The sequence below is a fragment of the Trachypithecus francoisi genome, unplaced genomic scaffold, assembly GCF_009764315.1.
Source record: "Trachypithecus francoisi isolate TF-2019V2 unplaced genomic scaffold, Tfra_2.0 Lachesis_group20, whole genome shotgun sequence".
Classification (NCBI taxonomy): domain Eukaryota; kingdom Metazoa; phylum Chordata; class Mammalia; order Primates; family Cercopithecidae; genus Trachypithecus; species Trachypithecus francoisi.
The window spans coordinates 58,432,473-58,504,561 of record NW_022681466.1 but is presented as its reverse complement, the minus strand read 5'-3'; positions in this window follow the sequence as shown (position 1 = coordinate 58,504,561).

The following is a 72,089-nucleotide window of genomic DNA, read 5'->3' as shown; positions in this document are numbered from 1 at the left end:
ATGCCATGCTATTATTCACTCATTTAACTGCTATGATTTTTAATTTTTCTGCCTTCCTAATAGCTCCATGATGAAAAAGCCCAAGATTTAGACTTTCTCTTCAATGACATCTGAGGAGCCTTCATTATATGTTCATTAGTTGTTCCATTTTTTCCCTCTCTGTCCAGGTACAACAGATGCAACAGGAAGAGAGAACAGACAATTCTCAGATACTCTTTTAGATCAGATAAAGCTTCAATGCAGTAGACCACAGTAGAAAACTGTAGATGAGGTGATAGTAAATTCATTCAAGTCAACTCTCCTGACTTCCCTTTCGTAATATAAACACATAATTTCCCTTCTATCCTTACAAAAGAGAGACTTCAACATTCATAAACATCTATTTCTATTTTGAGATTACAGACATAAAATTTAAAGATTCAACAGTTCTCAACCATTTCCTTTAGCAATGGCCCATATATAGACTATGATGGAAATTAACTAGTGATGCATGAAATTTCTAAAGGAGCTCCTTATGATATCTCTCTAAAAAATTTTAAACAAGAACTATAAAGTTGTTAACAGATTTATGGTAGTTTTAATGTATCTACTAAAATGTTGAATTCATGTCAGCTTTTGTATTAAGGAAAAATGATTTCCTAATGACCCCTTATAAAAGTAATTGCTGATTCTAAAGCCGTTATCTTTAAAAATGCTAATATAGTTTTCTTAGTAAAGCTTCTAACCAATACTCAGTAAGCCTTTCTCATTTTACATATATTCCTGACACTGACAAATATCAACGTATTTTATTTTCTTTTTGTGATTTCTCTTTATAAAGACAATTTTTAACGAGCAGTTTCAGGTTCACAGCAACACTGAGTGGAATGTATGGAGATATCCTATATGCTTGCTTCCCCAACACATACACAGCTCCCCCAGTATCGACATCCCCCATCAGAGTGGTACCTTCATTACAATTGATGGACTTAACGTTGATACATCATTGCCACCCAGAATCCATAATTTACATTAGGGTTGCCTCTTGGTATTGTATATTCTATGGGTTTGGACAAATAGATTAATGGCATCAATCAGTCATTGTACGAAGTAGTTTCTTTTTCTTTAACATACTTTGTAATATTTATTAATAAGTAAGAAGTAATATATAATCAATTCACTAATGGCACTTTTATCACAGACTACATTCTTATTAAGTTGTTCTGCCTCGGGCCTTTCTCTTTTGTTGCATTAATGGGTCTAATAATCCATAAAACAGTACCACACTTTGAATTCTTAAAATTTGAAATATATCTTTAAATCTGCACAAGAAAAATGCTTCTTCCTTTCTGTGTCCCACATCTGTTCTGCTGGTGGAGTCACTGCCACCACCGTTACCTGATTCTCCTCTCTTTGAGAAAGAAGTAAGATTCACAACCAAATCCCATTGGTTGCAGAGGGCCATATGACTTGTTCTGACCATGCCTCATGAACTCAGTGACATGCTATTTCCAGACCATAGTACTTAATCATCAATTTGAGACCCTCTAACGATCTCTTTTATCCACTACAGTACCTGCCAACATCTGAGCTGGAGGCTGCTACTTCAGTTTGAATTCATAGTGAGGAAACAATAAGAAATCAACTTGTAATGAACACAGCATCAGAAATAAAGTTTTGTTATTTTAAGCCATTGAGATGGGCAGAGGAGGAGAGGGTTGTTACTGCATCCTAACTGAGTTGATTCTGACTAATACACAGCAAAATAATTGATGTTTTCAAAAACTACCCCAAATTTCATTAGGATTTTGGTTAGAATTGTATTAATCCTGTATTAATTAATGAATCCTGAAGATTCATTTTGGAAGAGCTAGCATTTTCACAACATTGAATCTTTCCATCCAAGAATGTGATATGACTCCTCAGTCATGTCTCTTATTCTGAATAAGGTTGTATATATTTTATAAAGTTTAAACTAAGAGCTAGGCATGTATTGCCATTTCTTATTTATGTTTGTTCCCATACTATAAGGATTTTTAATTAGTCTGCAACTGGATGTCCTGGTGAATTTTCTTAGTAGTTCTAATAGCTTTTGAATTGAGCCTGTTGTTTCCTAAGTCAAAAGTAAATGGTGCTGAATAATGGTAATTGTATGTATTTCTTTGTTAATGAATGCCTCATTTCTATTTCATATCTTACTATTTTAGATGGAAATTCCAGAATAAGGTTGATAATATCTTTGAATGAGGATATTTTTCTCTTCTTTATCAGAGGTCAAAAAGCTTTTTCTGTAAAAAGTCAGATTGTAAATATTTTTAGCTTTGAGAACCAGACCATCTGTCACAACTACTCAACACTGCCATTTTAGCATAAAAGCATCCACAACCAACAAATTAAAAAATGAATGTAGCTGGATTTGACTCATAGACCATGGTTTACTGAACGTTGTTCTACTTTAACGGCAAGGCTTTTAATGTTTTGCCATTACTATGATTTTAGTTCTAATTTATTATTTTAAGAAATTATTCCTCCAATTGTACATTGCAAAATTTCTCTTTCTTTGATAATTCATTTTTGACGTCTATCAAGATCATTGTTTTAAAAATCTGTTACATAGTAATTAAATTAATAGATGTTCAATTTCTCTAGAATGTTCTATAAATTTTCTAGTATTAAACCACTCTTACATCCCTATATGAGTTTTACTTAATTTTGTTTTCGTTTTTGTTTTGTTTTGCTTTGTGTATTGTTTTGTTCTGTTTTGTTTTGTTTGAGATAGAGTCTCACTCTGTAGCCCAGGCTGGAGTGCAGTGGCACAATCTTGGCTCACTGAAACCTCCGCTTCCCGGGTTCAAGCGACTCTCCTGCCTCAGCCTCCCAAGTAGCTGAGATTGCAGATGCCCGCCACCACGCTCAGCTAATTTTTTTGTATTTTTAGTAGGGACAGGGTTTCACCACGTTGGCCAGGCTGGTCACGAACTCCTGACCTCAGGTGATCCACCTGCCTCTGCCTCCCAGAGTGCTGGGATTATAGGCATGAACCACTGTGCCCAGCCAACCATGTTTATTTATTCCTGGATTTTATTAAACAAACGTTAATTGGATGCTAATGATATATGAGGCACACTTGTAGAAGTAATGGATGCAGCAGTCAACAAAATAGAAAAAATTTCCTGCTCTCATGAAGCTGATATTCTAGTGGGAGGACAAAAGATAATAATAAAGTCACTTAAATATGTCAGGTGAAGGATAAGAAAGCAAAGAGAAAGAGTGTCAGGGTAGGGTGCTATTTTAGAAATGGCGTTCAAGAAGGCCTCTCTGACTGGGTAATACTTGAGCAGAAACTTGAAGAAAGTGAGGGCACAGTCTAATAAATTAAATAAGCAACTGGAAGTAATGCACAAAAGTGCCAGGATAGAGTATAAGCAGGATGCTAGAGGGACACATGGCAGGATCCCCTAATGTGCTCACAAAAGTGAGGTGAGGAGGGCTTCTGGGAGAAAGCAACGTTTATTCTGAGACCTTGAAGAAAAGTTACATCTGTGTGAAGGTTAATTTTATGTGTCAACTTGACCAGGCCATGGGGTGCCCAGACATTTGGTCAAACATGATTCTGGCTGTATCTGTGAAGGTGTCTCTGGATGAGATGAACATTTGCATCCATAGACTGAGTAAAGCAGGTTGCCCTTTCTCACGTGGATGTGCCTCATCCAATCCATTGACGACCTGAATAGAACAAAAAGACTGAGTAAGAGGGAATTCTTCTTGCCTGGCTGCTTGAACTGGGATATCACTCTTTTCCTGTCTTTGAATTTGAACTGAAACTTTGGTTCTCCTGGTTCTCAGGTCTTCGAACTGGTCCTACAACTACAACATCAGCTTTCCTGGGTCTCTGCCTTGCCAACTACAGATTTTGGGACTTCTCAGCATCTATGATCATATGACCCAATTTCTTATAAATCTGTTTATATGTATACACATGCACACACACACACAGACACACCCCTAGTGGTTCTATTGCTCTAAAGAACCCTGACTAATTCAGTGAGCAGAAGAAAAAATAATATTCTATAATAGCATAATTTATGGTCCCCAAATTAGAGGAAAAGAGCAGTTTCAAACAAATGAAAGTTCAATATACTTCTTTACCACAGCAAGAGAAGAAATGAGGTAAAGAGTGGGGCTGAACAGATGGGAAGAAACTAGGTTGTTCACGATCCTGAAAACCTTCCTGAGTGTGTACTGTGTCCTGTGAGCAGTGGGAAGCCATTGTGTGTGTGTGTGTATGTGTTTCTTTTTTTTTTTTTTTTTTTTTTTTGCGACGGAGTCTCGCTCTGTCGTCCAGGCAAGAGTGCAGTGCCATGATCTTGACTCACTCACTGCAAGCTCCGCCTCCCGGGTTCACGCCATTCTCCTGCCTCAGTCTCCCGAGTAGCTGGGACTACAGGCGCCTGCCACCACGCCCAGCTAATTTTTTGTATTTTTATAGAGACGGAGTTTCACGGTATTAGCCAGGAGGGTCTCGATCTCCTGACCTCGTGATCCGCCTGTCTCGGCCTCCCAAAGTGCTGGGATTACAGGCGTGAGCCATGGCGCCCGGCCGCCATTGTGTGCTTTAAGTAGCGAAGTAAAGTAACCAGTCGGGCCACCAGGTCTCACAGCCCCAGTGGTCACCATCCCATTATATCCACCTGTAGAATACATGGGCTGGTGCCCATGGAGTTCAGCCGTGTAGAGACACTGAACTGTGTTTTATCACATACTGGGACAGAAGGAAAATTTAGATGGACTTTAAAAAGAAGAAATTGTTCACGCTACATTCTCTGGATTAAAGCAAAAAGAAATTATAACATAATAAAAGGGTAGTCAAAATATATATATAAAGCCACTGTAGAGGAGGAAAGATATTGCTCTACCCATCATGATCGAGGGCCCTATAACAAAAGACAGATTAACAGAGAGAAGCATAAAAAAGATATTTAATATAGATTTTACATGACATAGGAGCCTTCACAAGAAAATGAAGATCCAACGAAACAGGTACACTTGAGCAGTTTTATGCTAGTTTTGATGAAGACTTGAGAGCGGAGGGGAAATGTAATAAAGCAGAAAGGGTGTGATCTAATGGTAATAAACTGAGGGAACTTAGCAGGGCCTGTTTGTTCAGATTCTTCTCTGTGACCCTGTGTCCTCCTCAGAGATAAGGTTGCTCATCCATTCAGAGGTATAGGGAGGGCACCGCTCACATGAGGGTTTTGTGACCTGATTCAGGTGAAGGTCAGAAAATCCTTCCCAGGTTGTATGACCTGCTTACAGGGAGAATAATGTGGGAAGGTCAGTGAGACTTTCCTGATTCTGCCATTATTACAAATTCCTTCAGCTTGATATATTCAATAGACCGAAGTGCCCTATTTTGGTTGGGTAATGTGTCCGGAACACATAGAGGAAAATTTGTAAATGCTTCTGTAAAATGAGTCTTGGGCCAATAAGTACATGAAACCTGCAGCTATCAATCATATGGACATTAAAAACAAATTTAAAACTTGTAGAGAAAATTATCACAACAATTCAAAGACCCAAAAACTCATAGGCTTGAGGCTTACATGAGAAAGACTGACAATGAATAAAATATTAGATTTCCAAAATTCAAGAAAAGTCAAGGAGAAAAACGGACCCAAAGGACAAAGGGCCTCTGTGCGTGCTGTGCTCTCCGCCCGGAGCTCACGTCCTCCATCTTTATGCCTGGTGCCCTCACTTTCTTCAGCTCCCTGCCCAAATTCCACCTGATCAGACAGGCTTTCCTTTTAGCACCTTTCTAAGATAGCATCCTTCCCCATCACTCTCCAACTGTGCTTTGTTATCCTTCCCCTGGCACATTCTGTGCATCTTCACTATCCTCACCCTGGAATAAAGCCCGTGAGAGCAGGGACCTCTGTCTATTTTGTCCCCTGCTGCATCCCCTGCTTCTAGAACAGTGCCCGGTACAAGGCTCCATGCGGCAGGTCTGTGACTGGCCTGTTCAAACTTCATCCCCTACCCAGGCCAGGCATTTGGTAGATGCTGAATCAATACGTGTTGAATTAATGGTACAATGCCTTACTGGACATCTTTAAAAAGTAATATTCTTTTGGGGGTATCAAATCTATCTAAAAATATGTAACTACTAATTCAAAAGTAATAATTAACTATTCTATTTCTCTGTATATAGCAGCCTTTTGTAGTCTAATTGACTAAATTCTGAAAGTCACATTTTGTTAAGGTATAATACCAAGATTGTATCAACATCTTCTCATCTTTTAAATAATAAAGTTTTATATCTTTCAATATTGTGTATTTTTGCTACACAAAGTTTTAGGACTCCTGTCCAGACTTAATTTTTCTTGTTTTGAATTTTTCATTAATACCAAATAATCTTTTTTCCCATTTAATTCTTTTAGTCTTAAATTTCATTTTGTGTGATATTCGTATTAAACTCTGGGTTTATTTTTGTTGCATTTTTCTGAGATACCATTTCCCATCTCATTATTTTTAGTTGTTCTGTGCCATTTTGTTTCAGGTGTCTTTCCTGTGAAGAGTACATAGTTGAAATTTGCCTTGTTACCCATTTTGAGAATTCTGTCTTCTAATTAGAGAATACATATAGATTATATGTAATCTCAATGTGACAAGCAGTAAATCTGGGCATATCTTCACCACAGTATTATGTGCTTTCTATTTTGTAAGTGTCTGTCTTAGTCTTCTTAGGCTGATATAACAAAAATATCATAGACTGCGTCCCTTTAACAACATTTATTTATTCTCTGCATTCTGGAGGCTGGAAGTACAGGTGCCAGCTGGTTGGGTTCTTGGGAAGGGCCCTCTTCCTGACTTGCAGACAGCAGCCTTCTTGCTTTCTCTCACATGGCAGAAAGAGGAAGTGCTGCTGTCTCTTCCTCTTCTCATAAGGACACTTGCGAGAAGACTCACCCTCATGGCTTCATGTAAGCCTAATTGTCTCTCAAAGGCCCACCTCCAAATGACGTCACAATGGTGGTTTAGGGCTTCAACATGTGAATTTGAGAGGTTGGGCACAAACATTTAGCCCATAAAAGCATCTTCGTACTTTGGCCATCTTTCTAAATCTAGTTGTTTCTTCTACCTGGTCTTTCCACATTCCACCTACCTGCCTTACAGAGAAAGAGTCTTGCAGCTGATAGTCTGTGTCAGAGAGAAAAATAGGTCCACGCTAGCTGTTTTCTCCTGTTGACTTGTCCCTGCACCTCCCAGCACTGATGCTCCTGGGAGTTATGGATCCCGGCAGTTAAAAGGATCCATGAAGCCAGCATCCAACTCTTCACGGCCTCCAATCCCTGCCACACACCCTCACATCCACATAACCAATTTAGGGGCTTATTCCAAGGCCCCATTTACACTGACTTCCCATAATACTCAACAGTGTGATGAGTCAACTAAGGTAGGCTCTGAAAAGTTGAATCTGTGTGGTCAGTCCTAATTCCGCATTGGAAGTTTGAAATTGGCCAAGGCAGGTGCATTTACAACACATACCAAATGCCCCAAATTCAGGCTTTAGTTTTCCAGAAAGTCAGTTTACCAGCTCACCACTGTCAATACCCGCATTTTCTAATGGAGGAGAGGAGAGAAAGGCGAGCGGAGGAATTTTCTAAATAAGAGAAATTATGACTTTATTTTTGTCACTTCTTCTGTGCTGTCTCAAAACTTCTTCCAACTTTGTAACATGTTGATGAAATCTTTTCCTCATTTTCAGTGCGGATGCTGTGTTTTCCTAATCTTTATGTCCCTTTGGTAATTTAACTTGGTTTCTGAATGCCGGGTGGGGACTTATCTTTGAAATCATGTTATCTTTGAAATCATGTTATCATCTATTTCAGAAGTCCTTGTGACATGTCTTCATTCCATTATCTATGCAAAACATGGGCAGAATTACGCAGATCTCTGTTTGCTGCCTTAATTATCCCTTCTCAGCCAAATAGCACTTGCTCTGCCACTAATGATTCTAATCTGAACTGGGAATTGATGTTGACAAAACACAAGCTGTTTAGTTTTTGCAAAGGCTGATGTAGTTTTCCTACTGAAAACAGAGGTTTTACTAGATATCCAGAAGAGAAGCTCCATTTATTGGAAAATATTTCAGCTGATAAGCAAGAGAGCCAATAAGAAATATCCTTGGGAAGGTAGAAGGGAATTCACGAGATCATGAAAATATAACCACAGTTACATCACTGAGATAAGATCTAATCTAAGTTATAAGGTTGTCCCTTGTGAAAACATGACAAGATAATAATTAAGTGTACATGCCTTGAGAATGTTCTCCATTGTTAAAATAACACCTCTATTTAGGGCAGTTTGTCAAGGGAACTGGGTATGTTTAGAGCTTAGAAAAGAATACAGTTGGAATTTGAAAAGAAAAAAACAGAGATTATGGCAATTTTGTAAATCAATAAGAATTTATAGTGGGCGACAGGGAGCCTTTGGAGGTTTTTAAGCAGGAAAACAACGCAATACAAGATGTAATTAAGGAAGATTAGTCTGGCAGTATTAGGGCAAGATCTACCTTAAGTTCCTTATTAGAAACGAAAATAGAATTAGTAATGAGTTAAACCCCACCACCACCACCAAAAGAGAGAGAGAGAGAGAGAGGAAAAGCATCAAATCTCTTCTACTTTTCACAGGCAGTTAGGGTAACACATAGGCTGGGAAGTACTCAAGGAGTCTTGCAAAGCTTTCTCAGCTCATTAAGTTAAATTACTTCTTTGCTCTCATTCGGTATTCACAAATGCTAAAACAAGTTCTGTAACAGTGCACTCAATGTCTCCAGGCAGTCCGGGAACCTCTTGAAGACTGCTTTTCATTGCCGTTCCATTGTTGCAGCCAATGAGCACTGTCAGGCAACAGCCCACATGCCATCTGATCCTCCCATTGTCCCCTTTTCAGAAACAGTTTACATGTCATCCACTCTTATGAAAATGAAGGAAGAGGGGCTCATGTTTTCTAACTCTCATTCAAGAGTCACTAGACTGCAGTAAAATTTCCAACCAATGATACCACAATGACTCAGGGCTCTTGTAGGCTTAGCACGTGAAGGAAATGGACAGTGCCCATTGTGACAGTGTTCATCCAAGCAATAGATACAATCTAAAAGACAACAGCCAAACTGCTATTTCTCAAAAGGTCAATGTTCCTGCCTGGAGTGCCTGTCCCACTCTGTCTGCAATGTCTGCCTCCTACCCAAGACTCAACGAAAGTTTCCCCTTGTTGGTGAATTCTTCTCAGATTCTCCAGCTCACAGCAATCCTTGACCTTCTGAACTATAATAGATTTTGACTAGACCACAGTATTGCATTGAGCTTATGTACTTCCTAGATGGATATTTCTTTTCATGTGTAAATACTCTCTCCAACTACAATATAGACTCCTTAAAAAGAGAAACAATGTCTTATACGTCGTATGTCATCCACGTTCAGTGGCATAGGAAGAAGATGGAGATATTGAGGCTGAACCCTTTCTCCAAAATCCTGTGTTCCAAATGATGCTCACGATGGTGAAGCTGTTTGCAAGTCTCCCAAACCTCAAACCCTATCATTTATTTTCAGTCTCAACAGACTCCTTGCTTTTTTTTTTTTTCCTAAAAAGATAGAGTTCACACAAATTAAGTTCCCACAATTGCCTTCCACTCCACTTCATGATTTTTATTTTCCTCCCCTGCTTTTTCAGAAGAAGGCTTGTTTCTTATGGGCAAAACTGGTCACTTCGTTTTGGAATTTTATTCAACAGTTACTCTACCTTTTAGCCCAATATCTTCAATACATCCTCCTTCTGCTGTAAACATCACAAGTTTCCCTACTCTTTTCTTTGTTAGCATTTTTACCGTTTTCCTTAGAAAAGCTTTTCCCAAAGCCAACTTCTAAAAATAGTATATACTCACTCACTACTTCCTCTCTTCTATTGTCTATGAACTCCTTGACTTTTCTCAATTTGAGTTTTGATTAAAAAAACTTTGAGAGGGTTCTGATGGAAGAAATCAAGAATGAGAAAAGCCATGGAGTTCACAGATAATTGAATTAACTCCTGATTAATTGAAGCTGTTCCCTTGGAATGTCCAGTTCAAGCTCAGAACTGGAATCCTGTGTTTAACTCCCCCGAACTTGGAAATTAATCACCCATATCTGCCACCAAAGAGGACTTCCTGTGCACACATGGGGCAAGTGGTCAGCCAGCCTCTCCCAGCTGTCAGCTCCTTCAGAACCTGCCGCACCTGGGCCGCCTGTCTAAGATCACACGTTTCTCAGGCAGCCCACATCTAAGGTGGCCAGATGAAGCACAAAACACCCAGTTCAATTTTGCTTCCAGATAAACAATGGATAGTTTAATTTTTTATGATAAGTACACTACAGGCAATATTTGAGACATACTCCTATTTTTAAAATATTCACTGTTTATTTGAAAAATTGAACTGGGCATCCTGTATTTTAATTTGCTAAATCTGGCAACTCTACCCATCCAATGACTCAGTGAGGTAAGAGTGGAAGGGCCAGGACCTTCTGGCCCAAAGACGGTCAGCTGTGTTGGGCAACACTGGCTCCAGAACTCCATGAAGGGTTGGCAAAGCTTTATCCCATTAGCATTGCATTTGCCTTTTTCTTCTCCACAATCCTGCTTCCTTCTCTTCCTTAGCAGAGGGATAAGTCACTAAAGCATTTCTAAATCATACTCTGTCTTAGCATCTTTGCTCAGGGAACCCGTCCTCAGACATCTCTCCATCATAAGTTCCCTTTTAAATGTCCATAGAAAGATAAAATGAGATATACTAAAATTTGAACTCTGGAAATCAGGGAAGGGGAACCAGCAGGAAGCAATAATCAGGCATTCCTCTAATCTATGCATATGAAGAAACAAGCATTCTTTTTTGTTTTTTTTATTATACTTTAAGTTCTAGGGTACATGTGCACAACGTGCAGGTTTGTTACATATGTATACATGTGCTTTGTTGGTGTGCTGCACCCATTAACTCGTCATTTACATTAGGTATATCTCCTAATGCTATCCCTCCCTCCTCCCCCCTCCTCACAATAGGACCTGGTGTGTGATGCTCCCCTTCCTGTGTCCAAGTGATCTCATTGTTCAATTCCCACCTATGAGTGAGAACATGTGGTATTTGGTTTTCTGTTCTTGCCATAGTTTGCTGAGAACGATGGTTTCCAGCTGCATCCATGTCCCTACAAAGGACATGAACTCATCCTTTTTTATGGCTGCATAGTATTCCATGGTGTATATGTGCCACATTTTCTTAATCCAGTCTGTCACTGATGGACATTTGGGTTGATTCCAAGTCTTTGTTATTGTGAATAGTGCCACAATAAACATACGTGTGGATGTGTCTTTATAGCAGCATGCCTTATAATCCTTTGGATATATCCCCAGTAATGGGATGGTTGGGTCAAATGGTATTTCTAGTTCTAGATCCTTGAGGAATCGCCACACTGTTTTCCACAATAGTTGAACTAGTTTACAGTCCCACCAACAGTGTAAAAGTGTTCCTGTTTCTCCACATCCTCTCCAGCACCTGTTGTTTCCTAATTTTTTAATGATTCCCATTCTAACTGGTGTGAGATGGTATCTCATTGTGGTTTTGATTTGCATTTCTCTGATGGCGAGTGATGATGAGCATTTTTTCATGTGTCTGTTGGCTGTATGAATGTCTTCTTTTGAGAAATGTCTGTTCGTATCCTTTGCCCACTTTTTGATGGGGTTGTTTGTTTTTTTCTTGTAAATTTGACTGAGTTCTCTATAGGTTCTGGATATTAGCCCTTTCTCAGATGAGTAGATTGCAAAAATTTTCTCCCATTCTGTAGGTTGCCTGTTCACTCTGATGGTAGTATCTTTTGCTGTGCAGAAGCTCTTTAGTTTAATTAGATCCCATTTGTCAATTTTGGCTTTTGTTGCCGTTGCTTTTGGTGTTTTAGACATGAAGTCTTTGCCCATGCCTATGTCCTGAATGGTATTACCTAGGGTTTCTTCTAGGGTTTTTATGGTTTTAGGTCTAACATTTAAGTCTCTAATCCATCTTGGAAAAAAGCATTCTGCATAGCAAATGAACAGTGTTCCTAGAAAACCAAAATACGCTAAGTAGAAAACACCTGGAATAATTAGTAATCAAAGAAAAGCAAATACGTATCATTGAACAATCATTTTTTACCCAACAAGTTGGTAAAAATAAAGAAAGAATATAAACAGTATTGTCGAGTGTATGATAGAGTAACCAATTGTATGTTTTGCTAGTAAAGTGTGAAGTGGTAGATTTCTAGAAGGCAAAGATTATATCATGTACATATACCTGAATCTAGGGATTTTATGCCTAGATATTTAACCTAAGGAAATAATCAAACATATGTACAACCACATATGAACAAAACTTTAAAATCTCAAAAAATTAAAAACTACCAATAAGGAATTGGTCAAACAAATTATAGCAGTTCTATTACAACCAGAATAACTTGAAGGCATTTTAAATTACCATTTGTGTATATTCATTGACACGGAAAAATATTTATGATATATTTTATATGAAAAACAGATTTCATGTATATATATATGATGTCCCATTTTTATTTACAAAAATACAGATCTATATTTTTGAAAAAATAATTATAAATTTTAAGTGCTTATATTTGAATGATGGTATTATAAGTGATTTTTTTTTGTAATTTGTAATTTTTTCTATGATGAATAATACTATTTGTAAGATTTAGCAAACAATACTTTGCCCTACACGATATGCACCAAAACCTTCAGATTTTTTCGCCTTGACCTCATCTTTTTCTTTTGTTTTTTTACCTTTCTGTAACATTTTATGTATTAAATACTTTACTGTATAGAATCTTTTTCACCATCTTGGCTTTGCATTATTTTGTTCTTTTCCATCTAAAACTCTCTTCCTTACTTCTTTTTCCTTTTCCCTGTATGTTGATATTACCCAATATTGTGTCGTCAGATCTTTTCTCTCCTTTTTCTATCTGTATGACTTACATTATTGTCTATATGCAGATAACTCAAACATCTTAATCTTAGCAACACTGACTTCCCTCAAGTGCATGTGAAACTCTAGTTCCAAATGCCCACTGGACTTCCAGATTCAAACATTTATACTGCACCTGCTATGTTCGGGAAACAGAGCCTAGAGAAGAGGCTGCAATGACAAGGAGAGCCCACAAATCTCCATGAAGAAACATCCAGTCTCCACTTGGATATGCCAATTTCAAAATATTTCGCCATTTCCCAAGTCAGCTCTTATTCCTGATCTTTCTTTTTCTATTACCAGCACAACTATCATTTTAGTTACCCAGCCATGCCTATGGCAGTAATTAATTAATTAGTTCACTTAGTAAGTGAGGGATCTGATAAAATAATGGTACTCAGCCTCAGCTATATATAAGAATCACCCAGGAAGCTTCAAAAAATACTGATGCTTATTTCGCACCCCAAAGATTCTGATTTAACAGGTCTAGTATCCCAACAGGGCGGTAAGAGTTTTATCGCCTCCACAGGTGGTTTATAATTTCAGCAAGAATTGAAAGTCACTGTGCCAGACACAGGAAGAGCAGCATATAATAACTGATTGTGTGATGAGAGGAAAAAGGTCAAAGCTTTTTAAAAAACTGTACTTACTTCCTAGTGATATCATCTGAGTTAAATATATATACGCTGGATGGCAGAAGCTGAATCAGCTTTCCTAGTGCACTTGTCTCTTTATCAACTCAACTCCAGCCTTTATACTATTTCCAGAATGCATGGAGAGAATATAGCCATACTGTCATTTAGGCACTCCCATGCTGTGACCCACAGTCTTTGATGTTATTGTTCCATACATACATCAGTTAAATAGGACTACCCATTGCTCCCCAGACATTGTCTCTGATTTAACTCTGCCTTTGCCCTTACTATTCCTCCCACCTTTACCATCCTTCACTCCCACCTCAATCAATCACAACTCCACCAGTCCATTCGCTCTGGTGAACCAGCCTTGATAGCACGCCCATCTGCATGCCCAGGAGTAATTCCTTACCCTCCTAAACTCCAAAGCACCCCTTATTATACTTAGCAAACTCTGTCTATGGAAACCTTACGAGCACACTCATCATATACTTCCAATCAGATTTTAAGCTACCTTAGGGCCAAAGGTAAGATCCCTTATTTCTACATAGAGGAATGAAGGAGGGAAAGCTGAGGGCTCCAGAGTCATCCTGCCTGAGTTTACACCCAAACTCTGCCAACTACACACAGTGTGTGTGACATTTAGGCAAGCAATTTACCTTCTGAAACTGTTTCCTCCTCCTTTGAATGAAGATAACAATAGGACCACACAAGATTGTTATGAAGGTAACATAAAGAGATATATACAAAGCACTTCGCACAATAATAGCTCCAAATGCATTGATGATGATGGGAATCAGTGTTTGGGGGTCTAAACTATGTCAAGAAGTATTTAGTTATGAAGGTGACAGCATCTCTGTGTAGTAAATAGAAGGCAAATAAAAGCTCTTGGATTTGGAAAATGTTTATTATATTTTCTAACATTACTCCCTAGGACAACTCAAGTTATTATTGCAGTTTCTATTATTTCAGACAGTCCTGCTTCCTGATAGTATGTAAATTTCCCAGCTTGGTGCCATCTCTAAGATTCTAAATTTCATTTTGCACTGACAGATTTTCTAAAAACTCCGCCACTCAGAGACCCCCGTGTCCTAAATGCTGTTTCTTTGTGGAGTACAACGTTTTTAATTGGGTGAAACAGTGATGGAGAGCATGTCAGAGTTCCACGCAGGATACACTCATTTGTGAAACATGCAATCCCGCTGTTAAGACTGCAATGAACCAAGAGAGCAACAAGCTATTTCTACCTAGTGGGCTGATAGCATTACAGCCTCTGGATCTGAAGTGAGATCTATTTTAAATTTAATTCATTTTCTGAGGGATACATAACAAGAGCCTCTTCTGTATGCACCTGAATCAAAAGACCATAAGCCGTACTGACAGTGAGGTAGGGGAAGGTGAGGATTCAGAGGCAGCTTCCTCAGGGATTACCCATCGCCAGGTTGTCATCTCTCCCAGCAAAAGCAGTCTTGCTGTTTTTTATGCCTACTTGAAGTAGACATAACAGAGACATAACAAAGAATGCATCAGTGTGTCAAGGCTGCAAACAAATGGAGCATCTGCTCTTAGAGTGGCTCTGTAAATTCTTTTCTCTCCTTTATCATCCACTTTCCTCTCTGTGGTGGAACCTTCTTATCAGCACTGAAACACGTTCAAGTCCCTCTTATCTTTAAAAGTAAAAATAAAACATAAAAAATCTACCCTTAGTCCCACTCCCTCCTCCAGCGACTGCTCCACTTCCTCATCCCCTTTAAAAGGCTTCAACCTACTCTCTACGTTCACTGTGTGCTTTCCTCATTCCTCATGCATATTTCAACCACCTCGACATAGATGGCTTCCAAATCCTCATCCTCCGACTTCATGAGAACCGTGCTGAGGTCACTAATGACTTCCAGGTAGCTAAATCCATTCCTCAGCTTATGTGGCACAATTAACCAGGAGCTCCTTCTTTCCAGGAGCTCTTGATCACATCCAATGACCAACAACCCCTCACTTGACGTCCTCAGCCCACCCAGACCTCCCCTCTGAGTAGTGCATATCCAAATGCCGACTCCATCTCTTCTACCTGCATTCTCAAAAGCTCTGCAAAACATCTTCCAAACTAGCTGTCACCTCCACTGCTTATGTGATCACACCAGATACCCAAGAGACATCCTTGACTCTTCCCTTGCTGTGGTCCATGCTAACCATTGCAGGGCCGAGAGTAAGCATATGTATGGCGCTCATATGCATACGTGTAGCTTTTATGCTTGCATAAAGAATCAGTATCATCATTCATGTTGGGTCTAAACCAGAGTAGTATGAGTTGTGAAGTATAGGAAAATATTCCTCAGCTGCCACGCAAAATCACTCCAGAGACCACACTAACTTAGGAGTATCCCAGTGCTAAGTAAAACAAACAATGAAGATGGATACTGAACACATTGAGAAATAACACTTCATTTCATTCATGTAATAGACTAGACAAAGTCCATTAACTCATCTTTTCTTTTATGGAGGCATTTGCTCTGCTTAGATCCTTCCTGCACTGAAAAGCAACGTTAGCAACAGCTCAAGCCAAAGTTGCCACAACATTTAGATACTTTCGTATAGAGGAGCCAGGTTGAAGAGAGGGAGAGAAGCATCTCCCTGGGACCCGGGCAGCCTTAGTCTTGAAAGTGGATGTTTAAGGTGATGGGCAAGTGACTTGCCTGGGCTGAGAGAGACCCATTTGTTTATTAATACCTTTATTTTTTGTGAGTGTTTGTGATGTGAGTAGTCTTCTAAAACAGAAATTGGCAAATTTTTTTGTACATATTTTAGGCTTTCCAGGCCAGAAAGGCCACTGTAGCAAAGAAGTAGCCACAGAATGAATGAGTGCAGCTGTGTTTCAATAAAACTTTATTTGAAGAAAAAAATCAGGACAGGGGCCCACTGTGGCCCATGGGCTGGAGTTTGCCAATCCCTGGAATAATGGATAAGGCCCAGAGTCGGGTCTCTGTTGCCCCAAACTAAGAGTAGTATTGCCCTCATTCTCTGCTTCTAATAAATCATCCTGTTCTACTTTACACCTTAAATATGTTTCAAATCCATGCACTTCTGAACATTTCACCATCACCACCTGATCAACACTGCTTTTATTTCCCACGTGGGCTGCATTTTGGAATAACCTCTTTTTTTTTTTTTTTTTTTGAGACAGAGTCTGGCTCTGTCGCCCAGGCTGGAGTACAGTGGCCGGATCTCAGCTCACTGCAAGCTCCGCCTCCCGGGTTCCCGCCATTCTCCTGCCTCAGCCTCCCGAGTAGCTGGGACCACAGGCGCCCGCCACCTCGCCGGCTAGTTTTTTGTATTTTTTAGTAGAGACGGGGTTTCACCGGGTTAGCCAGGATGGTCTCGATCTCCTGACCTCGTGATCCGCCCGTCTCGGCCTCCCAAAGTGCTGGGATTACAGGCTTGAACCACCGCGCCCGGCCTGGAATAACCTCTTAATAGGCTTCTCATTTCATTTCCGTTCACCCACTCTCCTACGTCACTTCTGCAGCTAAGGTGATTTTTCTAAAATGCAAATATGACCACGTTGCTTCTCAACTAAACACTTTTTCGTACCGTCCCTGAAAAATCAAAGCCACAGTTTTCAACATGATCTATCAGCCCTTTGCCAGCCTCAACAAAGGCCTCCCCTCTTCCGGCCCCCTACCCTCAAGCTGCAGCGACTTGGTTCACATCTTCAGGTGCTCAAGTTACCTTCCTTCCCGCGTGCCGCCTCCTCTCCTTGAAAAACCATTGCTCCTCTTTATCCAGGAAATTCTTACCCTTTGCCTGGGGCTCCTCTAAGAAGGGAATTTCCTGCCCTCCCACATCAAGCCTGGCATCATCGTTTTTTTTCTAGCTACTTACCCCAGTTTAAAAAAAAAAAAAAAGAGTTGCTTGAGTCATCAATCGCTGAAAAAAGTACAGGCTCAATGCGGACAGAGCAATGCCTTGTTTAGTCCATTGCCAGGTGCACCCAAATCAAGAACATCTCATTATATGAGGAGTTAAAGGAATTAGAAATGGGAATGTGGGTAGTAGAAGTAGAAGGAGAAAGAGCAGGCACTGAACAGGGAGGAGAGAGGACGGGGCGAGTCATGCCTTCAAATACATCAAAGTGTTCCAGGTAAAAGTGGCCACAGGCATAGTCTACATGGCTTCAGACAGAGATCAGCATAGTACCCACAGCTGGAAGTTAATGTGAAGGTTTAGGCCTGGAACTTTTAAGAAATATCTAGGCCGGGCATGGTGGCTCACACCTGTAATCCCAGCACTTTGGGAGGCCGAGGCGGGAAAATCACGAAGTCAGGAGATCAATACCATCCTGGCTAACACGGTGAAACACCGTCTCTATTAAAAATACAAAATAATTAGCCAGGCGTGGTGGCATGTGTAGTCCCAGCATGTGTAATCCCAGCACGTGTAGCATGTGTAATCCCAGCTACTCGGGAGGCTGACGTAGGAGAATCACTTGAACCCGGAAGGTAGAGGTTGCCGTATGCTGAGATCGCACCACTGCACTCCAGTCTGTGTGACAGGAGTAAGACTCCTTCTCAAAAATAAATAAATAAATATCTAGTGATGAAAGCTGTCCAGCAGTGGAAGAAGCTGGCCTCGTTGTGACAGCCTCCCTGGGACTGTGCTGTGAGAGGAAAATTGTTCCTGCAGGACCAGAAAAAGACTTCTCCCTCCTCTGCCTCTGAAGGCTTTTGCAGAAGCAGGTTAGCAGTTCTGCTCAATCCCGTTGTTTGTTGCTGTAACTGTTATTGTTATGAAATGCTCACCTAGAAACTAAAATAGGACACATACAACTCAAGTCCCTTGCGGTCGATTCTTCACCCCGTAAATTTACATACTTTGCTGTGGGTTAGATTGCGTCTCTCAAAAAAAAGATTATGTTGATGTCCTAATCCCTAGTATCTCAGAATGTCACGTTATAGGGGGAAAGGGCCTTTACAGATGTGATCAAATTAAAATAAGGTAATTGGGCCTGTAATCCCAGCACTTTGGGAGGCCAAGGTGGGCGGATCACCTGAGGTCAGGAGTTCGAGACCAGCCTGGCCAACAAAGTGAAGCCCCGTCTCTACTAAAAATACAACAATTAGCCGGGCATGGTGGTGGGCACCTGTAATCCCAGCTACCCGGGAGGCTGAGGCAAGAGGATCACTTGAACCCAGGAGGCGGAGGTTGCAGTGAGTCGACTCTCCAGCCTGGGCAACAGAGCGAGACTCTGCCAAAAAATAAAAATAACAACAAAAAAAATAAGGTCATTGGGGTGGGGTGAGTCCTAATCCAATATGATTGGTGTTCTTATAAAAAGGGAAAATCTGGACGCAGACGCACAGGGAGACACACACGGAGAGAAGATGAGGGGAAGACGCAGAGAGAACAACGTCTAAAGCCAAGGCACCCCTCAGGCTACTAGAAGCCAGGAGAGAGACCAGGGACAGATTCTTCATCACAGCCCTCCGGAGGCACCGAGTCTGTGTTACAGACCGAACTGTGTGCCCTCAACATTTCCACGTTGAATATGACTGTATTTGTAGATAGAGCCTTAGAAAAAACGTAATTAAGTTAAAGCAAAATCACTATGGTGAGCCAGTCTCACTGGTGTCCTTATCAGAAGAGGAGATTAGGACACCTGAAAGAGACTAGGGATGCCCATACAGAGAGAAGGCCACGTGAGGACACAGTGAGAAGACAACTATCTGCCAGCCACGGAGAGAGACCTCCAGAGAAACCAACCATGCTGACACCTTGATCTTGAACTTTTAGCCTCCAGAACTGTAAGAAAATGCATTTCTGCTGCCTATGCCCCTCAGCCTGTGGTATTTTATTACGGCAGGCCCAGGAAACTCATACATTTTCCCACAACACTACTTTGGTACGTGTTGCTTTAAAATTGCATTAAACATGTATTTTCCCATGAACAATATATAATATTGCTTTGGACATTTCTTGACTCTGTATGGATGGCATTGTATCATGTGCATCCTTCTCAGCTTGCTCTTTTGCTTAACATTATTTTTATGAGATTTGTCCATGTGCATTCATGCTGCTCTCACTGGTGCTTTTTCATTGCTGTATAGTATTCCATTTTACGAGTGTGCTACAGTGTATTTACTCATGCCATGATGATGGGTTTTTAGACTATTTGCAGTTATTCACTATTACAAACAATGCTCCAATAAATATTTTCTCAGTCCCAGTATGTAAGTGTTAAATGGAAGTAAAGGTGAGACTCAGTTCTCCTTTCAGCCTGATCACCATATAAGCTCTTAAAAAAATTCAGCCAATCAAACAACACTGAGAGATAACCCTGTTCCAGGCAGCCACTCACATGAAAATTAATGCAGGACAGAAGATGCAGTTTCTACTAGGGAAAGTAATCTTTATCTACAACAAATATTTACTGAAAGACCATTCTGGGGTAAACGAGGCATTGAGAATACAAAGATGAATAGGACAAAGCAAGCTTTCACGGGTTCACAATCTCATCGGATGGTTCCATAGACAACAAAAATGGTGAACACTAGGGAGCAGCTTACACTAGGAACCAAATGAGTAGTGTGGGGAGCAGTGCTCTGGGAAATTGGGAAAACTCGCTTTGGGCTGAGGACAAGGTCTTCATACTGGACTTGAAGATGACTAGACTCAGAGAAACACAGAGAAAAAAGGAACTACGCCATGTGGGAGTTTCTCTCAGTAGCAGAGATTGGAAATGCATGTGGTCAGCTTAGCAGACAGTAATTGACTAAGGTGTTTGTCGAGGAGAGAGAGTTAGAGGTTGAATAGGGCAAGACATGGATGCCTGGGGAGACTGTGCTTGATCCTCTAAGGAAAAGGGAACTTTGAGGATTACCTATGATATGTTGAATGCCCACTCCTAAGAGTGTATAAAGAGAGGGCAATCACTGTGTTCAGGAGATGATACGGAGCCTATTCATACAACAGGATGAAGTTGAACTACCTCATCTCTAAGACCCTATGCTCTGCATCTAGCTCCCATCTGTAGAACGAATGTATTATGAGGAATGAACAAAAGGCAGCCCAGTAGACGGTGTTTAAATATGAAGGCTCCAGACTTGGGCTCAACCCTCATCTTCACCACGAGTGTCCTTTCTGAGCCTCTGTTCCCGCTTCTGTAAAACAGTGAGGATAAACGTATAGATATCTGGGGCGACACAGGCAGAGTCCCCAGTGCAGTGCTGGCCTGATGAACGCTCAGCAACACGATGGCCCTTGTGAGGTTGAAGCACCACTTTAGTAAGGCAGATCAGATAGGACCTTTGACAATAACACCTACCACAACCCATTTTATGGTGCTTTTATTTCAGAGTGTTCCCATCTCAACCATCTTATTTATTTCAGCACACAATACCATGCATTAGGAATGCCTTGAGAACGTTTAACATCATCAAAAATAGATACATGGTATGAGATAGAATAGAGCATGATCCAAATTCTTCATGAATTTAGGAATCCATTTTGGATTCCCTTGTTTTTGGAGGTTCTTCAGAGCCAGCAAGGCGGCTCATTAGCCAAACAGTCAAGTGCACTTAATTTTTTTTTGTTTTTGAGACAGAGTCTCACTCTGTCACCCAGGCTGGAGTGCCGTGGCACAATCTCGGCTCACTGAAATCTCCACCTCCCGGATTCAAGCGATTCTCCTGCCTCAGTCTCCTGAGTAGCTGAGATTACAGGTGCACACCACCACGCCCAATTAATTTTTGTATTTTTCATAGAGGCGGGGTTTCACCAGGTTGGTTGGGCTGGTCTCAAACTCCTGACCTTGTGATCCACCCACCTCGGCCTCCCAAAGTGCTGGGATTACAGGTGTGAGCTACCGAGCCCAGCCACCCTTAATGTGTCATCCTGAAACAGGAGAAAAATCTCCAGGAGGTCTTACTTCCTAATCCTGGCTCTGCCCATCACTGGGCAAACTGATTTTCCACATCTGGAAGCAAAGGGAGAAAAACCATCCCTCAAAACTCACTAGGATCAGTTCTAAAAAGGAAGACTATCTTACTCATCTTTGTATGTTCACAGGCTAGTTTGGGGCCTAACCAGGCATTCGTCTGGGAGACGGCATGGCCCAGACGCAGGAACGCAGGCCTTGGAATCAGATAGCCTTGAGCTCACACCAGGGAGTAGACCACTGCCAGTGATGAGTCTATGAGCAAATGACCTAACCACTGGGCGCCTCACTCTTCTCATCTGTAAACTGGGCCACCAAATTTGCAAGGCCAGTGAGGACTGGTGCTCAGGGGTGCAACAAACCCAACACAGAGAAGCCACGCTGCTGATTTTCAAGCGTATGACTTAGGGCAGATTTTCCCCAAATAGATTTTTCTGAGCACCACCTCAGATTCGCGTCTGGTGTTTTAAGCTTAACATGCAGATTCAGAGCTCCGTGCAAACCTACTGAATCAAAGTAGAGGTTAGCTTTCCCATTCTGTATTTTTAGCAAGTTTTCCAGGAAATTTGAGTGTGCACTCAAGTTTAAGTGTAAGGCCTGAATTAGGTTCTATTGGATGGATAAACCGCTCCTCCCAGTAAATGATTACACATGGTTTTTACTCTCAGGCATCAGGAAATTGGGGTGAGAAGCTCCTGCTTAGAGATGACAGCAGCCCTGTCAGGGGCTTCAAACACAGTTAACACTGTTAGGAAAGAAAGGCTTGTGAAGCTTCCACGGAGACCTCACAGATTTCCTGAAACCAGGCAGGCAGCATGAAGCACAGAGATGCCTTTGCCTCCCAGCACACCACAGATTGGCAGTGAGCTTCACTTGAACAAGGACATGCACCTTGGTAATGTTCTCATTTCCACAAACCTCAGCCAGCCAAAGTTCCTGTGCAAAGCAGAGACTCCTCTCCTCCCTTGATCTTAATGGGGACAACTTCTTCAGGCAGAGCCAATGATGTAAAAAAAGTCAAGCACAGAAACATTTAAAGGCATAAAACAAACACCATTTTTAGCAGAGGTTTTCTAAAATGACAAGACCGTTTGCAACATTTTTTAATGACAGCCATGATGATGACAAATAATCCACCGTCAGTAGGAAGCTGAGCTTTTCTGCTTCCATGTTGAATAACGTCCACTTTAAAAGGTGAGATTGCTCTGCAGTGAGGTTAAAACCATTGTTACTTCTCCTCCATCTTGGAATAGATAAAAGACTATTTCTGAAGCCTCCAGGAAGGTTGTTAGAGCAAGAAATAAACATTGTGTGGATTTTCCAATGCTGTTGAGCAAAGGTGAACTACTCTAGAAGCAAGTGGAAGGCCAGGACGTAAATCTCTCTAGCTGCATACGTATCTAAACGTTAGTATCTACGGAAGGTCAGTTGATTTGCTGCGAGTTCAGAATAAATGGGTCATATTCTCAGTGGCTCCTAAATCTGGTCCTACAAGACCTTAAAGTTTTTCCATTTATTTGAAAAAGTGGGAGACAGTGGTGTTTGGTGATTGAAGAGGGTGGGGGATGTTTGCTGGTAGTACTGACAAGCAAGGTAACCCCAGTCTTTTAAAGTGGCACATTTTCAATAGCTTTCAGTTGAAATGTTGGTGTGAAAGTGATGAAGAGAATGATGATAAACCATTAGGGGAAGCAGTGTGAAAGGGAGGTCAGGGTATTCAATACGAGCTTGAATCACAGGGGTCAAATGAGGAGACACACAGAAAAACAGGCACGGCTGAGGCTTTGGAAAGGTGTTCTCACTCTGGCAATGCCCAGCACAAGCCTCAGGGTCCACCCCACCTTCAGAAGCTGAGAATGACACTTCCTTACAAGGGCGTGGTACTATTGATGCTAAAGCCCCCTTTGACTTTTACCTGGGGTTGCAAATAAGGGTCAATAGCGAGAAGGAGAGGTCAAAGATACTCAAAATAATTAAGCTTCCTGCCACTAAAACTTTAAGCCAATGGAAACATATTTGAGATGGCTATCACAGGAAGAGAGTCCTATCCTGGGTAGGAAATTCAAAGGTGTTTGCCCCTGGGAAGATTTCATCTGTACCCTTCATATTTAGAACACCATCCACACTGCTGAGTGTCCAAAAGCCGTTCTTTCTTGCATTCTGAACTCTGTATTGTGGTCTCAATCCTTTCCCATGCAATATAGAGAAAACTCCTGAATGGACCATCCAGAGATGCATGGCAATCCCAATGCCAATGCTAGTGGGGTTAGCTTAGGAAGAGGCACATGAACCAGCCCTGACTAACAAGCTTCTCTTGTTAAGATAAGAGAGCAAGTCTTTGGGGATCTTCTGGGAGTTATTTCCTCTGCTGGAAATACAGAGATACACGGGAAAACTCTTTCTCTCCTAGAAATTGTCTTGTCTGGATGCCATACTTGGAACTGCTGAAGCCATTCTGAGACCATGAGAGGAGTCATTACTCCAAAATGGAAAAGGGAGAGATGGAAAAACCTGCCCAGCTGCCCAATCAACCAACCTTAGAGCTGTCCCATTTCAGGTTTTCTTGTTAAGTGACATAATACATTTTCCCCATTGCTTATAACAAATTGAATTTGGAGTTTTTGTTACTTGCAGCTTAAAGTATCCTCACTGATGTAGACATGAACATTCTCAGGTTGCTGATCAGACTTTATTCTGCCGTTGTCTCTTTAAATACATAATTGCATCATTAGGAGAACACATGTACAACACCCAAGATCAAATGGAGACTACATAGAAAGAACAGGCTGACAAACCCACTGGAAAGTACAGCTTTCTCCTTGCCCAATCTTACCATATTGAATAAAAATAAGAAGAGCTAGCCGGGCGCGGTGACTCAGGCCTGTAATCCCAGCACTTTGGGAGGCTGAGGTGGGCGGATCACGAGGTCAAGAGATCAAGACCATCCTGGCCAACATGGTAAAACCCTGTCTGTACTAAAAACACAAAAATTAGCTGGGCGTGGTGGCGCATGCCAGTAGTCCCAGCTACTCAGGAGGCTGAGGCAGGAGAATCGCTTGAACTCGGGAGGCGGAGGTTGCAGTGCGCCAAGATCGCGCCACTGTACTCCAGCCTAGCAACAGAGCAAGACTCCATCTAAAAAAAAATAAGAATAGCTAACATGTATTTCTATGTACATCCCAGGCACAGTGATGGGCATTTTACAATCATCTCTTTTCATCCTAACTTTTTAGACATCTACTGATATTGTGGTTTTGATGACAATAAATTACCTGGGAAATGTTGATAATCATTCTTGTTAATCATAGAGGATTATTTAATCCTTTCACTTAAATGCCTTATGCAAAGTACGTACACATTTGCTCTCATATGTGATTTTTCCCAATTTTTTAGTACATGAAAATTAAAGCTGAGGGCACACAACTGGTAAACAGCAGAAATGGAAATTGAATCTTAACCTCCCCCAGCACTCTTCTCACTTTTTCTTATGTCTCTCATACACTGTCATGAACAGTGTCAAATTATTTAAAAACTGGAATAAAAATTATACTCTTATTGTGGCCTAAAGCCTTGCTACTCAAAGTGAGGTCCGTGGGCCAATATCACCTGAAAGCTTGTGATAAATGTAAAATCTTAGGCCCCACCCCAGACCTGCTGAATAAGAAACTGCTTTTGAGTAAGATTCCCAGTAACTCAAATGTACACGACAGCGTGAGGAGTACTAGGCTAGAGGATGTAGCCCTTGGAAGAAAGGAAGGCAGCAGTAATTACGGAATGTTAGTCTAAGAGAACTCAAGAAAGACCATGGAGGTGACAGCAAGTGTCTGTGGGGTGCCTGCATGGGCTGTCTGAGCAGTGTTTATATGAGTTTGGTAGTCAGTCTCCTGGCAAAAGTTAATCTAGATGCTTTGTGTTCCAAATAATAGAAGAGTCTTCTTGGCTTAGACATTAGTTCTTACACTGAATAGCTGAGAAAAACACTTCTGAATACAAACACAAGATAAATCAAGAGCAAATTGAATTCAGCACTTGGATGCAACCTGCAGTCTAGCAGTGAGCCAAGATCGCACCACTGCCCTCCATCCTGGGTGACAGAGCAAGACTAAAAAAAAAAGAAAAAGAAAGAAAGAAAATGAACAAAGATATTAGGGCCTGAACTCAGCTCTGGATCAAATGGACCTGAGAGATATCTACAGAATTCTCCACCCAAAAGCAAGATAATAGACATTCTTCTCATCATCACGTGGCACTTACTCTAAAATCTATCATAGAATCAGAAGTTAAACACTCTTCACCAAACGCAACAGAACTCAATTCATAACCAACAGTCTCTTGAACCACAGCGTAATCAAACTAGAACTCAAGACTAAGAAGTTCACTCAAAACCATACAATTACAAGAAAATTTTTCCTGAATTACATGAAAACAGGTTCAGAAATCAGTTCCAGAATGACTTTTGACTAAATAATGAAATTAGGGCAGGAATCAGGAAATTCTTTGAAACTAATGTGAACAAATATACAATGTACCAGAATCTCTGGGACACTGCTAAGGCAGTATTAAGAGGTAACTTTTGGGGTTTTTTTTTTTTTTTTGAGATGGAGTCTCACTCTGTCACCCGTCTGGAGTGCAGGGGTGCGATATCGGTTCACTGCCACCTCTGCCTCCCGGGTTCAAGCAATTCTCCTGCCTCAGCCTCCCAAGTAGCTGGGACTACAGGTGTATGCCACCATGCCCAGCTAATTTTTTTTATTTTTAGTAGAGATGGGGTTTCACCATGTTGGCCAGGGTGGTCTCAATCTCTTGACCTCATGATCTTCCTGCCTCAGCCTCCCAAAGTGCTGGGATTACAGGTGTGAACCAACACACCCAGCCTAAGAGGGACATTTATAGCACTAAATGGCCACATCGAAAAGTTAGAAAGGTCTCAAGTTAACAACTTAACATCACAACTATTAATAAAAGAACCAGAGAACCAAGAACAAACAAATCCCAAAGCTAGCAGAAGACAAGAAATAACCAAAATCAGAGCTAAACTGAAAGAGATAGAGATATGAAAATCTATTCAAAAGATCAACAAATGCAGGAGCTTGTTTTTTGAAAAAAGTTAATAAAATAGACTGTTAGCTAGACTAATAAAGAAGAAAAGAGGTAAGATTCAAATAAACACAATCAGAAATGATAAGGGGGATATTACCACTGACTCTATGGAAATACAAACAAACATCATAGAATATTATAAACACCTCTATGTATGTAAACTAGAAAATCTGGAAGAAATTGATAAATTCCTGGACACATACACCCACTCAAGACTGAATCAGGCAGAAACTGAATCCTGACTAGACCAATAATGAATTCTGAAATTGAGACAGTAATAAACAGCCTACCTACCAAAAAAAAGCCCAGGACCAGATAAATTCACAGCTGAATTCTACCAGATGTACAAAGAAGAGATTGTATCACTCCTACTGAAACTATTTCCAAAAACTGAAAAGGAGACACTCCTCCCTAACTCATTCTATGAGGCCTGCATCATCCTGATACCAAAACCTGGCAGAGATACAATAAAAAAAGAAAACTTCAGGCCAGTACCCTTTATAAATATCAATGCAAAAGTCATCAACAAAAGAAAACTTCAGGCCAGTACCCTTTATAAATATCAATGCAAAAATCCTCAACAAAATACTGGCAAACCAAATCCATCAAAAAGCTTATTTATCATGATCAAGTAGCCTTCATCCTGGGATGCAGGGTTGGTTCAACCCACGCAAATCAACAAGTGTGATTCATCACATAAACGGAACTAAAGACAAAAAACACATGATTATCTCAAAAGATGCAAAAGTGGCTTTCTACAAAATTCAGCATCCTTCATGTTAAAAACCATCAATAAAGTAGATATTGAAGGAACATACCTCAAAATAATAAGAACCACAACCAACATCATACTAAATGGGTGAAAGCTGAACACATTCCCTTCTTGAAAACCAGCACAAGACAAGGATGCCCTCTCTCACCACTCCTATTCAACACAGGATTTGAAGTTCTGGCCAGGGCAATCAGGCAAGAGAAGGAAATAAAGGGCATTCAAATAGGAAGAGAGAAAGTCGAACTATCCCTGTTTGCAGATAACATGATCCTACATCTAGAAAACCCCATCGTCTCAGACCAAAAGCTTCAATGTACCAGAATCTCTGGGACACTGCTAAGGCAGTATTAAGAGGTAACTTTTTGGGTTTTTTTTTTTTTTTTTTTGAGATGGAGTCTCACTCTGTCACCCGTCTGGAGTGCAGGATAAGCTGATAAGCAACTTCAGCAAAGTCTCAGGATACAAAATCAATGTACAAAAATCACCAGCATTCCTATACACCAACAACAGTCAAGTCAAGAGTCAACCTTGAATGAATACTCATTCAAAAGGACCACAAGAAGACTAAAATACCTAGGAATACAGCTAACTAGGGAGATTGTGAAACATTTCTACAAGAAGAACTACAAACCACTGATCAAAGAAATCAGAGATGACACAAACAAATGGAAAAACATTCCATGCTCATGGAGAGGAAGAATCAATATCATTAAAACTGCCATACTTGCTCAAAGCAAGGTATAGATTCAATGCTATTCCTATTAAACTATAATTAACATTCTTCACAGAACTAGAAAAAAACTATTTTAAAATTCATATGGAATCAAAAAGAGCCTGAATAGCTAAGGCAATCCTAAGCAAAAAGAACAAAACTGGAAGCATCACACTACCCAACTTCAAACTATACTACAGGGCTACAGTAACCAAAACAGCATGATACTGGTACAAGAGCAGACACATAGATCAATGGAACAGAATAGAGAACCCTGACCCTAATGACATTTTAGAAAGAGCAAGAAATAGAGTAGATAGTGTTAAATATTAAATTAATGACATAGAGAAGGGCTTTGGGTATTCTCGGTGAAAGAGAAAGACAAAGAAATTAAAGCAATTGCAGAGTGAATGATTCATGTAGAAGGGCCAAGAGGATCCAACCAAAAGGTAACTGGGGCTCCTGTCATTAAGAAAGAAACAATGGGAAAAAATATTTAGAGATACAACATCGAAAAATTTCTGTGAAGTAGAAAAAACAGAATCTGCAGATTAAATTCATACAACATATATGGGAAATAATAAGTGACAGAAAATTATTGGCATCAACACATAGCCTCATTAAATGATTTAACTTCAAGGATAAAGACAGAATTTTTAACCCTTCTGCCAAAAAAAAAAAAAAAAATTATAGTTCAGTGCAGGAGAAAAAGTCAGGCTGGCTTCAGATTTCACCACAAAAAAAATTCAATGTGAGTTATTGACTATGGAGTGATACTTTAAAAGTTATGAGGGAAATAAAGTGTAAAACAAGAATATTTCTAGCCACGTTCATTTTCAAGTATAAGAGCAAGTAAAAAACTCAATAATATGCCACTCTTGAGCCACTGTGGGAGAAGAAAATAAACTATTCCTATTTCTCTCTCTTTATGGTTTCTAAAAGCTCTTTGCCTAAAATTCAAAAAAAAATAATTAAGATCTAATGTTTGGTGCTGTGAAAATTTCTTCAGATTTACTTCTTCTTGTCTTTCTTCATTTAAATGAAAGTTGAAACCTTTTATTAAAATATAAAAACGTTAGGAGAATTTCATGCCACCTAAGAGTTGGCAGGATTGCTACTTGGACAGGTCCTTTGAGTTAGCGAATGCAAAGCAAATACACATGTCACACAAACACGCACACACACACACACACACACATTGTGGTTGTATAAGACCCAAGTGCTTACAAACTCACTAGACTGCATGTTTCCATCTCTAATCAGATGTCCGTTTGGTAAGATAAAGCATATCTTTTAGCAGGTCTACATCTTGCCATGAATTTCCTCACGTGTGGCTTGCAACCAGATTGCATATTAGAATCACCTATAGAGATTTCTTTCTTTTTTCTTTTCTTTTCTTTTTTTTTTAATACAGAGTCTCACTCTGTCATCATGCTGGAGTGCAGTGATGCGATCTCGGCTCACTGCAACCTCTGCCTCCTGGGTTCAAGCGATTCTCCTGCCTCAGCCCCTGGAATAGCTGGGAATACAGGCGTGCACCACCACGCCCAGCTAATTTGTTGTATTTTTAGTAGAGATGAGGTTTCACCATGTTGGCCAGGATGGTCTCAAATCTCTTAACCTCATGATCTGCCCGCCTCGGCCTCCCAAAGTGCTGGGATTACAGGCATGAGCCACCGTGCCAGGCCAGAGATTTCATTTCTTAAAATACAGAGGCCTTGGTATGTGTTCTTTCTAGAAGCTTTTATCTCCAGTGTCCACACTCACTGATTTAAAGAAAACTTTCTTTCTTGCATAGGAATTTAGATTCCCCGTACCTCCCTGTGATTGTGAGCTACTGCAGAGTCCTATGTGCTCTTGTTTACTTAGCAGTTCAAAGACATCCAGGAGAAGGCAGCACAGCAATATACAGCTCTGATCTGTTTTTCTCCTTTAAAGAAACAGAAATGGCTATTTTGCATCCTGATTGAACAGCCCAGACCTTGGCAAATATACTTACATTATTCCATGGCATTCTTTGTGAGAGTGATGTCTTGGGGAGAATGAAAAGGTAAGGCCACCCCTCTGTAGGCAGAAGTGGAGTCTCTTCCAAAGGAAATGAGCTGTCAGTCATTTAAAAGAGATCAGTTCTGGGATAGAAAAGGAAAACTTGGTGGATGAGCCTTAAACTGGCTTAGACGGGAGCTTCCTTCTCCCTTTGGGGGCCTTCCAGCAACTGAGCCTGAATTTGAAGGCAGAGAATTGCACGGAGCTTCCCAGTGAGGAAGGAAAGAGTAGAGAGTATGGTGGTTAAAAGACCCTGCTGGAGTCCGCTGGGCGCAGTGTCTCACACCTGTAATCCCAGCACTCTGCAAGGCCAAGGCAGGCAGATCAGGAGGTCAGGAGATCGAGACCATCCTGGCTAACACGGTGAAACCCTGTCTCTACTAAAAATACAAAAAATTAGCTGGGTGTGGTGGCGGGCGCCTGTAGTCCCAGCTACTCGGGAGGCTGAGGCAGGAGAATGGTGTGAACCCGGGAGGTGGAGCTTGAAGTGAGCTGAGATCGCCCCACTGCACTCCAGCCTGGGCCACAGAATGAGACTCCATCTCAATCAGAAAAAAAAAAAGAAAAAAGAAAAAAAAGACCCTGGAATCTGGCAGCCTGGCGTCGGATGCCACTCTGTACTTGCTAGTGTGTGCCCTTGACCAGGTCACTGAAGCTCTCAGTGCCTTAGTGTCCTCATCTGTAAAATGAGGATCATAATAGCACAAAGAGTTTTGTGAGGATTCACGGAATAATACACACAAAATGCTTAGAATACTGTTTGGCACATAATAAGCACACAGCAAATGTCAGCTGTTACTTTTATTACATGGAGCAAGAAGGAAGCCTGATAAAGAATCTCAGAATTGGGCTGGACAGATGGAGAGAGACATGATAAGTCATAATCAGCCTTTTGGTAAAGGCTCTATCAGAGTTATGGTTCTGTCTTTGTATCATTAGGAGAGAAGACTTAACACCCATCTCGCCCCCCGGCCCATTGCCCCAAAGCCAGGTGGAGGCAGCGTGGTCACTAGCAGCTGGTCACTATGGCTCACACTGGTGAGCTACAGCAGATCTGTTAATATCAATGTGGCCGCATGATGTGGTACCCAGTATCTTGTTCAGAAACACGTTAGGCACACTTTCAGGAGGCCTAATTTCCCATAATTAAGCCAGCAGGGGTATTCACCGTCAACATTTAGACATTAAAAGGAAATAAGTTCTACCTCGGCCAAAAAGTGATGAGGCCTCATCATTTGGATTATTCTAGTACAAGTATCCCAACACAACAGGTGCTCCAGACAGGGTACCAGTGAGGAAGAGCAGGTACATATAACACCCAGGCCACCCCGCTCTGCAGTGCTGTGGCTTGGGATGGCCTGGGATCAGCCCTCCCGCCCTGCATCACAGCTGTGGAGGTGTGAAAGCAGAGAGACCAGATGCCAGGAGCATTTATATGCCTTAAATTAGTCTCCGAGGACAATCACAGTCATAGGACAGATGACGATGTGAGCAGGAAGGGTGATGATTCATTGCTGAAACTTTGGAATACTCTCCAGCCAGTGCTAAGATGATAAAACAACAACAGAAAAGACCTCTTTTCTGCTGGGCAAGCCCCCAGTAACCTTTGCCACTGAACTAAAAGCTTTCGAAGGGTGAACAGAAGAGCCATAAATCTCAGGGGTGACGTTAAATATTTGTCACTGAAACACTTAAGACTTGTTTCAAACCCATTCCTTTCTGAAAGTTTATAACAAATAACTGGGTGACTTAACCTCTACAAGAGCATCTCCTTTTTCACTGCAAATGGAAACAAATGGTGTATAAAGAGCAGGAACCTGCTGATGGGCAATTCTCAGCCACTGTGTGGTCTCCCAGCCCTGCCCAAATGGGTGAGTTGCCCCTTTTGTTTAGATTAAACTGGCTCTTGCATCCATGACATTAGGGCAGCAAAGGTTTTAACTGGACTTTCTTTTAAACTGCCCATTAATCTTTCCTCCCTTCACCCTGCTGAATGAATGAGTAAAGTAAATTATTTACATTCTGATGTTGCAAGAACTCTTCCTACATTAAGCCTTCAGTTGAGCCTAAACATCTTTTTAGCGTTTTCCTCACACCCCCACCCCTTATCATAACTGCGTAGCTTCTCAGAGAGATCACCTGTTAGACTAATCTAAGAGATACAAATCTCTTCCTAACCACCTGTGTGTGCCCTGGGCACACATACAAGAGAGAAAACGTTTTTAGCCAAGTTCCAATTTTACCAAGTTTCAAATACGAGTATCTTCGTTCCCAGCATTCTAGAATGAGTTTGCTCTTCAGTATTCCATAATATTCCTTCGGCATCTCTGGAGGAAAACTGAAGCACATCAGAAACTTTGCAAAAGCCGTTTGCTATGCTTCTTGTCAGAGTGAGGAGCAAAGGCTTTTGTTGGGAAGAGTAATGTCACCGGCATCAGCTCCCTCTGGGCTCAGAGGGACAAGCAGCCACCTACATGGAGGGTTTTCAAGCATGGGGCTGGGAGGTGACTCAACAGGACACACACCCACACTGAAGTTCCCATTCAACCCTGAAACCCCACTTCAGACAATTCACCTCTCTTGTATGACAGACAAAAAGAAAGAAATAAGTTTCTTGTAAGCTATCAGAGCAGAAGGAGCCAGAAAAGGCCACTGAAAAGGAATCCATAAAGCAAGGTCAGAGAATGAGAAAAGAATTGGAAGCAGAGACTGTCACGGGCATCAGGAAATCTTGGCTGCCTGCAATCTAAATAACTATTTCCTATTAAGTTTGAATTAATAAAGTAACTTTTAATTAGAGGAAGATAAACCAAGCAATATCTATTAGGACAAAGATACATTTACGAAGCATCTGTTCTTCCCTCTCTTAATATGCTGCCTCATTCATTTCGTTAGGCCTTAATTTCTTCTGGCCTTCTTTACAAGTTCTTCGCTTCCCCTAACAAGCATTTGTTATTTAAAGTCAGCCCCCATATAAGTCATATTTTGCTGCCTCTTGCCCAAAGTTTGCCACTAACTGAAGACATTTGTGCCCTGAAGATCACCTCCAACCATTGATCATTTCAGCATGCACCCAAGGAGAACAGTGTCACCTCTGGCTTTGCTTTGGTTAGTGGTTAACATTCTCTTCCTCTGATATTTTAACACCAATGATGTCCTGAGGCATGAAGGTCCCCTCTGAGCCTTGCCACTGGCTTCTGCTAGGAATTGCCATCCCTCACTACGTTCTCCAACGAATGCAGAAGGATAGGAAACGCTGTCTTCTGGGGTCCATAGCAGCAAAGCTCCCTGTAAAATTCTCCCTTCCTTTTGTTCCTTTGTACCTCACTCTGTGTTACGAACAACAAAGAAATGCTGCCTGTGTTTCAGTATCTTACGGTTGTTGGCCAAAATAGTCTTCAGATTTTTGCTCAGACACATCTTCCTTGCTGGTTCCCAGACAGCAGCCAGGATCAGGACACAAATCTGAGTGGGAAGCACTGCCTGGAACTCAGACTCCTCTCTCCCTTCCACTGCACATGGGCTTGGCACTGGGCCAAGTTTTTCTCCAGGGCACTTTATGGCAATCAACTTCTGGTGGCCAGTCCTACTGTTAACCCAGACATGTAAATTCCGGCAATAGACAGAGCTGAGACTCAAGCTTAGGGACCCAGCCTCTGCCTTGCACACACTAGTATTACTTCACTCGTATTAAAGTATTACTTAACTTATATTAAAAGCCATCACGTCTCAGCTAGCTCTTCTGTAGCCCCACCCTTCTTTATTTCTGGAGAAATTCGTAAATACTGGCTAGAGACCAGTGGCATCGGGAATGCCTGCATCGTTTGTTAAAAATACAGACACCGGGCCCTCGTCCAGAGCTTTCGAATCAGAAGCTCTTTGTTAAGACTCAAGCATCTTTTTCTTTTTAAGTTCGTTCAGATGATTCTTTCAGACAGCTAGCTTTGCAAAGGGTTATTTCAGAGCGCCGGTCTAATTTCAGCCCTGTCTGAGCATTGCTTACCCTCACCAAATTTGACTTCTAGAATATTGTTCTCTCTCAGCCTTCCCAGACTTGTATAATTGAGGCATGTTATGGCCCCTTCACATCTGTTCTTTCTACTAGACTCTCTCAAGATGAGTCTGAGCTAAGGCCTTAGCTAGTGCTTCACCCACTTGTGGAGATGGAGGGAGGAGGGGCATGAGGGGATTCAGATACTAGGGTGCCACCCCAGGCCAGATTCAACATATCCAGAGCTGGGCCCAGGAATCTTTTTGTTGGTTTGCAAGGTGCCTCAAGTGTGGGAACCTTAGTAGGATTTAACATGGTGATGGGTTTTTTTGGGGGGGCCGAGGGGCAGGAGGGGGGCAAGGATGGGCCAATATACGTTAGAAACAATTATCTCACAATCTTTAGTTGTATAGCCAAAAGGTTTCCTCATGGTAAGAAATACATTTCAAAAATTTACTCCCTTTGAAATGCATCAGAAAATAAAGTGGATTGATAGATGAATAACAGGATGGATATATGGATGATTCAGGAAATCTAGTTAAGATGCTAGTAGTAGAATCTAAGTAGGCAGGTACATGGATATTTGTTTTTGTTGTTTGAGACAGCGTCTCACTCTGGTGCTCAGGCTGGAGTGTAGTGGTACCATCGTGGCTCACTGCAGCCTTGACCTCCTGGGATCAAGCCTAGGTCACTTCAGCCTCCCAAGTAGCTGGGACTACAGGCATGCACCACCACACCCAGCTATTTTATTTTATTTTATTTTATTTTATTGTAGAGACAGGGCATCACTATGTTGCCCAAACTGGTCTCAGACTCCTGGCCTCAAGCGATCCTCCTGCCTCGGCCTCCCAAAGTGCTGAGATTACAGGTGTGAGCTACCACACCCAGCCTTGTTGTATAATTCTTGCAACTTTATGTACATTGGAAACTTTATAATGAAAAGACACTAGGATTAAATTTTGCCTCAAAATTATATTTTAACTCTATACCTCAACTTAATAATGATTAATAATGATTAAGTTGAGGTCATCTAATATAATAATTAGATGACTGATAGGTGATTGATTACTCCAATGCCCCCTAAATGTTATGTGTGCTATATCTGAAGTAATTTATTACCTATGTCTGTAAATTAATTTTTTTAAATGGTGGTATAGATGGGGTCTCATTCTGTTGTCAAGCTGAGTGCAGTGGCATGATCATAGCTTACTGCAGTCTTGAATGCCTAGGGTCGACAATTCTCCTGCCTTAGCCTCCTGAGTAGCTGGCACCATAGGCATGCACTACCGTGCTCAGCTGGCTTTTTTTTTGTTGTTGTTGTTGTTTTTAGTGTTTTGTGAAAATAGGGTCTCACTTTATTTCCCAGGCTGGTCTCGAACTCTTGTCTTCAAGCGATCTTCCTGTCTCGGCCTCCCAAAGTGCGGGGCACAGGCATGAGCCACCTCTCTGGGCCAACGTATTTTGTTTAAGTGGGATTTTAAAAATAAATTGTAGATGCTTATTCTTGCTAAAATGTAAAATCTCTTCCTCTTTGCACCATCTTCCCCTTTTTATTTGTGTATACATTTTCTAGTCCTAAAGCTATATGAACAATATCAATCAAAATATATATATGAATATTACTGTGAACAAAATGTACTATTATGTTATTATGAAGGTATAAAAAAACCTACAACTTCAGAGCAAAGTTGTTAACAGAAAGTGTAACTGCAGTCTGGGTAGTAACTTTGACAAGTTTATATTCAAAGTTGAACATTTGCTGCTGAGGAAATCGAGCTAGGAGAATTAATGACATATTTAAAGTCATATAACTAGTGGGAAACCCAAAACAAGAATATAAATCTTGGTTGCTAAAATAAATTCACTCTAAAATTGTACTCAGGAACACGAATATAAGTGACTTTAAATGGGGGTAAAAATTGGTGTACTTAAAATTATTTTTTCTATTAGTCAATAAATGGTATTGGGACGTTGATAAAGTTGCATTTCTAACTCAGTCTTTTCAACAAATTAAATCCTTCTTAAAGAGATTTAAAAATGAAATACAAGACAAGTCATAAACTAGGAGAAAGTATCTGCAAATAAAATCAAATGAAGGACGTACTCATAATATATTAAGAACATTCAAAACTCAAGAACAAGAAAACAGACCACCCAATATTTTGCAACGGGCAAAAGTTCTCACAGAAAATATACAGATGACAAGCATACTAAAAGATTTTCAACATTATTAATCATTAGGGAAGTGCAAATTAAAGCCACAATGAGATAGCACTACTCATCTATTAAAATGACTCAAAAGGAATAATAGGTAAGCAAATAACTTATAATGGCAAAGCTGGCAAAACTGCAGAGCAACTGGAACCCACGTAGCTATCTGGTAGGAATGCCAAACAGTACAGCCACTCTGATAGACAATTTGGCAGTTTCCTATAAAATTAAATCTAACCTTACCTAACGAGCAAACCGTCACACTCCTAGATATTAATCCAAGTGAATTGGAAACATATGTTCCCACAAAAAGCTATACACAGTTGCGGACTGAAGACATACTCAAAAATGCAAAAAACTGGAAACAGCCTAGACCTTGAGTATGTAAGTGGATAAACAAACAGTGGTACATCCATACAATAGAACATTCTCAACAATAAAAAACATTAAATTGATTTTTACATCTGAGCAAGGTGGAGTAACAGAGACTGAATTTGCCCTTCCACATGAAACAAACAACCAAATGAAAACAATATATGAAAACAATAGTTTGCAAAACACTGGACACCAAATAAGGAAGAACAATGATCTCTAAAAGACAAGGTAGAAATAAGGTAAGCCTTATCATCAACACAACTTTTTTCCTTGAGAGTTTCCAGGCCATGGCACAGAGAGAAGGAACTCAGTTAGAGTCCAGTGGACTCCCTGAGTTGAAGACACAGAACTGAGAATTCAGGCAAACCAAGACAGCTAGAATTCCCAAGACTGAGTAGAGTAGAAAAGACAGCTACAAAGAGACAGAACTGCAGAGATCTGCGGAGGATTTTCACGTAGTATTCAGGTGTGCATTCATCAACAAATGTCTGTGAAGAAACCACCTGAGGCTGGGGAAAAAACCATCTGAAAGGATTAGAAGGAACAGTGGCTGGAACTCAAGTAGGACTATTTACATTTAACATGTTATTGACATTGTCGGGTTTTAATCTGTCACCTTACTATCTATTTTCTATGTGTCCCTATTTTCCTTCTCTGCAGAAAAACTCTTGCCTTGTTTTGGATTAGTTGAATGTATTTTTATGAATTCATTTTAACAACGTTGGTTGCTTATTGGTTTTCTCTGCTGTGCTGTTTTAGTGATTGCTTTAAAGTTTATGTTATATTAATACCATTTTAACTTACCACAATCTAGCTGTAAAAATGGGGTGCTGCATTGTACCACTTTGTGTATAGTATAAGAACCTTCTAAAAATATACTTACATTTCTTCCTGCCAACTTTTGTGCTATTGTTTTCATACATGCTACTTTTATATATGTATTGGATCTATAGATAATTTAGAGGCAGAACTTGCATCTTAACAATATTGATTTCTCAACCAATTAATGAACATGTACATCTCTCATTCATTTAGATTATCTTTATATTTTCTTAGAAAAGTTTTCTAGTTGTCACTAGTCTTTCACATCTTTTTTGGACTAATCTCTAAGTATTTCATAGTTTTGATGCTACTATAAATTTACTTTTGGTTTTAATTTCTGATTTCTACTGTTACATAGAAATACATGCTACTTTTATATATGTATTGGATCTATAGATAATTTAGAGGCAGAACTTGCATCTTCACAATATTGATTCCTCAACAAATTATTAACCCCATGCTACATGGTTGTTATTTTATTCAAATAATTATCTTTTATACAGTTTTAAATGGTAAGAAAATACATATTTACCAGTATAGTTACCAGTTCCTGTGCTCTTCATTACTTTATGTAGATCCATATATCCATCTGGTATCATTTTTCCTCTGCCTGAAGGACTTCTTCTCATTTTTCTTACAATGCAGATCTGCTGAAAATAAATTATTCCAGCATTTATATGCCTGAAAACATTTTTATTTTACCATTATTTTTCAAAGAAATTTTTGCTAGGTGTAGAATTGTAGGTGAATGTTTTTTGCTCATTCCTCTTCTCAATAAACATAGAAAAAGATTTTGACAAAGTCTACTCCTCATTTAAAAAAAAAAAAAAAATCTCTCAGCAAACTAGAAACAGAACAGATCCTTCTCAATCTAAGACATTTAAAATAACCAAAACCTTATAGCTAATATATTTAATAGTGAAAAACTGAATGACTAGCCCTTTGAAATCAGAAACAAAACAAGGATGTTCTTTCTTAATATTTCTCATCGACATCATACTAAACATTCTAACCAGTACAACAAGACAAGTACAAGAAATTCAAGGCATCCAGTTCAGATAGGAAGACATAAAACTGCCTTTATTTTCAGGTGACACAATTGTCAAAGTAGATAATCTGATGCAATTGAAAAAAAAACTACTAGACGTAATAAGAGAATTTAGCAAGACTACAAAATACAAGACCAATGTAAAAAAAAAAAAAAAACCCCACTGTATTTCTATACAACAGCAACAGTCAGAAACAGAAATTATAACCAAAAGTATAATTTATAGTAGCATCAAAACTATGAAATACTTAGAGATTAGTCCAACAAAGATGTTAAAGACTAATGACAACTAGAAAACTTTTCTAAGAAAATATAAAGAGAACATAAATGAATGAGAGATGTACATGTTCATTAATTGGCTGAGGAATCAATATTGTTAAGATGCAAGTTCTGCCTCTAAATTATCCATAAATCCAAAGAAACCCGAATAAAAAATTCCAAAAAGTGTTTTTGTAGAAATTGATAAATTAATTCTAAAATTCATATGGAAATGCAAAAGACCTGAAATAGGCAACATAATTTTGCAAAAGAACAAACTTGAAGGACTAACGCTACCTGATGTTAGGAATTCTTATAAAACAGTAATCAAGACACTGTGGTACAGGTGTAAAGATAAACAAGAAGGCCAAAAACAAACAGAGAAACCTGAAATAAACCTACACATAGAGGGAAGTCTGATTTTTGATAAAAGTGAAAATGCAATTCAGTGGAGAAAGATGGTCTTTTCAACATAGTAAATAAACTTCAATCCACACTTTGTACCATAAAGAAAATTAACTCAAAATTGTTTAAAAATTAACTCTGAGACCTCAATGTAACACCTAAAACTACAAAACATTCAGAAGAAAACCTTTGTAATCTTGAGCTAGACAAAGATTTTTTTCCATACAACACTAAACGCATGATTCGATTAAAAAAGAAACAGATAAATGAGATCTTATTAGAATTAAAAACTTTTGCTTTTTAAAAGATACTGTTAAGAAAATAAAAAGATAAGCCACAGACAGACTAGGAGAAAATATTTGCAAGTCACGTATCTGATAACAGACTTGCATTCAAAATATATCAGACATCTCAACATTCAATAAGAAGAAAACAAATTTTTAAAAACATAAACATAAGATTCAAACAGGCAAGTAAATCCCTGAAAAGATGCTCAACATTATTAGTCATTAGGTAAACTCAAATTACACACAATGAACTACCACTATATAACCATTAGAATGGCTAAAATTTAAAAGCATTGACCGTATCAAGTGTTGGCAATGACATGGACAAATTAGAACTTTAATGCATTGCTGATAGAAATGTAAAATAGAGTAACTACTGCAAGAGTCTGGCAGTCACTTAAAAAGGTGAGCATACACCACCATATGAGACAACCATTCCACTTCTAGGCATTTGCCCAAGAGAAACAAAAGCATATATCCATGCAAAAGACTAGTGTGTAAATGATCATGGTCACTTTAGTTGTTGTAGCCAAAAACTGTAAACAATGTCCATCAACAAGTGAAGGATAAACAGAGCTAGATGCATACAAAGGAATACTACTCTGCAATAAAAAAGGAACTCGCTGGTGAAGCGTACTACACTGTGGATGAATCTCAAAACAATTTTGCTGAGTGGAAGAAGCTAGACAAAAAGGAGTATGTATCCATTCACATAAAATTCTAGAAAATATAAACTTATCTGTAGTGACAGAACGCCAGGTGGTTGCTTAGGGAGGGGAAATGTGGACAAGGGCATGAGAAGCAATTGCAAAAGGGAACAAAGAAACTTTGATAGTGATAGATAATATGTTTATTATCTTGATTCTCATAAAAGCCTTATGTACGTATCTTTATATCAAAATTTATCAAATTGAACATTTTAAATACATGCAGTTCACTGTATGTCAATTATACTTCAATGGATATGTTATTTTTAAAAGAATGCACTACTGATCCACTCAACAACATGGGTTAATCTTAGATGGGTATTGCTAAGTTAGAGACGTCAGAATAGAAAGGCTATACACTGACTGGTTCTATTTACAAGACATTCATGAGAAGACAAAAGGGTAGGAATGGAACACCCATCAGTGATAGCCAAAGTTGGAGATTGGTTGAGGAGTCAATTACAAAAAGGTAGCACGTGAGAATTTTGGGGTCAGTGTCTCCTGCATGGTGTTTGATATACAACTCTATGGAGTTTGGAAAATCACTCAAATTTATAAACACTCATACCTTGTAACCCATAAGTTCTATTTCTAGAAATTTATTATAATATGTCTAAATAAGAAATAAGGTTACTCGTTGAAGATTGTTTAAAATAGCAAAAAGTTAGGAATTGTTTAAATATTCATCGGTAGGAGCCTGACTAAATCAATGATGGCATACTCACACAATGGAATACCATGAAGCCTTTAAAAAGAAGAGAGTGTAAGAAACCATTTTCAAGGGGCACATAAGGCAGAGGACAAAGTATATAATAGGCTACCATTTGTGCTTTACAGAAAGAAAAAAAAAGGCATGTGCTTATAATTTTTGTAATTGCATAAAACATCTTTAAAACGATATAGAGTCATGACTTGATATCTCTGAGGGATTAGTTTCAGGACACTCTCTCCCGGCCAATACCAAAATCCAGGGACGCTCAAGTCCCTTATATAAAATGGCATCACATTTGCATATAACCTATGCACATCCTTTGATATACTTTAAATACTCTCCAAATTACTTATAATGCCTTACACAAAGCCTACATATCACTTCCTTTGTGTGGATTCACTGTACTACCCAGTATGTAGCAAATTCACGTTTAGCTTTTTGGAACATTGTGAAATCTTTTCTCCAAACATCCTTCATCCATAGTTGGTTGAATGAATCCATGGATATGGGACCCACAGATGAAGAACCCACTGATACAGAGGGTCCATGGAATAAGAAAGAGGTGATAGTGTCTGCCACTGAAAAGAGAAACTGAGTGACCTGGTGAAAGGGGTGGGAGAGAAATTCATTATCAACACCATCTATTAACTATTCAAAAAATTAAATAACTACTTAGATATCCCTTACCTATATTAAAGACAAAGAAAAAGAATGTTCCGTAGGAACAGACTCAAAACAATAGGAAGAACATATGTGGCATATGTATTTGAGTTATCCAGGCAGGAGCCACAGCTGACAGTGGAGAAGCTAAGTTAGAACCAAGGACTTCAGAATATCTTTGAATACTCTGTAGTTACAGCCCTAAAATGAAGCAGCGAGATGCGTCTCTTAATAGAATTCCTGTCTCAGAGGTGCCGTGCTGCCATCCAACTGGCGCTGGGAGTCTGGCTTTATTGATAGATGGATAAGATTGAACATGACACCTGTGTCCAGTGAATACCCTGGCGCCATTTAACTAGCACTTAGAGCAGCTGCTTTTGAAAAATTACCTTCAGACTGGGCCCACCCTAGCAGAACAAAATCCTCACCTTAAGTACTTTTCCAGTTCCCAATAAATGAGGATTCTTGCCCTGCAAGAGGTGAACTGAGCCATATTTTATTTGAAGTCACATCTGTCGCTTTATTTTTATTTCCCCTGCTGTCTACCTTAGATCACAATGCCTGTGTCATGGCAATATCCTTCCATGGGATCACAGCAACCCCCTCTTTGAAGACCTTCCTTGGCTGCTCATTGCCCATATACAAAGTCATGTTCAGTTGTGTTTGCAAGGCCTATCCCAATCTGCTCTCAAAACACAATTTCAGCCTGCTATCACCATCCTCGTGCATGTACACAAAACGACTGGACTTTCTCCAGCCACACCGTAATCTTCTGCATCTTGAAACCATTGCTCCTTCTTCTCTCTTCATTATCTTCTTATTTATTTATTTAGGAGATGGAGTCTCACTCTGTCGCCAGGTTGGAGTGCAGTGGTGCAATCTCAGCTCACTGCAACCTCCGCCTCCCGGGTTCAAGTGATTCTCCTTCCTCAGCCTCCTGAGTAGCTGGGATTACAGGTGCCTGCCACCATGCCCAGCTAATTTTTCTATTTTTAGTAGAGACGGGGTTTCACCATGTTGGCCAGGATGGTCTCGATCTCTTGACCTCGTGATCCACCCACCTCGGTGTCCTGAAGTGCTGGGATTACAGGTGTGAGCCGCCAAGCCTGGCCCTTCATTATCTTCTTAATGAACCACCACTAATTGATCAAGACTGAGGTACAATATCACCTCCTCGTGAAGTATTCTCCAGCCCTAATAGACCAAACTGGTAAGTATCTTCTTCTTCATTCCAGAGCAAAGACGCAGCTTGTGTGAGTCTCTGCAGTAGTATTTATCCCAATGCCTTACTTATTTTATATCTCACCCTTCTATCTTACCCCTCTCTCCTCGATATTTGTGGTCTCCATGAGATGCGGGGAATGTGATTTACTCATGTTTATATGTACACTGCCCTAGTAACACAGCTTCTAGCACATAGGAAAAGCTCAATAGTTACATTTTTACTACAGAGAATCTCTGGAGATCTCTGTTTGTGGTTTCTGAATGTCTAATTCAACTCTCACATTCTTCCTAGCTGTCCAGTTTGTAGCTTCCTGGTTCAAACATTTCGTGTACTCCCTGCCTGCCTGGAGGAGAGCATTTATGACCTGTGTCATTCTAATTGCTCCTGAAACATCCAGTTCCATTTCTCACAAAGGCATTTTAACCTCATTGAGCTGCCCTAAAGATAACATGTACATCTCAACCTCCACACCCTCATTTACCCTATGCTTCTTGCCCATATTGTCCACCTGTACACATCAAAATTGTAAGGTGATACCACTATACACCCATCAGAATGGTTAAACTGAAGAAAACCATTCATTGCTGCTGTGAAGGTAAATTGGCATAACCACTTTGGAAATCTATTTGGCTGAATATAAATTCTTATGAATTACAAATATGGGTATATGCCCAACAGCTTGTACAGGACAGGTACAGGAATGTTCATAACAGTGCACTAAACTGGAAACAACCAAAATGCCATCCCCAGTAGGAAGGACAAACTGCGGTTCATTTGCACAATGGAACACCACAGAGCAATGAGAACGAGCCATTGTTCTACAAAACAATGTGGATCAGTCTCACACTGTGGAGTGTATGAAGAGATACCTAAAAAACAAAAGATGTAATCTACAAAATTTCAAAACCAGGCCAAACTTACCTATGGTGACCAAAAGTCAAGTGATTGTGCGTTGGCTCACACCTGCAATCTCAGCACTTTAGGAGGCTGACACAGGAGGATCCCTTGAGGCTAGGAGTTCAAGACCAGCCGAGGCAACATAATAAGACCTCATCTCTATAAAAAATTTAAAAATTAGCCAAGTGTGATGATACTCATCTATAGTCCCAGCTACTCGGAAGGCTGAGGCAGGAGGATCGCTTGAGCCTGGGAGATCAAGGCTGCAGTGAGCTGAGATCGCCCCACTTCCCTCCAGCCTGGGCGACAGAGTGAGACCTTGTCTCTAAAACAAAAATAGTAAGAAGATTATCGGTGGCTCAGTAACTGGGATGGGGAATGTGGGGGTGCTATCTTTCTGTGGTGCTAGTAAAGATTCTATTTCTTGATCTGGGTTGTGTGACATGCCTCACATTTTGAAGACTCATCAAACTATATCTTTGTGGCTTGCATTATACCTGAATAAAAATAAAATCTCCACAGCCTCTAGCCTATGCCTTCTTATAGGTGAAGTTCACTTAAATGGTTGGCAACCAGTTAACTTATGGAACTCTACTTCCCTTTAGGTATCTGGGTATGTGTGGGGGCAGCCTCAATGGCTTTGAATTATACTCAACCACGTCTAGTTCGCCTTTCTCTACATTGAACCACATTATTCAATTTGAGCCTGGTGAGCAGCTACGGCAGTTGTGATGGGAGCTGTTTGAGAACAAGCTTACTCTACACAGAGTACATTTTGGGGATGCCTGCAATGGCCTGCTCATCTCCTTCAGAGCAGTGCTATTTAAAGCATGGTCCGCAAACTACCTGTGAGCTGGTTAGAAACGCAAATGATGAGCCTCACCTCCGACCCCGGGAGTCAGATGGTGCTGGGTCCCGGGAGTTGGTGTTTCTCAACCTCCCCAGGTTTATTAGCCATGTCTTTGATTTTCTGTATTCTGAGGCTTTAACATGTGGAGCCTTGCTGATCCTAGAGGGACTGCTCCTCCCAGGGTTGGCCAAGTCCTAGAGATGGTAAGCAACTCAACCAGGGTGTGTTTTTCAAATACAAACCAACCCAGCCAGAGTCCACCATCAACCACCTCCTTTATGGAGCTGTCACATTCAGAGCCAGTACTCCCCTGTCCTAATCATCCTAGGGCCAGGGATCAGCCAACTAAGAACAGAGCTGCAGCCCCCATGCCCCAGAGCCCATTGAAATTATTCAAACTAGCCAATCCCAAGTCTGCTTACCTTGCCTCCCCCATTCCTTTTTGTAGAAACCACAATGACAACTCTTGGCCGCCACTCCCCTTTCTCCCCCTGCCCCATGGTTGACCCCACGGTATTCCTGGGTGGTTCCCCATAGCCTGGCATCCCCCTGCGTCTTGGGGACTGTGACTTATGAACTCTCTTTTCAGTAACAATTGTCTCCTAATCTGCCGGCCTTTCTATGCCTCATATTTTCTATTAATATACCATATTTTAAAAAACCAAGTCTGGGTGTGCTGGCTTATACCTGTAATCTCAACACTTTGGGAGGCCAAGGTAGGCGGATCACAGGGACGGGGGGGTTCGAGACCAGCCTAGCCAATACAGCGAAACCCCGTCTCTACTAAAAATATAAAAATTAGCTGGGCATGGTGTTGGGCGCCTGTAATCCCAGCTACTTGGGAGGCTGAGGCAGGAGAATTGCTTGAACCCAGGAAGCGGAGGTTGCAGTGAGCCAAGATTGCGCCACTGCACTCCAGCCTGGGCAACAGAGTGAAACTCCACCTCAAATAAATAAATAAATAAATAAAACACCAAGAGATTTGTGCGCACATTGAAGTTTGAGAAGCAGTATTTCAAAAATCCTTTCCTACCATTTGTAAAAGAGTGACCTAAAACAAAGTTGAGTCCTGAATTCATCTTTCTCCCAGAAAAGGGAATACATTCTATCAGAGAGGGAATTATCTTTGAAGACCAGGGCTCTGAATCTCTCCTCAATGTGATGGCAGCAACGCCAGACCTCTGCTCACCTCCACTCCTGCCCCATCTCTGGCCCTCCCAATGACAGGTCAGGTCTGAGCAGCTTTCTGGATTTACAGAGACGTGAGCAGAGACAAGCAGTGCTCCTCGAAGAATTCCAAAGCAAAAATGGCCCTTGAGGCTGCTCCATCTTAGAATGGCTTATTCCAGGGATTTTTCCACTCTGTTTACCCTGTTTCTCCATAGTGTTTCCCACTTTCTCTCTTCTCAAAAGGTGTTACTCAGTGCTTCTAAAATAGATTTTGGCTGGGCACAGTGGCTCATGCCCATAATCCCAACAATTTGAGAGGCCAAGGCGGGAGGATCGCTTGAGCACAAGAGTTTGAGACCAGCCTGGGCAACATAGTGAGACCCTCATCTCTACAAAAAAAATTTCTTTTAACTTGCCAGGCATGGTGGTGGGTTCCTGTAATCCAAGCTACTCGAGAGTCTAAGACAAGAGGAACTCTTGAGCCTGGCATGTTGAGGCTGTAGTGAGTTATGATCATGCCATTATACTCCAGCCTGGGTGATAAAGCAAGATCTTGTCCCCCAAAAAATTTTTTGCAAATAAATTAATAAATAATTTTCTTAGACGGTTTTTTCAGATTTTTTTTTAATTTCAGTTTTATTCTTACATTGCTATAAAGAAATACAGAATGGTTTTTTTCTGTTGTTGTTGGTTGTGTTTGTTTTTTCTTTGTCCTCTGGTCACTATTTTAGTTCCAAATTACGTTTCACATGTTATTCAATGTACTCTGTCAGAGGAGAACTTATGAAAGCGTATAGAATATGTCATGCGTAATTTACATAAACAAATAAAATAAGATAATTCTTACTTCATTGTTTTCTTTCACAGCTATCTATACTCATAAACAAGACCTCTTCTTTACTACTGAACATGGGGTGCAGCCACTTATCATTGTAAAGTGTTATGGGTAGAAAAGTAGGGGCAGGGCGCGGTGGCTTACGCCTGTAATCCCAGCACTTTGGGAGGCCAAGGTGGGCAGGTCATTTGAGGCCAGGAGTTTGAGAGACCAGCTTGGGCGACATGGCAAAACCCCGTCTCTACTAAAAATGCAAAAATTAGCCAGGCATGGTGGTACACTCCTGTAATCCCAGCCACTCAGGAGGCTGAGGCAGGAGAATCACTGGAACCTAGGAGGTAGAGATTTCAGTGAGCTGAGATCCACCACTGCACTCCAGCCTGGATGACAGAGTGAAACTCTGTCTCATGAAACAAAAAAGGAAAGTAGGGATGAGGGAGAACTCTGACAAGAGGGGATCTACCCAAACTCCCCTTTCAGTGTAGTAGAGCCCAGGTGATCATATTCATGATTCCAGTCTCAGTACCACAAATATATCATAAGAGACCATTTGTGGGACAGGCATGGTGGCTATCGCTTATAATCCCAGCACTTTGGGAGGCAGAGGCAGGCGGATCATCTGAGGTCGGGAGTTCAAGAATAGCCTGGCCAACATGGTAAAACCCTGTCTCTACAAAAATACAAAAATTAGCTGGGCATGATGGTGGGCACCTGTAATCCCATCTACTCGAGAAGCTGAGGCAGGAGAATCACTTGAACTGGAAGGCAGAGGTTGCAGTGAGCTGAGATCATACCATTGCACTCTAGCCTGGGCGACAGAGCCAGACTCCATCTCAAAAAAAAAAAAAAAGAAAAAGAAAAAGAAGAGAGACCATTTGCGGAATACATTCTAAGCAACAGGTAATGAGCTAAGTGCTTTATAGAACTGTATCATCCCAGTAACCTCATGATAATGCTATGCCAGATGAGGCACCTGAAACTCAAAATATTAAGGAACTTTTGCTTATTGCCTTATAGGAAGTACTGTCATTATTCAAACTCAGGTCTTTCTGATTCAAAAGACGCTGTTCTTTTTTTTTTTTTTTTTTTTTTTGAGACGGAGTCTCGCTCTGTCGCCTGGGCTGGAGTGCAGTGGCCCGATCTCGGCTCACTGCAAGCTCCGCCTCCCGTGTTTACGCCATTCTCCTGCCTCAGCCCCCCGAGTAGCTGGGACTACAGGCGCCCACCAACTCGCCCGGCTAGTTTTTTGTATTTTTTAGTAGAGACGGGGTTTCACGGTATTAGCCAGGATGGTCTCGATCTCCTGACCTCATGATCCGCCCGTCTCGGCCTACTAAAGTGCTGGGATTACAGGCTTGAGCCACCGCGCCCGGCCGGCAAGACGCTGTTCTTAATGACTGCAAGATGGATATGAAAACTTGAGCTGCCTTTCTGCAGAACAACTTGGAAGTTAGATGTGGGATTTTCTAATAGGTCACTGCAGATTTTCAAATATGATAGTCATGAATTTTTCCATGATACTCGAGGTGAAAAAATGTCATTATTTCTTAAATTTTGTAAATCAAATTAAAATCTGGCTCACAGCCCTCACCCACCAAAGTCAATTTGGAGTCCAATATGACTAATAATTGAGGCTTTCTTTCCCCTCTTCCACTGGTAAAACTGCCCGCACAAGGTTAATGCAAATTGCAAGCCAGGCTTTAGGCAGAATTATGGTTAAGCACTGCCCAGGGTGCACTGGGGTACTTCCGGCCACTCCCCGGCAGCTGCGAACTAACTAAGAGTCACATAGCACACGGGCCACCTGTTCTCCCATTGTTCCTAGAGATGGAATCCTGACACTGGACCTTCTCACCCAAGAATTTCTAAAGGTGTTCCTCAGATTCTGATTTCCAGCAGAGTGGCTGATGCCAACTGAAAATCCCCACCAAGTAAAGCAGTTTCTTCAGGGCTCTGTCCCATCACTTCACCCCTCATTTCTCAGCCAATCAGCAACCCTCACACTTTAGCCATCACCTGTCCAGATCTCTTTAAAAATCCATCTCCTGGGTGGGCGTGGTGGCTCGCGCCTGTAATCCCAGCACTTTGGGAGGCTGAGGCAGGTGGATCACGAGGTCAAGAGATCAAGATCATCCTGGCCAACACGGTGAAAACCCACCTCTGCTAAAAATACAAAAATTAGCCGGGCGTGGTGGTGGGCGCCTGTAATCCCAGCTACTCAGGAGGCTGAGGCAGGAGAATCGCTTGAACCCAGGAGGTGGAAGCTGCAGTGAGCCGAGATCACGCCACTGCACTCGAGCCTGGCAACAGAGCAAGACTCTGCCTGAAAAAAAGAAAAAGAAAAAAAAGGAAAACTCCCCACGTCTTGTGGAGACAGATCTGAGACTTCCTCTCATCTCCTGGTTTGTCTGTCCTATGACTGTTCAACTCTTTCTCTGCTGCAACTCCCTGCCCACAGCGTCTGGAGATATTAACTCACTGAGCAGCAGACAACAAACCTGTTACAGTTCCACTGGGCTTATGTAGGTTCACAGAAATGGTGAGGAACCCAGTCTTAGAGTGTTCTGGTATTTGATGCCCTGAGGGTTAGTATTTCTTCACTACCTGTGGGTCTCTGTGTCTTCTAGTCAGTGTCACTGGCTTCTACCTTCACGCAGGCTTTCAGTACCACCAGGCCATCCTCACATGAGGTCCTGCTGTCTTTGGGCTGCCTTATTCAAATGGGATCTTAGGTTTCTACAGTCTACATAGCTCGACCAAACTCCTCTGGGTCAAATAACTCTTCCTGTTCGACTGCACCAGCCTCCAGTCCCTTCCCCCATCAGATTCAATTGTGTTCATTTCCATCAATATTTGTAAGCAAAGTATTTTTAGAGTTGACCTGGGGCTTCCCACTCTTCCCCACATCACATACAAAACAAAAACATACATACAAAAACATTACATACAAAACAAATTACATACATAATACATATATAACAAAACATGTTACATACAAAAAGAAAATATACTACCTGCTATTTCCTTTGGTCAAGGAAGTCCAAGGCCGGGCATGATGGCTCACGCCTGTAATCCCTGCATTTTGGGAGGCCGAGGCGGCGGATCACAAGGTCAGGAGATCGAGACCACGGTAAAACCCCGTCTCTACTAAAAATACAAAAAATTAGCTGGGCGTGGTGGCGGGTGGCTGTAGTCCCAGCTACTCAGGAGGCTGAGGCAGGAGAATGGCGTGAACCCTGGAGGCAGAGCTTGCAGTGAGCCAAGATTGCGCCACTGCACTCCAGCCTGGGTGACAGAGCAGGACTCCATCTCAAAAAAAAAAAAAAAGGAAGTCCAAAACTAAGAAGAGAGAGAGAGAGAGTTCCTTTCTTTATTTTTTTTCTTTTTTCTAATGAGAACATGGAGAGGCCAGGGGAGAAACAAAATATCAATCAATTTTTCAATTGCTTTCATTTTTACTGAAGTGATCGTTAACTTGGGGTCAAAATATTAAAGCTGAAAGCAAGACAATCCCTTTCTTAACTCTGAAGTATCCCTTCGTACGTTCCCGAGATTGAAACCCTCTAGAGCCCAGCAAGTAAATGAACAATATCAACATACTGTTCTTTCCTTTATCTTTCAAGGCCCTGTTCAAATGTCTCTTCCTCCATGAAGACTTCCTATCATTTTCATTTTCATTCAAGTCCTTTTTTTTTGTTTTTGAGACGGAGTCTCGCTCTGTTGCCAGGCTGGAATGCAGTGGTGCGGTCTCGGTTCACTGCAACCTCCACCTCCCAGGTTCAAGAGATTCCCCTTCCTCAGCCTCCCAAGTAGCTGGGACTACAGGTGCGCGCCACCACACCCAGCTAATTTTTGTAATTGTAGTAGAGGCAGGGTTTCACCATGTTGGCATTTTTTTTTTCTTTCTTTGTTCTCACCATAATTTGCTGGATCTCTACATTGTACTGTGATTGGCTTTATATCCTAGATACGTGTTAAGTGTATTAAATACAAAGTTTTAAAAATACCTGCCACTTCTCCTAACTATATGTTTTAGAGTACCCCAGTATGAAACCACTTTATGTAGTCCCAGCAGAGAATGGGGAGAAAAAGTTTTGGCTTCATCGGCATGAATTGAGATGAGAAAATCATAAATATGCCCAGAGTCTGGCAGACACCATCTCCAAAACGTTACTGGGCAGAGTAACTTTAGCTGGCTTCGAAGTATGACAGTGATCCAGGGTAATTTTATGACAAGTTCTCTTGCTTAAAAACTTAACTTGGACATCAACCAAATCTATATAGTGGCATTCGTATACTTCCAGAATATCTTGACTGCTCTGGGAGGGGAGTCTGTCCCTAGGAAATGGTGCAGAACAGCCCAAATAGGAGCCTGATTATTTTTCCTGGTGTCAGGGGCTGAAAATCCAACCCTGAGGCTGCAAAGTGCATCCCGGGATACCAGCCAGCTTAAGATGCAATCTAGTATAGCACAGACAGCACTCGGATGGGGATCAGATGCCTAGGACACAAGAAGCAGGAATAACTGTGGGACTATAGCCACCTGCTATTTGGATGCATCTGATGGGTATGTTAACTTTCTGTGCTGTAATGACTGCCTTTCCTCCTGGGCCCTGTTTTTTGTTTGTTTTGTGTGTTTGTTTGTTTGTATTTTTGAGATAGAGTCTCACTCTGTTGCCCAGGCTGGAGTGCAGTGGCACTATCTCAGCTCACTGCAACTTCTACCTCCCGGGCTCAAGCAGTTCTCCCTGACTCAGCCTCCCGAGTAGCTGGGATTACAGGCACGTGCCACCATGCCTGGTTAATTTTTTTTTTTTTTTTTTTTGTATTTTTAGTAGAGACGGGGTTTCATTATGTTGGCCAGCCTGGTCTCGAACTTCTGACCTCAGGTGATCCACCCACCTTGGCCTCCCAAAGTGCTGGAATTACAAGCATGAGCCAACGCACCCAGCCCCTGGGCCCTCCTTTCCCCACAGCCACAGCCCTTTATCCCTCACCTATAGGCTCAGCTTAGTTTCTGTGCACATGATGAAGTGAAAATCATGAAGGATTTAAGGAATCACATTTGATCTTTGCCCCTGCATGGCATAACTCCACCATGACTTTGCTTTTTGACACCAAGCTTCTGGCCCCTCTTACTCCAACTTCACTTCTTGTAACCTTTTTTGATGGACTTTTGCCTCTTCTTGAATTCCTGAATGATATTTCTCAGCCCCTAGAGATGAAATCTCTCTTTGCTTTTATGCCTCCATCCCTGAACTCCAAGCTTACATTTGAGATCCACTTACCAGCTACCAGGCCCCAGGGATTATTCTCACTCCTTCCTGGAACCTCAGCACGTGGTCTTTCCCCAGCTTTCCCAGGTGCTAAGCTCTGCAGTGTTGGGACTCTGTGATGCTGTCTGCTGGGTGCTACTATCTGCCAGGGCCTCATACCAACTGCCATCATGTTCTAGATTCATCCAAGACTGGATAGTCCCCTGGCCTCCTGCTGCTGGGCTGGTTTCCAATTGGCTGCCCTCACTGGGTGGATCTCTTTATCCTCCGGGTATCACCGCCCACTGGTCTGACCAACCTCATCAGCAGCCAACCCTGGTTTGGACAGGTTTAATTATACTGGTGCCTCTCTAAATATGTTCTGCAGAACCTCGGCCCTGCAGTGTCGGTAGACATAACGTGCGCAAAGGGTTCTATAGTTAAATATGCTTTGAGGAGAATGTGTAAAAGAGTTAAACAGGATTCTTCATGGGAAGATTTCACAGAGCCTTTAATATGTTAACACGCACTGATGATATCTAAGGAGGGATAGAGTGAGTGTTGAGCGTTCCTGAAACTTAACTGTGTTTTGCTCTGAGCATGTTATTGGACTTAATGTCCACTGAACAGACTTTGGGAAATGCTAAATCGCATTCTTCAGGTTCCAGCCCCATGTTAACCCTGACCTCTTGCCACAATGACATCAGCAAGGACAGCATCCTACCTTTAAGAAGTGTTTGTGGCTTCACAATCCCAAAACCGAAATGCAGCCCAATTCATAGGGCGGTGGAGCCATATGAGCTGGTTTTGGATCCTGGGCCTTCTCCTTTTTTCTTTACCCCATTCACCCATTGTTTGACTCTAAAAATTGCTTAACTTACCTGCATCTCTATTTCCAGTTTTGTATTACAGAGTGATTGATATATAATTACATACTTTATTTTGACTATTCAATAATAGCAACAGCTAATATTATTGAGCATTTACTATCCATTTATCACTGTTCTAAACACTTTGCTTATATTATCTTTTTTTAATACTCACACACATCACATAGTATAGGCATACCCCATTTTTTTAGAGAAGGCTATTGAGACACAAAACAGCTAAATAGCTTACCAAAGTTTACCAGCTAATCATACTAACCTGAGATTCAAGCCAAGGTAGTGTGGCTGCAGAGTCACCATTCTCAATCCCAGCACTGTAATTTATTTGTTCATTCAACAAATATCTGTTGAGCACCAGGTCATGCTATAGACCTTAGAGGTATAGCAATAAATAGACAGACATTCCTGCCTCATGGAGCTTATATTTTTTTTTTTTTTTTTTTTTGAGGCGGGTCTCGCTCTGTCGCCCAGGCTGGCGTGCGGTGGCCAGATCTCAGCTCACTGCAAGCTCCGCCTCCTGGGTTTACGCCATTCTCCTGCCTCAGCCTCCCGAGTAGCTGGGACTACAGGCACCCGCCACCTCGCCAGGCTAGTTTTTTGTACTTTTTAGTAGAGACGGGGTTTCACCGTGTTAGCCAGGATAGTCTCGATCTTCTGACCTCGTGATCCGCCCGTCTCGGCCTCCCAAAGTGCTGGGATTACAGGCTTGAGCCACCGCGCCCAGCCGGAGCTTATATTCTAATGGGAGAGACAGGCACTATGTAATTAAACATGGGCTTTGTTGCAGGTAATAAGTGACACGGAGAAAAATAAAGTGGTGTTAGGGATATGAGAGTCGGGGGGCAGTATTTTGATATCAAGTTGGGCATTGTAGGAGGGAGTATTTCAATGAGTACATTCTTCTTCCACAGTTTGACTGAAGCTAGCTCCTGCATGTGACTAAAGGTGTCCATGCAACTTGAGCTGCTTTACACATTGCAATGGGCCACTCTTCCTTCGGGACTGTCCCAGGGACTTGGCCTCCATAACTATGCCTCTCACTATGGCTCCTTGAGGGAGATAATTACAGCATAGAGTAATAGAACTTTAAAAGTAATGACTGACTACCTATTTTCATAAATATTTGTGCTTCATTTATTTGTATCATTACTTTTTAATTACTGTGATTCTAGGGGTTGAGTTTTCTTTTCAAAGTTTTCTTTGTAACCTAATTTCTTTGCTCTTAGATACAACAGCAAAAGTACAAATGACAAAAGAAAACCTAAATAAATTGGATTACATCAAAACTGAAAATTTTGTGTTATAAGTGATACTATCAAGAAAGAAAAAAGACACTTTACAGAATAGGGAATAATATTTGCAAATTATATACCTAATAAGAGACCTGTATCTAGAATGTATAAGGAGCACTTACAACTCAACAATAGGAAGATGACCCAATTAAAAATTGGGCAAAGGGTTTGAATACACATTTCTCCAAAAAAAAAAAAAAAATAGAGAAATGGCCAATGGCCAATAAGTAAAAGGAAAAGATGTTCAACATCTTTGGTGATTAAGAAAATGCAAATCAAAATCACAATGAGATACCACTTCATACCCACTAGGAAAGTTAAAATTAAAAAGACAAACAATAATAAATGCTGACAAGGGTGTGTATATACTGCAAACTTAACTTACCTCTGGTAACATTGTAAAATGGTGCAGGTGGTTTTGAAAACAATTTGGAAATACCTCCAAAAGTTAAATATAGAGTTATCATATGATTTAGCAATTCTACTCATAAGTATATATCCAAGAGAAATAAAAACAGCTGAGCACGGTGGCTCAGGCTTGTAATCCCAGTGCTTTGAGAAGCAAGTGGGAGGATGGCTTGAAGCCAGGAGTTCAAGACCAGCCTGAGCAATATTACGAGATACATCTCTACAAAAAATTTAAAATTGGCTGAACATGGTGGCACACAACTGTAGTCCCAGTTACTCATGCTGAGGCAGGAGACTTGCTTGGACCCAGGAGTCCAAGACTGCAGAAAGCTATGATTGCACCACTGCACTCTACCCTGGGTGACAGAGCAGGAACTCTGTCTCTCAAAATAATAATAATAAATAAAAATGAATAAATTTATAATTAAAAAATAATAAAGAAAATAGCACGCCAGGCATGATAGCCCATGACTGTAATCCCAGTGTGATATGGTTTGGCTGTGATATGGTTTGGTTGTGATATGGTTTTGTTGTGTACTTGAATTGTATTCCCATAATTCCCACATGTCATGGGAGGGACCCAGTGGGGGAGAATTGGAATCATGGGAGCAGTTTTCCCCATACTGTTCTCGTGGTAGTGAGTAAGTTCCCCCATACTGTTCTCGTGGTAGTGAGTAAGTCTCACAAGATCTGATAGTTTTATCAGGGGTTTCCACTTTTGCATCTTCCTCATTTTCTCTTGCCACTACCATGTAAGAAGTGCCTTTCACCTCCCACTATGATTCTGAGGCCTCCCCAGCAGTGTGAAACTGTAAGTCCAATTAAGCCTCTTTTTCTTCTGAGTCTTTGGTATGTCTTTATCAGTAGCATGAAAATGGACTAATATAGTAAATTGGTACCAGTAGAGTGGGCTGTTGCTGAAAAGATATGGAAGTGACTTTGGAACTGGGTAACAGGCAGTGATTGTAATAGTTTGGAGGGCTCAGAAGAAGACAGGAAAATGTGGAAAAGTTTGGAACTTCCTAGAGACTTGTTGAATCGTTTTGACCAAAAGTCTGATAGCTATATGGACAATAATGTCCAGGCTGAGGTGGTCTCAGATGGAGATGAGGAACTTGTTGGGAACTGGAGCAAAGGTGACTCTTGTTATGTTTTAGCAAAGAGACTGGGGGCCTTTTGCCCGTGCCCTAGAGATTTGTGGAACTTAGAACTTAAGAGAGATGATTTAGGGTATCTGACAGAAGAAATTTCTATGCAGCAAAGCATTCAAGAGTTGACTTGGGTGCTATTAAAGGTATTCAGATTTATAAGGGAAGCAGAGCATAAAAGTTCAGAAAATGTGCAGCCTGACAATGTGATAGAGAAGAAAAATCCATTTTTTGAGGAGAAATTCAAGCCAGCTGCATAAATTTGCATAAGTAACAAGAAGCCAAATGTTAATCCCAAAGACAATGGAGAAGACATCTCCAGGACATACCAGAGGCCTTCACAGCAGCCCCTCCTGTCACAGGCCCAGAGGCCTAGGAGAAAATGGCTTCCTGGACCGGGCCCAGGGCCAGTCTGTTCTGTGCAGCCTAGGGACTTGGCGCCCTGTGTCCCAGCTGCTCCAGTAGTGGCTGAAAGGGACTTAGGCCATGGCTTCAGAGAGTGCAAGCACCAAGCCTTGGCAGCTTCCACACGGTGTTGAGCCTGCAAATGCACAGAAGTCAATAATTTGGATTGGGGAACCTCTGTTTAGATTTCAGGAGATGTATGGAAGTGCCTGGATGCCCAGGCAAAAGTTTGCTGCAGGGGTGGGGCCCTCATGGAGAACCTCTGCTAAGGCAGTGTGGAAGGGAAATGTGGGGTCAGAGCCCCCACACAGAATCCCTACTGAGGTACCACCTAGTAGAGCTGTGAGAAGAGGGCCACCATCCTCCAGATCTCAGAATGGTAGATCTACCAACAGCTTGTACCGTGCACCTGGAAAAGCTGCAGACGTTCAATGCCAGCCTGTGAAAGCAGCCAAAATGGGGGAATATATCCTGTAAAGCCACAGGGGAGGAGCTTCCCAAGACTATAGGAACCTACCTCTTGCATCAGCATGACCTGGATGTGAGATCTGGAGTCAAAGGAGATCATTTTGGAGCTTTAAAATCTGACTACCCTGCTGGATTTCAGACTTGCATGGGCCCTACAACCCCTTTGTTTTGGCCATTTTCTCCAATTTGGAAAGGCTGTATTTATCCAATACCTGTACCCCCATTGTATCTAGGAAGTAACGAGCTTGCTTTTGATTTGACAGGCTCATAGGTAGAAGGGACTTGCCTTGTCTCAGATGAGACTTTGGACTGTGGACTTCCGGGTTAATGCTGAAATGAGTTAAGGCTTTGGGAGACTGTTGTGAAGGCATGATTGATTTTGAAATGTGAGGACATGAGATTTGGAGGGGCCACATGTGGAATAATATGATTTGGTTGTGTCCCCACCCCAATCTCATCTTGAATTGTACTCCCATAATTCTCACATATTGTGGAAGGGACCTGGTGGGAGATAATTTGAATCATGGGAGCAATTTCCCCCATACGGTTCTCGTGGTAGTGAATAAGTCTCACAAGATCTGATGGTTTTATCGGGGGTTTCTGCTTTTGCATCTTCCTCATTTTCTCTTGCTGCTGCCATGTAAGAAGTGTTTTTCACCTCTTGCCGTGATTCTGAGGTCTCCCCAGCCATGTGGAACTGTAAGTCCAATTAAACCTATTTTTCTTGCCAGTCTTAAGCATGTCTTTATCAGTAGCACGAAAATGGACTAATACACAGTGCTTTGGGAGGCTGAGGTGGAAGAATCACTGGAGGCCAGGAGTTCAAGACCAGCCTGGCCAATAGAGTGAGGTACCATTTTCCCAAAGACAAAACACAAAAACTTTGCAAAGCAAGGTGGTGCACACATGTAGTCTCAGTTACTCAGGAGGCTGAGGCAGGAGGATCACTTAAGCACAGGAATTCGAGACTGTAGTGAGCCATGACCATGCCACTGCACTTCAGCCTGGGCAACATAGCAAGACCTTGTCTCAAAAAAAAAAAAAAAACACAACCACAAAAAAGGCCAAGTGCAGTGGCTCATGCCTGTAATCCCAGCACTCTGGGAGGCTGAACCAGGAAGAAGCCAGAGGTTTCAGGCCAGCCTAGGCAACATAGCAAGACCCTCCCTGTCTCTACTTAAAATATAAAAAGTAAAACATGTCCAAACAAAAACTTGCACAAAAATATTTATAACAACATTAAACACAATAGTCAATAAGTGGAAATAATCCCAGTATCCACCAACTGATAAATAAGTATGGCATATCCACAGAGTGAAATATTTGATTTGTCATTATAAAGGAATGGTACAACACAGAAGAACCTTAAAACATTATGCTCAGTAGATGAAGTCAGTCACAAAAGACTACATATTACATGATTCTATTTATATGAGCTATCCTGAATACAAAAATTTATAGAGACAGAAAATAGATTAGTAATTGCCTAGGGCTGGGAGGTTGGTGGGAAATGGGTAGTGACTGCTAATGGAGAAAGGGCTTCTTTCTATGGTAATGAAAATGTTCTAAAATTAGATTTAAATTAGATGGTTGCATAATTCTATGAATATACTAAAAAAAGATTGAATAATATAATTTACATGGGTGAATTGTATTTCTGGGGCTCAGAAAACAATATCCCAAAATGAAGGGCCTAAGAAGTAGGCTCAGAAGCAAACATTTTTCTCTGACTCTCTCATGCTCTCCTATCTCTGCGTCCCATTCTCCCCCAAGGCTAACCATACAAATTAGAATCCCTCCATCCTGAAATGGGTCATAGAAACCAGAACCCATTTTTCCCAAACCAGCCATAAAAGCTAAACACATTTGTCTAACTTTTACTCTGCCTTTCTGTATAAATACTAGTCATAAAGAAATTATCTGACCTACCCCATTTGACTGTAGGTTATAACACTCCATTCTAGAGATGGTCCTTCCCCACACCCAGAAGGAAGAAGGCATTCTTGGAGAGGCCAAGTAGAATTTAGAAAGACAGGCCCTGCTGGGTTTCCCGACTCAATCTATCAGCATTAGATCTTATTCATTTTGTCCAATCCTATTTCTACCAGCTGTCCACACTTTGTTGAACCTACGTATAAAAACGGTCAATTTTCCCTGCATCTTTAGGTCTTCATTCTAAAGGCTCCTGTGTATACACATTAATACATTTGCATGCCTTTTCTTCAATGAATCTGCCTTATGTGAGTTGACTTTTCAGCCAAACTTCATATGGTATGTGACATGGTTTGGCTGTATCCCAACCCAAATCTCAAATTGTAGTTCCCATAATTCCCATGTGTCATGGAAGGGACCCAGTGGGATGTAACTGAATCATGGGGTGGGTCTTTCTCATGCTGCTCTCATGATAGTGAATAAGTCTGATGAGATCTGATGGTTTTATAAAGGGGAGTTCCCCTGCACGTGCTCCCTCTCTTGCCTGCTGCCATGTAAAATGTGACTTTGCTCCTCATTCACCTTCCAACGTGGTTACAAGGCCTTCCCAACAATACAGAACTGTGAGTCAGTTAAACATCTTTCTTTTTATAAATTAGCAGTCTTGGGTATGATTTTATTAGCGGCATGAGAACAGACTAATGCCGTATGTGAATTATATCTTAATAAAACTATTAAAATTTTTTTACTAAAAAAAGATCTTTTTTTTCTTTACTAAAATTTCTTTACAAAAAACGGGGTTTTGGGGAGATGATGGTCAAAGGATACAAAATTTTAGTTAGACAGGAGAAATAAGGTCAAGAGCTCTATTGTATGACATGGTGACTGTAGTTGTAAGCCAAAAATAACATTCTAAGGCCCCCTGCCAAACCAACTGAATGGACTCTTCCTCTCAGCCAAGGGCGTTCCAAATTTAACCTGAAAAAACTAGTTCAGGCCATGATGGGAAGGGGGAACCAGACATGCTTTACTATACCCTCCTCCCTTTTAGAATTACTGATAGAATGGACTCTTTAAGTCTGATAAGAAACATTTACAATCTATTCTCTCTGAAGCCTGCTACCTGGAGGCTTCATCTGAATAATAAAACTTCAGTCTCCACAACTCCTTATCATAACCCAGACATTCCTTTCTATTGATAATAACTCTTTTTTTTTTTTTTTTTGAGATGAAGTCTTGTTCTTGTTGCCCAGGCTAGAGTGCAGTGGTGTGATCTCAGCTCACTGCAATCTCCACCTCCTGGGTTCAAGCGATTCTCCTGCCTCAGCCTCCCGAGTAGCTGGGATTACAGTCATCTGCCAGCACGCCTGGCTAATTTTTGTATTTTTAGTAGAGACAGAGTTTCACCATGTTGGTCAGGCTGATCTCAAACTCCTGACCTCATGATCTGCCTGCCTTGGCCTCCCAAAGTGCAGGGATTACAGGCATGAGCCAGCATGCCTGGCGGTTAATAACTCTTTTAACCAGTTGCCAATCAGAAAATCTTTTTTTTTCTTTTTCTTTTTGAGATGGAGTCTCGCTCTGTCGCCCAGGCTGGGGTGCAGTGGCCGGATCTCAGCTCACTGCAAGCTCTGCCTTCCGAGTTTACGCCATTCTCCTGCCTCGGCCTCCCGAGTTGCTGGGATTACAGGCATGTGCCATGATGCCCGGCTAATTTTGTATTTTTAGTAGAGATGGGGTTTCTTCATGTTGGTCAGGCTGGTCTTGAACTTCCAACCTCAGGTGATCCGCCCGCCTCGGACTCCCAAAGTGCTGGGATTACAGGCATGAGCTGCCAAGCCTAGCCTCAAAACAACATTTTGTACATGATAAATACATAAAATTTTTATTTGTCAAAGAAAGAAAGTGAGAAAAGAACTTCTATCTAAGGAATGTGAGTCCCTTTAAATTTTACCAGCTCCAGAGAGACATTAGAATGAGGCAGCACTCACTTCCTACTCCTCCGCCCCTTCCCTGCTTTAAGCTATGTATTTGTCTCTTGGAACTGCTTGCAATTGCCACAGGTAGCTATAAATCAACCTAATAATGCCACAGTGAACATTATAATTTATACTCTATAGCCTAACAATATATAGTCAATCACTAATCAATGTTATATCTATCAGACAGTGAGAATTTCTGACAAACAACTTTGTATCTATCCTCCTTCTTTGCCTTTAAAAACTTGCTTGAAACAAAGGCCAAATGGAGCTCATATTCAAGGCTACTTGGGCCTGAGTCTTCCAGGCACCTGGCCTCACTTTGGCTCAAGTAAACTCTTTAAATTATATTTTGTGCCTCAGCAGAAGGAAGAAAGGAAGGAAGAGGGAGGGAGGGAGGAACCAAGAATATTCCACCTCAGAATACATACTTCTTTGGCATATTTGGAGTTGGATGTTCAGAGGGTCTCCTGCAAGCTGCCTTTTGTTAAGAAGATTTGCATCTGTAGAGAAACTCTGTATTGGTGAAACAAGCAGCCAGGTTTTCCCTGGCCCCTGTCCTCGATCAGGGATCAGGATGGAGACATGACTACCTCCTGGAGGAGAGAGACTGAAGTCTGATACCTTTGGGGGTCTGACAGAAACTCCCTCTTTCTGAGAGCTGCTCACTGTGAGGTTGCATCTGCATAACAAGACATCCTTTGCTAGCCAGGCCTCCTCTCCTCTCCCTCCCAGAACTGGCCTTGCCTCTGCCCCAATTCCCTGTTTTTTCCTCAACCTCAGGACAGCATAAAACTTTAACCATGTGGCTTTTTCTTTGAGCTTTTCATATGTGATAAGACTCCTATGCACACATGTTCACATTAACAAATTTTGTATCCTTTTTCTCCTATTCATCTGACTTTTGTCAACTGATTTTCAATGAACCTTCAGAGAGCAAAGTGGAAGTTTTCCCTTGGCCCCCTACAAAAGAAAAACAGAAAACACCAAGTGTTGTTGAAATGTGAAGGAACTGGAGTGCTCACATACTGATGGGGGAAATGTAGCATTTTTAAAAAGGTAGTTCTATTTAAATTACTAATAGATAATATTGCAGGAAATCTGCAGACACTGACAAAATTGTAAAGATGTTACCCAAGTGACTGAAGTATGAAAAAAGCCCCAATCTTTAACTGGGCATTCAGGGCCCTACACATTTTAGCTCCACATTCTCAATCCTCTTTGCTGCTCCCCTGCCCCTAGAATACCCCAGAGTACACCAGTTACATTGCCTTTGTCTTAGTATGAGAATGATAACTGAAATTTATGGAGAGTTAATTCTACTTTCAATGTGGGTAACCATTTAGGTTCTAGACATCCATGAACATATGCATATACTATCTCGATATAAAGTCATTATAGACAAACAGTTTGCAGATAAATAAACATGAGGCTACAGAGGATTAATAATTTGAGCCCGACTGCACCGAAACTCATTACTATCATGGCTCCTCTTGAAATAAATGTCTATTGGCCCTCACCTTTTGGGATGTGTCTTGGTTTTGAATGTAGAGACAGGATCAGATGTTCTGCTGCTTGTATCTTCCCCAAATGCAGTGAGGGTAGAACCCAAACATGGGTCGCTGTGAGCTCATGAATCTTTCTTGTCTCTTGGTCAGTCACATCTTTGACTTTAGGATATCTTACACTTTAGCAGAAATCCCAGGAGACAGATGATGTCTTCAGGTTCGTATATCCTTGACATTTAGTAAGTCATAACCTTGATTCTGAGCATTACCTCCCATATCTAGGCAAAGTTTCCATCCCTGAGCTTTCAAACTGGTTTAATTTGGCCAAGATCACATCAACATAGTAAACACTCAGCACTAATTTCAGCATAGTGGAGGCTCACACTGATCTTGTCTTCAAGTCTTCATCTAGGATCAGAAGGCAGAGATCCAAATGATGAACAAGGCTGGCCTGAATACTCAAGGTTGGCACTCTATTCTGCCTCTGCTACTGTTAGTGAGGAAAAAGAAGGCACCACTCACCCCCCATATAACTTAGTAGAACTAGAGCCCCAAATTCCAAGAAATGACATGCCTCCCGTTTCAGAGCTGAGAAACAATGATCTCCTTGTTTTTCTTCTTTGACCCATTTGCCTAACCTCATATATAAAGGCTTATGTGTCCTTTAATTTCCATGTTCTACCTCCATAATCCCTCAGCAAGCTTTAGCTGAAAAGCATGGGCTTCCTCTTTCTATTTCCTCTCTTAATCTTAGGGCCTGCTGATTGCATGCTCCAGCAGAACTGTATGTTATAGCTGGCTCTTTGGTTTCCTACTTACCTCTAGAATACTATCAATTCTTCAAGGATTTTACACAGAGTGAGCTCTACTGTTTGCTTCATTTTCTTTCTCTGCCTCCTATATTTGGCTTTCTCAATACTTTAGTCATATCAGGAACAACAGTTATAAATAAGGCACTTTATAACTCTATATGTATCAAGGCCCACATATATCACCTGTACAATGAACTATTAATAGTCGTCTTTGCATTGTCTCAATTTGTATATATACATATAGATATACACACACATATATATGCACATACACACATATGAGAAAGCAAGATGTTTTTAAAAGAAATCTAGTGGATAAGGCTGGAAAAAAGCACAAAAACCAGACTGGGCGATGACCCCAGGGAAAACAGAGTAGCAGAGAAAAGGGCAGTAATTAGTCTTCCAATTGTAAAGCTCTGGTTTGGGGATCCTGATAGGAAAAAGAAGTTGAGATTTAGATTTGGTTCTCTGTGCTTCCTTCCCCCAGCACTGAGTGGCCAAAACTTCAGAGAGCCCATTTGTTTAATTTCTTTTCAACTGATAGGTACAGTTTGTCTGACGTTTGTCAGGTTGTGCAAAATGTCTTCAAAGCTTGCAAATAACCCAGTTTAGTTCCCAAGACAGAGAAGAACCATCACGTGCAAAGCATTGTACTCCTGTTATGTGGTTTAATTTATCTGACAATTTTGTGAGATAAATATAATTATTTCCCTTTCTTAAGAAACTGAGGATCCCGGAAATCAAATAGTGACCAGAACAGACAGTGGTATGTTATGCACAAGCTGGTGAGAGCAGGGTATACACCTCTCTTCTCAAATTCATATATAATGATGTCAAGTCATTAGCTTGGAATCAACCATCCTGAGAGCATTTACACTATGGAAATTAGAAAATGCTATAAATTAGTGTTGGTTTTTTTTTTTTTTTTCTGAGTGACAGTTGTCAAATATTTTATGCTGCTGACAATAGTATTATAGTCGGTAGCTACTGAGACATAAGCAAGGCACAAAAGGGCCCCCTTCCCTCAACTGGGAATGTCACATGACCACCAGGTGATGGCTAGGTGGTTGTTAACTGTCTCTCTAAAATAATAATTCGTTGCAGCCAGCACCAGGGAAAGACAGTCTCCTACTAGATAGAAATGCCTGAAACGGATGATCAGCGACTTCCCAGTAAGATCTCAGGAGTTAGGCAAGTGGGCTCAAGCACGCATACTGAAAGGCAAATTGGTGGAGTTTAACTGGTATATGACTGATATGGTTTGGCTCTTTGCTCCCACCTAACTCTCATGTTGAATTGTAATCCCCAGTGTTGGAGGAAAGAGCTGGTGGGAGGTGATTGGATCATAGGGATGGATTTCCCCCCTTGTTGTTCTCATGATAGTGAGTTTTCATGAGATCTGGTTATGTAAAAGGGTATAGCACGTCCCCCTTCCCCTTCTCACTCTTCCTCCTGCTCCTGCCATATAAGATGTGCTGGTTTCCCCCTTCACCTTCTACCATGATTGTAAGTTTCCTGAGGCCTGCCCAGCCATGCCTCCTGAACAACACATAGAACTCTGAGTCAATTAAACCTCTTTTCTTTGTAAATTACCCAGTCTCAGGTAGTTCTTTATAGCAGTGTGAGAATGGACTAATATTATGCCCATCCTCTAGGAACACTGGACTGGTAAGGGAAGAATGCTTCAAGTGAGCATGTGTACAACTCCAGTTAAACACACTGCAAATGCGGCCCCTCTCAAATGCTGGCAGGCCACTGTGCTTGTGGACAGTCCCTCCCCAATGGAAGAATCAGGAGAGAAAAGACACAACACCCTGGAAGCATGCCAACATTTAAAACCCCAAGTCAAAAGGTCAAACCATGCACTTGACCTCAAGTCACCCACTTGGCCCTCTTCCATGGGTTCTTTATCTCCTTTTATTCCTGCTCTAGAGCTTTTAAATAAACTTTCATTCCTGCTCTAAAACTTGCCTCGATCTTACTCTGCCTCATGCCCCTCAGTCAAATTCTTCTTCTGACCAGACAAGAATTGAGGCTGCTGCAGACCCATATGGATTCGCAGCTGCTAACATACTTTGGTGTCGTGCGACTCAAAGATGTTCCCTACTCCTAACAATAGGATTAAAAATAGTCTTTCAGACACAACACTAAGTTCCTCCTTTGAGGCTAACACAGACCCTTCAATAGGCTGAGATTCTACATAAGAGTTTCGTCTTCCAGGGAGTACGTTACCATCGTTCCAAAATGACTTCTCTGGATACTTACTAATTTTATATTTATGACCCTGCTGCTAACTTTGGTCAGCTTTGCACTCTCTTCACAATTTGTGCCAAGCCTGCTTACCACCTGCACTATTAGTCATTTAATAGCTTTCTTTAAATTGCCTCAAATTATTTTGTACATTCATAAAGATGTTTTTAAAGGAAACTAATGGATAAGACAGGCAAAAGTGGAAAAAGCAGGAAAGAACAGAGACAATCTGTTCACTCTGTGTTAGAGGACAAAGCCCACAATTGCTACAACATGGAGAGAAAAGTGGGCTTGGAGGGTTGACAACCAAAATGAGTGACTGAGGTAGGTGTTTCCATCCATCGAGGTTTACTGAGCCAGCTTGAAGGCACATCGGGAAAAAGGCAAATCATAGATGTGTCTGTGGCTGTTTTTTCCAAAGAGACTCTCAGGTTTCATATTTGCACATTTTCCACTAAAAAGAGGAGGCAGTTAAGCAAATGATTACATAATTACAAATGAGTACAAATATGAGACTTTAGTTAGTGCTCAATAAGTCTGCATTTGACATAAGATATGTAAGCCCTTGAAGAAAAGAGAGTAGAGGAATAAGACAAGCAGACATCTCAGGGTGGGGTGCAGGACCCATTAATCTTATCTTGTCTTTGTTCCGTACCTGAAGAGATAATCTAGGAATAAGTATTATCAGTGTGGAGACTTTTGAAAGGGCTGTTTTCTGTTTAGCCCTTAGGGAAGAAAGCCTACTGACCATTAGCAAGAGAAGGGATATAATGAGACCTATCAACTCTGGTTATGACCAGGAACTCAGCTTTGAAGGATTTTCTGAGGATCCTTCGGCCAAGAAAGGGTCTGTTCAGTCAACTGGGGGCTTAAAATTTTACTTTTATTTCTTATTCACCCCTTTTGATGAAGATTTGCCACAGACAGCACCAATGGCCAAACCTTTATTTTGTCCCATATCATTGTCAGAATGATATGGCTGCCTGCCCCAGGTCCATACTGTCCATGGCCCATCCTATGGCCAAAAGATTTACAGCCAAAAATCTTACAGCCAGTTTCAACATTCCAGACAGGAATGGAGGTGGACAGGTATCTATCAAGCCTTAAAACCTTTTAAGCAATGTAAGAGTAAAAAAATTAAAGCCAAAAAGCAAGGTTACAAAATTGGCTTATCTGTAAGTTCTATGCATTGGGCTGCTATAGTCTTGGTATATAGACTGGTAGCAATTAGCTGTATAAAACATAAGCATTTTGCTAAAACCATTTAAGCTGAAGAAGTTAGAGACTTTCATTATGCCAAAATGCTTGACACCTTTTTAGTAATTTGTCCTAAGGTAGCCAACAAATTGTTTTGTCATATCTTTATTTGCATAAACCTCATAACTGAGAACAGCTATATGCAGAAGACTCTATCACCAGATATCTTGATATCCTCTTGGTAATTCTCTTGTAAGTCTATGGGGAGCAGGAAATTCTTTATGGTTTGGATAGATGAAAAGGAAGTCACATAATGACTCAGGAGGCAAAGTCCCTCAGTTTGCCAGCTGTGTGTCTGTGTGTCCGTGTGCTGTGTGTTGGTCCTTGATTTGGAGGGTCTGAACTAATTATTTCCCTCAAAACTAGTCCTTATCTCATGTGCCTACCACTTCTGTGATAGTCCCTGCGCTTATAGAGAGGGTGCTTATGATAGGAGAGGGAGGCAGGGAAGTGCTGGGTAGAGAAGGGTGGGGTCCCTGGCTAGGGCTCCACCCTCAGGCCTGTGTCCATGGACCTAGGTGAAGATAGGAATTTCCGTTTTTGCGCTCAAATATTGCATTTTCTAAGACCACCCTGGCCTGCCACTCCCTGCATCCTGAGATCCTATAAAAATCCTGAGCTCCTAGTGGGTACACACACAAGCAGATAAATGTTGAAGGGAACACATTGGCAGAAGAACATACAGACACTGACAGGCCATCCACGGCCGAACAATGTGGATGCCAAGGGAAATTTGGCCGAGGGTGGTCAGAGGAGAGCCCAGCTGCTGAGTGGCCTGTCTCCAGGGGAAGACCACTTTCCCACTCCATCCCCCTTCTGGCTTCCCATCCACCTGCTGAGAGCTACCTCCACCATTCAGTAAACCCCTGGACTTATTCTCCAAGCCCGTATATAAACTGATTTTTCTAGTACACTAGGGCAACCCCGGGATACAGAAAGCCCTCTGTCCTTGCAGTAAGACAGAGGGTCTAATTGAGCTGATTAACACAAGATGAGTGCAGATGGCTAAGCTGAAAAAGGACACTGTAACACATGCCCACTGGTGCTTCAGGAGCTGTAAACACTCAAGCCTAGATGTTACCATGAGGTTGGAGCCCACGCTCCCCACGACCTGCCCATCTGCATGCTCCCCCTAGGGGTTTGAGCTGCAGGGCCTTGAAGAAGCAAGCCACTCCCCCTGTCACACACCCTGTGAGCAGAATAAGGAAACTCTTTCTGTTTCAACTGGGGCCTTTGCCTGGGATCCTGGAAGGTGAGTGCAAAAGCAAAACTGTTGGATCTGCCTCTTTTTCAAAATCCTGCCACCTGTCTCTCTTTCCTGAAGGTAAAAGGCTCTGTTTCCCTTCATGGAGTTTTAACCGCCCTATCGGGCAGCCAGAATCCCAAGACTTAATCCCTTTTCTCTCTCTCTCTCACAGTTTGAAATGGCTCGTATCTCTTCCTTTATAATGTTAAGAGTTTTGCTACAGACAGTGGCAATGTTACTAAGTAAAATGATTATTCGGCTCAGCCACCAAACGTGCAAATCAGACCAACGGTGGTTAGAGGTACAATCTCCTCCTCCGCCCTCTGGACAGCTGCAGGCATCCATGGCTCAAGGCACCTCTCATTAGCCTATCCCCTCCCAGATTGGGGGCCTGGGCATGTTCACAGCGTGCAAAGGTCATGCCCAACAGCCACGAGGGGGCAGGAGGAGCAGTGCCGCCATGGCCCGCGCTGCCTCCACCTCCACAGCCTGGGATGAGCCGGAAGCAGGAGAAAACTATAGCAGTAGGTGGGACCCCACAGGGTTGAACCCACAGGGCTGAAGCGTGGGCACTTCTTACCCGCTGCACCAATGGAACTTTTCCTTCCCTGGCCAAGGAATCAATCCAGTCCGATCTGGGGGAAGAATACAAGGATGAATGGAGCCCGCTTGCCCTGAGCCAGGGTCTCTTCCCCCAGGACCTCCCCGTTTGCCCTTTAAACTGTTTTTCTTTTTTTTTTTTTCTTTTTTTCCTTTTCTAAGTGAGAGGGCTCCCCCTTCTCAGAACTCTGTTTCTGATAGGGAAGTGAATGGGGGAACAGCCCAGGCTGGCTGATAACTGCAAATTCAGCAGAGCTCATTTGAGACACTCTAAACATATACAAAACAGCCTCTGAAATACCTTTTCAGTCCTAAACTCAATTCCAAGCTTCAGGCTGAGGCCCTAAAAAGCAAAACCAGGTCTGAGGGATCCAAAGCCAGGCAACAGGCATGACGTAAATGAGCAGGACCAATTCCTGCCGACTGAACCCCCAACCCCGTGGAAGGAGCCATGCTCCATGGGCTAAACAGACCCAGGGAACTCAAAGGTTGTTGACGGCAGGGAGAAAGGGAGGCACAGGGGAGGGTGGTTAATTCATGTTCTCTACGTTTTCCCTGCTTCATGGGTACACACCACATTGGTACCTGTGGGAGACACATGCCAAGTTCGTCGGGGCTCAAGGATAGAAAAGGTGGAAGGGAAAGGGGGAATACTTGCTTTCTCTCTCCATCACACCCTGAGATTTCACTGAAAGACGGAAGGGAATGAGAAAGGCCTCTATTCCCTGTCTTTCAGAATGGACAATCAGATCTCTTCACCATCCCCCGCTTATACTCCTCTGGAGTGTATTCTGAACCACTGGGACTGCTTTGACCTCAGAATCTGGAGGAAAAATGCCTCATAGCCCTCTGTACAAAGGTTTGGCCAAATTATGAAGGACTGCATTGGCCCCAGGAAGGAACCGTTCATTTCAGTACCATCCGGCAGTTGGAACTTTTCTGTAGACATGAGGATAGATGGTCTGAGGCCCTATATGTGCCGACTTTCTATACCTTGCAAGGCAATCCAGGCCTTTGCTAACAGTGTAGGATTGATCCAGCCCTCCTGTTTGCCGTCTCGGGGAAGGCTGCAAGGGGCAAGCCCAGGGAATTAAAGACACAAATCCCAGAGGCACTCCCAGCACAGGAGCCAGCTCTCTCAAGCCCTGCTCCTCTGGGTCCACCTCGACCTCCCTATCCAGCTTCAGCTTGGCCCCTGCTAGAAATCCTCACCCTAAACAAGCCCCAGTCTCCCTCTTGCTGCTCCAACAGATGCACAGCGTATTTGGGCCCAGTAAGATTCAGGTCCTTTTCTCCTACGAGACTTAAAGCAAATTAAGGGGGATCTTGGCAAGTTTTCAGATGACCTTGATAGATATATAGAGGCTTTCCAGAATTTCACTCAAATATTTGAAATCTCTTGGAGAGATGTTACGTTACTTCTGAATCAGACCCTGATGGGCACTGAGAAGCTGGCTGTTCTGCAAGCAGCAGAGAGATTTGGGGATGCATTTTGTATCACATATGGCACCAGAGAAGGGGGCGAACATTATCCAACTGGAAGAGAAGCAGTACCTATGGATGACCCTAAATGAAATCCCAACAATGAAATGGAAAGCTAGAAGAGGAGACACTTTCAGGTGTGTGTAATGGAAGGCTTATGTAGAACGAGGACCGGATCTCTCAATTATACAAAGTTGTCCATGATCAACCAGGGATTCAATGAAAACCCCACTGCTTTCTTGGAAAGGCTAAGAGAGTCCTGATAAAGCACACCTTTCTGTCTCCTGATTCAGCTGAGGGACAACGAATCCCGAAGAATACATGTATTACTCAGGCAGCTCCTGACATCATTACGAAGCTACAAAAACAGACCCTGGGGCCAGACAGTATTTTAAAGAACCTCTCAAAAGTAGCCACCTCAGTCTTTCATAATAGAGACAGGGAGGCCCAGGAAGGAAAGAGGAAATATAGGAAATAGACAGAGGCTTTAATGGCTGCCAGGCAAGCCCACAAGCCCCAGAATTCCCAGGGTGCACCTGTTAACTGCTACAGATGTAGCAAGGCAGGGCATTTCAAAAAGGATCGCCCAACTGGCATAAGGAAGCCACCTCGACCCTGTCCAGTCTGCAGTGGAGACCACTGGAGAGTGGACTGTCTCCTGGGATGCTGGTTACCGGGTCTAGGACCAATCTCCCAAATGGTCCAGCAGCATGACTTACGGGTCCTGGGGCTCCTCTTCCTGGCTTCAGTGGTCCAGACCACCATTACCATCCAGGAGCCTTGGGTAATTCTGGAAATTGAAGTGAGGAAAAGGGACCTCCTCTTGGATACTGGAGCCAGTCTCTCAGTTCTACTCTCTAATCTGGGCTCCCTTTTTCTCTCAGCATGACCATGAGGGGCACCTCAGGAGGGGCACCTCAGGAAGGCCTTTAACCCAATATTTCTCTCAACCCCTTAGTTGTAGCTGGGGAGACCTTTTGTTCACTCATGCTTTTCTAATTATGCCTTCAAGCCCAACTCCTCTGTTGGGCAAGGATGTCCTGGACCATATGGGGACCACCATCCTGATGGCCTCTGGACAAACGCTTTGTCTGCCCCTAGTGGAGACTGATATTAACCCAGAAGTCTGGGCAACTTGATGGAAAATTGGACAGCCATACTGGTCCGGGTCCATGTTAAGGATCCCATCTCCTTTCCTAACTAGAAACAATATCCCCTGAAACCAGAGGTCAGGAAAGAGCTAGAAGCCATGATATATAACTTAAAGATCCTGGGCCTCCTCAAACCCTCCTCAAACCCTGCAACAGCCCTTGTTATTAGGAATATGAAAACCCAACAGGGAATGGAGGCTAGTTCAGGACTTCTCCCTCATTAATGTGGCTGTGGTTCCAATGCACCCAGTGGTTCCCAATCTATATACCCTGCTAGCCCAAATACCTGAGGGGACTAAATGGCTCACAGTCTTGGACCTAAAGGCATGCCTTCTTCTGCATACCATTAGACCCTGACTCCCTGTATGTGTTTGCATTTGAGGATCCCTGTAACCAAACCACTCAACCTGAACAGTATTACCTCAGGGATTCCAAGACAGCTTCCACTTGTTTGGGCAGGCATTACTGAGTGACCTCTCTGAGTTCCTTTTTCCTCAGGTTAAGGTCTTGAAATAGGTAGATGAACTTCTCCTCTGTGCTCCAACTGAGGAAATGTCTTAGGAGGGCAGTAAGGCTCTCCTTAATTTTCTAGCTAACAGAGAATACAAGGTTCCAAAATCAAAACTCAACTCTGTCCATCTTGAGTGAAGTAACTAGGCCTGGTCTTGTCAGAGTGAACAAGAACATTGGGCAAAAAGAGAATTAAACCCATCTCCTCCTTTCCCCTCCCCAGAACCCTCAGGAAACTGAGGGGATTCTTGGGTATTACAGGAATCTGCAGACTATTGATACCTGGGCACAGTGATACCTGTAGCTCAGCTATTTCATTATTATCATCTAATAAAGCAGACTCGGCAGCTGAAACTCACTGTCCAGCTTGGGAGCTGGAGGCTAAAAAGGCCATCGATCAACTAAAACAAACCTTGCTTAAGGCACCAGCCCTTTGTCTCCCCATAGGAAAAACGTTTAATTTTTGTGTATCAGGGAGAAAGGGAATGGCACTGGGAGTCCTAAAATAGACCTGGTGTCCAGCCCAGCAGCCCGCGGGCTACCTAAGTAAGGTGCTCATTTTGGTAGCTGGAAGATGGCTGGCCTGCCTCCAGGCAATCGCAGCTGCAGCCTTGCTGATACCAGAGGCTACTAAGTTAACCATGGGGAATAACTTCACTGTTTATACTCTGCACAATGTGGCAGGACTACTGTCTTCTAAGAGACAATAGTCTCCTAGAAGACTAACAGACAACTGTCTCCTCAAGCATCAAGCTCTATTGTTAGAAGGATCTACGGTCCAATTAAGAAACTGTCCCTCCTTAAACCCAGCCATCTTCCTCACATATGAAGCTGGGGAACTT